Source organism: Cryptomeria japonica, chromosome 11, assembly GCF_030272615.1.
Source record: "Cryptomeria japonica chromosome 11, Sugi_1.0, whole genome shotgun sequence".
In the NCBI taxonomy this organism is placed as follows: domain Eukaryota; kingdom Viridiplantae; phylum Streptophyta; class Pinopsida; order Cupressales; family Cupressaceae; genus Cryptomeria; species Cryptomeria japonica.
In genome coordinates, this window is record NC_081415.1 from 515,260,480 (window position 1) to 515,332,568 (window position 72,089).

Sequence of the window (72,089 nt, forward strand, 5' to 3'; positions counted from 1 at the left end):
AAGCATTGGCTGATCAACTAAAAGCAATGAAAAGAGAACATGAACATTTCAGTACACAAATGACTAAAAATCTAGATGCATTAAGGGTAGCTGAGGATAAAGAAAGAGATCTACAAAGAGAGAAACAACAACTTGAAGCTCTAGTATCTGATAAGGAGGATGAAATCATAAGGTTAACTGGTATTCAACAAAATATGACAGATCAACTAGGTTATGCACATCATGAAGCAATTTTGAAGAATGATGAAAATCAATCATTGAAACTTGAAGTATCAAGGTTGACTGGTGAACTTGAAACAGAGAAGAAATCCAAAGAATCATTGGAGAAAAGTTATGAAGCATCAAAGATGTTGGATGAGCAACTGAATACAAGAAGACTCTACAAAGATGGATGACTCGGTTACAAAGGAAAAGACTCTTTCGAGAAAGGAATTCATACTACCGAGAGAGGAGAATCATCAAATCAAGCTGAAAAAAGGAATAACATCAAAAGGAAGAAGCCTATTTGCTACTACTGTGGAAATCAAGGTCATACTACCAACATATGCCAGATTAGAAAAGGTAAGCAATCGAATATCTCTAAGTCCAATGGATATTGTTATAATTGCAATAAATATGGTCACACACCTAATCAATGTAGGACAAAGTCTGTTAACAACTATCAGAAGGCAAAATTCAAAGGGTTTTGTAAAAATTGAAATAGATATGGACATAGTACCGAGAAGTGCTGGTTTAAGCAAAAGAACTACATGAAGTATCCACACCGAGAAAACACAGGGGGTTACCGAACTCACATAGATCCTTACTGACAATATGCAGCAGTACCATGGGATTACAATACAAGAATATGGTGCGAATGTTGTGGACGATATGGACATATAAGTGCCAACTGTTTTATAAGGTTTGGAATGAACAACCGGAGATCATGGAGAAATCCCAGTATGGCATGTTTTCATTGTCACAAAGCTGGACATTTAGCTGGAGATTGCAAAGATCAACCAAGAAGAGACACTGAAGAGATAAAAGAAAAATTCAAGATGATTTGGAAAAAGAAAGAAATTATGTCTGATGAAGAAAGAACCTTACCTACCAAGTTAGGTGCACCTATTTCAAATTAGTCAAGAAAAGGTATGAAGGGACTGCATTCTCTAAAAGTTAAATCATAACAATTCCTATGCTATTATGTATAAAATTCAAAATCTACATAGTTAAGATGCAATTAGTCAGGTTATATACTATACAAAAAACCTGTCAAGTCGGTGTATATAGGAAACCTGCCAAGTCGGTTAATAAAGCAAAGTTGGGTACTCGGTGAAAACAGAAAATGGAGTAAATCGGTAAAAGGCGAATTGAGTGCATTTAATATCTTGACCTAACTTGCACGGAGCTCGATAAGGTATTTTTGAGTCCTTAAAAGTGTTTTCACGGTCATTTTCATTCACCCAAGTTTTCAAGAAGTAGAGCAAAGCAAATCAAAGCGATCAAACTTCATTCAAAGCGAATTTTGAGGTATTTACATCAATCTATTCACACTGTTTAGTTGGTTTCTGATCTAGTCAAATTGCTATTGTCTACCGAGTGTGAAGAGTCAGTCACTTGTAAACCCTAAGGATAACTTGTTGAATCTTACTCGAGATCTAGCATGGTGCCCAAGATCCAAGACCCTGTAGTTGTCCAAAATGTGGAGAAGCCCTCGCTAAAATATTCCCTAACACCAAAAGTTGCCTTAGAACCAGATGATAAAACTACATTTTCACTCATCCCGGATCGAGTCTTGTTGGTAGAAGATGTCAAATTCTTTACCAAATGTCATGTTGAGGAACTCAGTCATGTAGAGATTAGTGACACATATGATGAACTGTGCACTGATGGAAAACTGGATAGCAAATTTGAGCATATCAGAATCAACAGATTAACTGAAGCCCTAGTCTATCCTCGTGTGTTCAAACCCCAATGGGTTAAGTTTGTATTGATCAGAGTACATGATGATTTCATGTGGCTACAAGAGCAACTGTTTAAGATCACGAAGGAAGTCATTCACCTGATCACCGGATATCCCATCTACGATCATGCTCGTGCACAAAAAATGATATCACAAAAGGAGCTAATCAGTCTAACCGGAGTAGAATCCGATTACCGAGGACTAAAATTGAATAAGGTCACTAATACTGAACTAAACTTTGCAATTAGAGTTATTGGTTACTGTTTCTTCCAATCTGCAAGGGAAAATAGTGTACCATGTGCTGCAGTGGACCTGGTCTACAAAATAGTAAAGAAGGGAATGAAAGTAGACTTAGGTGAAGTACTACTAAAGAACTTGTTTGAGAACCTGAACACAATAAGGAAGCTGAAGAAGAACAACTTGGAAAACACACTAAAGTTTGGTTCACTACTTGTATGTATGTTTTTCTATTTTGAGAAGTTCTTTCTCTCAGTCGGTAAAGTAGTATGGGAGCTACATTGATGTATCACCCATCAGATCAATGATTACATCAAAAAGTTAGGAGATAACTTTAATGATATCATGGATGATTACTTTAGCAAATTCCAAGAGAAAATACACAACAGCTACAGGATCCCACCACATCTAGTCAAAAAATACAAGGACAATATATGTTTTGAAGTCGACATTGATTATTGCTATGTAAATGTTGTTGAACCGAGGACTCAATCGTTGCAACCAGTGGGTTATGAAATTGATTATGATATCACATAGGAACAAATTGATGCCTATATATCATTGCCAAGGCATGCAACTGAACTAAGGTATGGAACCTATGAAGAGGTGAAGGAGAAAGTAAAAATGAGCATTGTAGTTCCTAAGGCTACAAGAAAAGCTACAAAGATGATAAAGGCTTTATCTGAGAAATTCGGAGAAGAATCCTCCTCTACTCCTATCAAAGGTGATCTTCCCATCACCGAGGAAGAATCAGAAGCACAGGAGGCTACAATAACATTGAGCACAGCGTTACCAAAGGGAAGAGTTCTAAAAAGAAAGAAACAGGACATCACAAAGGCCCTACCGACTCCACCAACAAAGAGACCCAACACCAGAGCATCAGCTAGATCACCGAGCAAGAAACAAAAGACTGTTGCCGCTCCTAAGGTAACTAAGACTTAAAAGAAATCTACTCAGAGACTCATTTTGGCAAAAGAGTCGAGTGATACAGAGTCTAATGATGCAAACAAATTCTAGATTGTGAAAAGCAAAAAGGTAAACATTCACAGTGTTGAAAATTTTTGTGCCAATCTCAAAGAATATGGTGGATTTGCAGGATTCAGATATTGTTAAGTATGAGACTAGGAATAATGATGAGAAATGACAGATTGAAGAAGCTGTCATATGTACACTTCTGAAGTTTCGGTTAGCACCATTAGAACTAGCAAAGTCACTTTCTAGTGAACTCTACTCACATATTGATAGCAGATGGAAATATGCAATGGATTCAGAGAGACAAATAAGAGAAAGAAGTCTCATCCATTTATTTCCTGACATGTCCATAGCTAAAATTAAGGAGCATTTGATCACATACAATTCAAAATTTCTTGTGAAACAGAGAGCCTTAAAATTAATGAATGGGCTATATATTGATGTGGAAAATGAGACTAAAGCCAAGTGGCAAGAGATCTTCAAACAAAAGGATGTCAGTGAACAATCTCAAATTGAAATTGTTGATGTCACCGAGCAAGGTCTAGACCCGGTTGACACTATACAAATTGATGAAGATATAATGGATGAAGCCGCACCGGAGCAGGAAATGATTGAAGGCACCACTTATGCAAAACTTGTCTCTAATGAATCTATCTTACAACAAGTTCAACCTTATCCGTCGGTGAAGCCACCAGTCTCAACCAAAGCTCCCAAGGACACCGAGCAAGTTACCGAAGGTAACAAATCTGAAGCTGCAGAAGATACAAGTAACAAATCTGAAGCTACAACAGACACAACCAAAGATCAGACATCTCAAACACAAACAAGCACTACAAATATTACAGCTGAGATGCCTAGCACCGAGCCATCCAAAGACACTGAAACTACTATAGGAACAGACCAAAGTTTTGCATCTACTAAGCAACCTATCGAGTGTCAGCAAGCCTCACAAGCACTTGTCGTAGTGCCACAGACCAAAGGAAAAGAGAAGAAGGTGAGAAAGCATGGTTTTAAATTTGACTTATCTAAACTGATCGTGTTGCCCAATGTCGACATTTCCAAATTGAAAGGGCAAGCACTCACTGAATTTGGTGAACTATGCAGAGCAAAAGCTGAATAGGAGAAGCAACTGGCCATACAGAAAAAGAATAAAGTACTTCAGAAGGTTAGGACACTACTCACAGAAATGCTACCATCAACAATAGTGTCAACCAATGCAGCCATCCATATTCAGTTGGATGAACTCCTTAATCAGATTGAAACATCTGGAGTTGATGCATCCGAGTACCTAAGCAAGCTCAAGGATAAAGAGCTCAAGTAAAAATGATAGAGGAAGTACAAAAATCAATTATTGTTGGCAAGGTAAAACTTGTCAAATTCATTACTGAGTTGTCCCCTCAACTCAAGCACATTCTTTATTTATTCCAGAAATTGTGTACATTCTCTTTATTTATACATCAAAAATAAAATTGATGCAATTGAGAAAGAGATCACCGATCTCTCATCTAAGTTGACCATTGAGCCTAATTTAGTTTAGAATTTTTACAAAAAGCTACAACAGCTCATGGCTCAACAGTTAGAACTGGGGAATGAAGAGCATAAAATTAGGATGGATATAATGACCCTTCAAACATTATTCCTTCCTCATCTCTCATCAGTACAGGAGCAGCTCAACTAAGCTACAAGCTTATCAACTACACAAGAGGGAAGCACTCTTGATGGCCTGATATCACTCTTATCTAATATTCAAGCTCAAAATTCATTAATGGAAAGTCTCAAGGACTCACTCTTAGTCACCCTCACCAACGCCCGGACCAAGTATAAGACTATTTTTTATTAGTTACCGCCTCCAGATGGAAATTAAGTTTTTAATGTTTGTCAAAAAGGGGGATTAATATTATGTTACTACATAGAGGAAAGCCCAGCAAAGGGGGAGTAATTCTACACTTGGAGAGTATTACAGTTTTGATAACACAATTTTGAGTATTGTATACAAGGGGAGTATACCAAGCAGAATATACAGAGCATTCAGAGCACACAAGTACAGAACTAAACTGAACATGCAAAATTCAGAGTTATGATAAGGGGAGTATATCTACATATACTATTGACTATTGTACATATTGTCAAGTATAGTCATTTTGTCGAGTATATAGTTTTTGAGTTATGACTTTGTAAGTAGTTTTTGTCAAACATCGCAACTAATGTCAAAAGGGGAGATTGTTACTACTTATCAAATTGCAATTAGTTTCATATCCAAAGTCATACTATATTCTAGTCGGTTAATATTACCGAATCATGCAGTTGGTACACATAGAGAAGTCGGTTACAGAAGAAAGTAGTCATAGAACACAATATTCACCGAGCTATTTACCGAGTAAAGTTTCATGGCTACCAAATGGTAAAGTTAACTCATTGAGTTGATATTCACTGAGTGAAACATTTTACCAGATACATTGAACCTGGACATGCACATGAAAACGTGTTACAACATCGAGGCACATCTAACCGTTTTTGCATTGGGAATTGCATTAGGAGATTGTGTATGATTACAAGGTCAATCTAACCTATGAGATATTTTGTTTAGTTATTCATTCGAAGAATCTTTTTGTAAGATCGAAGCAATGAATCAGATCACCACTGTAAGAGATCTATATATATACAACATGATTCTAGGGTTAGATATATGTGACATGCAACAAGAAATGTGAGATAACAGTGTATGCATGAAGGAAGACTGTTACAGAGACACATAGAGGTTACTAAGAAGGTTATCAGTGAATAGTCAAAGAACAGAGTAAATAGAAGGGTTTACCAAGTTTCATTATGGGTTACAGAGGTATGCTACAAGCTAGGTAATCTTATTCTAAGCACATAGAATCTGCTTTAGCATTTCAGATGTAAAGTTGCAGATATTTGTAATGATTATATTGTAATATTTTGAAGTTGTACGAGAAACTTTTAACAAGGTAAAATACTCTAACCAAGTCTATAAATTGTAAATCTTTTAACCAGGTGCTACACTTATATAGTGTTGTAAAATCCTTTAGTAAGGTAGATCTAACTAATCTTGATACTCCTAACAGGGTAAGCTATTAGAAATAGCTAAATGTAGCTCTAACCAAGCATTCTTTATTATTGCAGTAGTGAAGTTGTGGGTGCCATCCCCACTACAGTTTTTCTCTCTAACCAAGAGTTTCTGTGTGACCAAAATATATGTGTTATGGAGTGAATCATGTATGATTGTTATCTATTGATTTTAGTTTTATCTTATGTTACTACACTATTCTATTTATGCATAATAGTAAAGTTATTATCAAAGAATTTTTGGAGTACTGATTCACCCCTCCCCTCTCAGTACATTAGCTTTCTATATTGGGCCTAACAACCCATATACCCTTTTCTTCTACGTTAGGTGTGAAAGCTTTCTCCTCAATAGAACAACTAGTAGAATCAATAGGTATAGGTCTATCTTCTTTAATAGTAATAAATACAACTTTATCTCCTTTTGATTCATCATCTATAACACCTTCATCTATAGCATAATAATAGTTCTTCTGGTTCCTAAACTTTCAGTTAGACTTGCAAGGCTTATCATACTTTTCATGCTTCTCATATCTGGCATTTTTATCATGCTTATCAAACCTATCATGTTTTTCATACTTAGACATTCTCTCCAGACATCTAGAAGAAAAATGTCCTATCTTATTAAAAGAGAAACATTTCAAGGGCAACATTCCATCATACTTACTAGAACCTTTAGGCAATCTTCGAGTAATCAGTGCTTAAAGCTCATCAAGCTCTTTTTCTTGCTCCATTTTCTCTCTTCTTTATTGTTCACATTTGGATATCTTGCATTCATTAGGATGATACTTCTACTTACCCGATACTGATGTGGATTCTCTAAATGCAGTCTCAAACTTTCCATGTGATTCTCCAAATTCACTCAGCTCAAATGCAGCAAGTTTTCCAACCAACACATCTTTTGTCACTATAGTCACACTCCGGATCTCATCAATAGTAGAAACCTTATGTTTATAAGGAGGCAAATATCTCAACATCTTAGCAACAATCTCATCTTCCTCAATCTTTCCACCAACAATTCTAATACCAAGGACAAGTTCATTCACTTTAGCCATCTATAATTGTATGTTCTCAGCATCTCCCATCTTCAATGTCTCCTACTTTCCTTTCAAGCTCTACAACTTAGCAACTTTCACTTGGATATCACCTTCATATAGGATCTCAAGCTTCTCCCAAATCTCATGTGCAGTCTAAAGTCTCATAATATTTATCATTTTTGAATCAAATAGGGGACTAAGAAATGCTTCATTCACTCTGATGTTATATTCTACTTCCTTAACCTCATCAAGAGTGGATGGTCCATTCTGAGGAACAACATAGGCATTCTTAGCAATCTTCCAATAGTCTTCTCTAAGACATTTCAAATGTACCTCCATTCGACTCTTCCATATAGTATAGTTACTTCCATCAAACCCCAGACCGTCCTTCTTCAAAAGACTACCTTGAGCTTCCATCTCGGATCTCATCAAGTGATTAAAATTCTACCTAAGGATCTAGCTCTGATACCAATTATTAGCAGCAATCAAGAATGAAGATTGAGAGGGTGGGTGAATCAATCTTCACCGGATCAAAGCAAATTAAACTTCAAAACATAAACTAATAAACTGCAACAATGAATAGATAAGAAAATTGACAACACAACACACACCACCAAGATTTTTGATGTGGAAAACCCGGTTAAGGGGAAAACCATGGTGGGAACCTACCCATAGTAAGATAATACTTTGCAGTAGTTGTTACATAACTGAGATAACCAGAGGACAACTAAGAGTGGGGATTGAATCAGTTGTCAGCAGATTATAAAACTTTAAGAATTAAAACCTTACTACCAAAACACATTTAGATATAACAGTTAAGTACAAATATAAATCAAATAACATTTACCAACCATCCACAAAAGATAACACCAATATTTGTATGTAGAAAACCCTGTAAAGGGAAAAACCACGGTGGAAAGCCTACCTACAGTCAGATAATAATTTTGCAGTAAGTATGTGATTACAATAAGAGGAGCTTGCACATGCAAGAAGGCCAACATCCTAGAGTGCACTACTCATCACAAAAGGCCCCTTACTGACTACAAAATAAATCTACACTACAATCTAGAATAAGAATGAACTACAAGTTTAGCATCTCCTATGCCCAAGTACAATTCTGGTTAAGATCAGTACCGGAGGTCTTAAAAATATTTCACCAACCCAATTCGATCACCTATGATCAATCAAATCCTCTGCATATTATTACAACTTTATTCGAACACAGATAATCCCATAACTTAAAAAACCCACACGATCTACAAAGAGATCTTACATCATATTTATACCAACCCAAGACCTAAACAATTAGGTTGGCCACCTAAAATATTATACAATAAATTCATAACTAAAACCTACAATCTAATGATCAACCAAGTTGGCTTGAGACCAAAACAACATAATCCAATCAATAAACCCAACCGATAATGCATCGAGATCATCCACCAACATGTTACATAAACCGGTCTATAACCTGCCGAAAAAGGTAGCATTAGGTCTGGACCCAAATCCAACACCATTGATCAACAAGAACACAAATAAGATAACCAACAACATCCCAAAAGCCATCTATAAGCTGCACCAACACCACTTATCACATGCATCAAAATATCTTCAACAAAGCTCTGTCGGCAGAACCCTTACCAGTGACCAAAAGGCTTACTAGAGCAAATGATAGCTCCTAAGTCATCAAACCCTAAACCAACCGATCGTGATACCCATATGAATAGCATGAATGATAAATCTAAACCAAATCCACAAGCCAAAGCGTACCCTAGCATACCGGACCAATATCATAAACCAACCACTCTATCAGAACCTACCAGAAGCCGGTAAACAACCAAAATAACTAGTGTTGCCATCAATGACAAAACATCAATAAAATCAATAATTAATTCCTTCAATTTCCAACAATCTCCCCCTTTTGCATCAATGGCAACACTAGATGTAAAAAAAATCCAAGTGCCAAGAAGTACCAAACAAGTCCCCCCGGAGGAAGAGAACCAACAATCTCCCATAAGATGATATAACAACAAATTTAACAAACTCCCCCTGTGAATGATATCTCTGTCAATATATGATCTCTCCCCTTGACTGATATTCTTTTAAGATCTATTTTTCACATATATCTCTTCCCCTTTGACATCAATGCCAAAAGTATGACATGAACATCAAAGAAAAATCATAAATCCACTGAACCACATAGCTGACTACTCCCCCTGAGTAGTAGCACCAACACATCAATTTAGAATGAATAGTAACTTTGTAAGTGCATGTCAGATTGATACCAGTTAGCATCATTGAGGTCTCTACTGGAGGGGCAAAAATCCTCAATATGTCTCTGAAGTACTCAAATGATTTAGGCAAAGGTTTAGCGAAGATATCTGCAATCTTCTCTTTAGTGTTAACATAAACCAGTCTAACTTTATTTGCTTCCACCTTCTCCTTCAAAAAGTTATACTTGATAGATATGTGCTTTGTCTTAGAATGAAATATTGGATTCTTTAATATATCAATAGCAGTAGAGTTATAATAGTGAATAACTACTGGTTCATTACAATCCACCCTTATATCCTTCAATATTTTCTTCATCCATAGAACTTGTGTATAGTTAGTAGCAACAACAACATACTTAGCTTCAGCAGTAGACAAAGATGTACATGACTACTTCTTGTTGATCCATGAAACAAGTTCCTTTCCAAGAAAGAAAACTCCACCAGATGTGCTCTTTTGGTCATCAACATCTCTAGCCCAATCTGCATTTGTTTATGCATAGTGTAAAGTCGTCATTTTTAGGATACCACAAACCAAGTTCATTTGTTCCCTACAAATACCTAGATATATTTTTCACCACACTCTGATGATTCTCTCTAGGATCACTCTGATATCTTGATACAATGCAAATTGCATTCATTATATCTAGTCTAGTCTGAGTCAGATATAACAAACCTCCAATCATAGACTTATACCTTGTAGGATTTATCGATGCTAATGCATATTTCTTAGTCAACTTCTCACTTGTAACTATAGGTGTACCAACCGATTTAGAAACTTCCATACCACATTTCTTCAACAACTCTCTAGCATACTTAGTTTGATAGATGAAAATACCTTTATCAGTCTGAGTTATTTGCAAACCTAAGAAAATTTTCATTTCCCCAATCATAGACATCTCAAATTCATTCTTCATGTTTTTAGATAATTCCATACATAACTTATCCTCACCTCCAAAAATGATATCATCAACAAAGACTTCAACAATCAATATGTCATCATTAGTGATCTTATAGTATAAGTTATTGTTATCATTACCTTTAGTGAAACCAAGCCTCAAAAGATATTTATCCAATCTTTCATACCAAGCTTTGGGGGCTTATTTTAATCCACATAAATCTTTACTTAACCTGCAAACCTTGTTTTTGTCATCTGAAAGTGAAAATCCATCAGGTTGCTCAATGTAAACTTCCTCTTCAAGATCTCAATTTAGAAATGCACACTTAACATCCATCTGATAAAATTTGTAGTTCTTATGATGGCATAAGCAAGAAAAAATCTCACAACTTCAATCCTAGCTACTGGAGCAAAAGTTTCATCATAATCAATTCCTTCCTTCTAAGAATATCCTTTACAAACCAATATAGCTTTATTCCTCACAACTTTTCCATCTTCATTCAATTTATTCCTAAAAACCCATTTAGTTCCAATAACATTCTTATTTTTAGGTTAGGGAACTAAAGTCCATGTGTTATTCTTTTCTATCTGATCTAGTTCCTCTTCCATAGGTTTCATTCAACTTTCATCTTTACATGCTTCAATTACTGATGCCAGTTCAATTTGGGAAATTACACATACCTCATCAGCTACCAACCTTTTTCATGTCATCACTCTTTTGTTCTTGTCTTCAATGATCTGATCTTTTGAATGATTCAACCTTACATACCGAGGATTCTTTTGACTTTCCATTCCTTTGCTCCGATCTTCAAATATTGTTGACTTTTCTGATGCTACCAAAGTAACTGGTTCAACATTTTATTCTGGTGCAGGTGCTACCAGTTTAGTTATGATCATCTCCACTATCAGTTATCTCTCATAAGTTTTGATTTGATTTTTGTTTTGCTCATCCACCTTGACATTAGTGCTCTCCACAATTCTCTGCAATCTTTTGTTATAACATCTATATGGTTTGATTTCATTATTATAACCAAGAAATATCCCTTCATCACATCTAGGATCAAACATTCCAATGGAATCATCTATTTTGATATATCATTTACTACCAAAGATTCTGAAATAATTAACTAGAGGTGTATGACCAAACTATAACTCATTAGGTGTCTTACCAATGTCTCCCTTGATATGAACTCTATTGAATGTGTATACTATCATGCTCACAACTTCTCTCCAATAGATATGAGGCAAATTAGCTTCCATCATCATAGTTCTATCCGCATCCAAGATACTTTTGTTCTTCCTTTCCACAACTTCATTCTACTGAGGTGTCCAAGGTGCAAATAATTGTCTCCTTATCCCATTCCTTTCACAATAACTATTAAATTCATAGGATGTGAATTCTCCACCTTGATTAGACCTTAATCATTTAATCTTCAATCATGTCTCTATCTCAACTTTATCTTTAAAGATTTTAAACTTTTCAAATACTTCAAATTTCTCTCTTAGAAAAGTAACCCACATCATTCTAGAATAGTCATCAATGATTAGCTCATAAAATATCTATCACCCTGAAAAACTTTTGATTCTAGCAAGACTACACAAATAAGTGTGAATAAGATCAAGAACATTGTTATATTTATCTTGTATACTCTTAAAAGAAGTTCTAACTTGCTTTCCCATTTGAAATTCCTTACATATCGAATTATAGGGCTTCATAATCTTAGGTATATATCTAACTACCTTAGTAGAAATTATCTTTACAATTAAATCAAAATTCACATGATACAACCTCTTATGCCATAGCCAAATCTCGTCAATTTGTACAATCAAACATGTCTTCTCACTAGAGTTCAAATGAAAGATGTTACCTTTAGTCTGAGTACTAGTTGCAATCTCCAATCCAGATATGTTGATAATCTTTCATTTTCCATCCTTGAACTGTAACTGAAATCCATTATCCACCAACTATCCTACACTCAAAAGATTTTGCCTTAAACCTTCAACATAATAAACATTATCAGTATCATTCTTACCATCTAGTGATATAGTTCTTCTTCCCTTGATCATTCATTCTTTGTCATCTCCAAATCTAACCAAACCACCATCAAATTCTTGCAAAGATAGAAACTTCCTTTTATCTCCTGTCATATGATGTGAACATCCACTGTCTATCACCCATTCATCCTTGTCTTCAATTTTAGTAGCAAGGTCCTTTTCTTAAGGTATTGGATTATCTTCCTTCATAGCCAAAAATACCCATTCATTTCCATTGCCAGATCCACTAGCTGAATCTTATGTCGATTCATCATCAGAATCACTCACACCTTCCTCATCAGCATAGTAGCATGATTTGTCTTTGTTTCTCATGTACTTATGCTTGTTCTGATAATCATGGTTATGCCTAACATATCTTCCAACTCTTTCCTCAAATCTTGAATTCCTTTCAAGACATCTAGATACAAAATGATCCATCTTATTACATGCAAAACATTTAAAAGGTGAATTTCCTTCATACTTACTTCCTGCAGAACCTTTAGGTACTTTTCTAGCAAATAGGGCTTCAAGTTGCTCAAACTCTTCATCTTCTTTCTTCATTTCCTCCCATTCCTTAGTATATAAGGCTTTCCAATCACTCTTGCTGGTAGATGATGTAGATGCATGAAAAGAAGGTTCATATTTTGCAACTCCAGAAGGACTGAATTCCTCAATCTCAAAAGAAGATAATTTCCCAACCAATCTATCCCTATTAACATAGGTATTTTCCAAAGTTATCAACTCATTAATTATAGTAGCCTTCATCCTATAATTTAGTGGCAAAGCTCTCAATACTTTAAAAACTATTTCATCTTCGCTCATAGATCCACCACAACACTGAATTCCCATGACAATCTCATTAACTCTCCATAAAATTAGTAATCCTTTCATCTTCTTCCATCTTCAGGTTCTCATATCTCACCCGGTAACCATCAAATTTAACAATTTTAATAGTAGGGTCACCTTCATTCAGAGTCTCTAATTTATTCCATATATCCTTTGCAATTGATTTGTTAGAGAGTCCCATAATTTTCTGATTAGAAAGTGCACACAAAAGGGCTTCTCTAGCTCTACAATCATTTTAAATGTCCTTATCCAAGCCTACTAGAGGAGGGTTTCTAGATGCTTGATTATGAGGTGTATATCCATTCTCAATGATCTCCCAAATCTCCTTACCAAGACATCTCAGAAGAGTCTCCATCTGAATTTTCCATACTGTAATTTGTTCCATCAAGCCTAGGAATTTCTCTATAGAAAACAACAACAGATGAAGTTGATGAAATTGCACTATTAGATGCCATAGGATCTTCCTGAAGCGGTTAAGCTTTTGCAGAGAGGACCAGGCTCTAATACCAATTATTTGATAGCTCAGATAATCGGAGGACAACTAAGAGAGGGGGTGAATCAGTTGTCAGCATATTATAGAACTTTAAGCATTAAAACCTTATTACTGGAACACCAGATATAAAATTTAAGCACAAATGTAAACCATAGAACATTTACCAACCATCCACAAAATATAACCCCAATATTTGTACATGGAAAGCCTAGTAAAGGGAAAAACCATGGTGGCAAGCCTACCCATAGTCAGATAATACTTCTGTAATAAGTATGTGATTACAATAAGAGGGGCCTACACATGCAGGAAGGCCAACAACCTAGAGCACACTGCTCATCACAAAAGAAGCCTCACTGACTACAAAATAAATCCAAACTACAATCCGGAAGAATAATGAATTGCAAGAATAGCATCTCCTATGCCTCAGCATCATTTTGGTTAATCTCAATACTGAAGGTATTAAACCTCTTTCACCAACCCAATTTGATCACCTATGATCGATCAAATCCTCTACATATGATTACAACTTTATTCACACATAGATAAATCCCATAACCTAAAAACCCACACGATCTACAAAGAGATCTTACATCATATTTATACCAACCTTAGACCTAAACAATTAGGTGAGCCACCTAAAAGATAATACAATAAATTCATAACTTAAACCCGTAATCTAATGATCAACCAAGTCAGGCTGAGACTAGAAAACATAATCCAATCAATAAACCCAACTGGTAACGCATCGGGATCATCCACCTACATGTTACATAAACCAGTCCATAACCTAGCCAAATAAGATAGGATTAGGTCTGGACCCAAATCCAACAACATCCCAAAAGTCATGTAGAAGCTATGCCAACACCAGTTATCACGTGCATCAAAAGATCTTCAATAAAGCTCTATCGATAGAACCCTTATCAGTGACCAAAAGGCTTACTAGAACAAATGGTAGCTCCCAAGTCATCAAATCTTGAACCAATTGATTGTGATACCAATCTGAATAGCATGAATGACCGATCTAAACCAGATCCACAAGCCAAAGCGTACCGGAGGATACCGGATCAATACCATTAACCAACCACTCTATCAAAACCTACCGAAAGCTGGTAAACAACCAAAACAGTCAGTGTTGCCATCAATGACAAAAAATCAATGCAACATATAATCAATTCCTCCAATTTTCAATAGTAGTATGTGAAAATATTACCATGGGGAATGCACATGCATTCAGGCACACTTCCTAGAGCTCACTGCTCAAAAGATATATATGCCCTAAAGGCTACAACCCTAAGGGAAGTCTCACTAACTTATTAAATGATTCGGACGACAATCTCAAAAAAATGAACTACAATGATAGCATCTACAAATACCTGATGACAGTTTCGGTTAAACCTAATTGTCTTCTCTGTAACACCAATCTCACCTCAACTCTACATCGAATGATAAGTCTCTTGTTCCACAATCACCTCTCTCTGATAATGAACACACAATACCAACACCTAAATTACATAAGTATTTCAGCTATATATATAAATCATCAACCTTGATAACAAGGTCGGCTAAACCCTCAACCCTCAACTTATAATTACAAAAATTACATAACATGATACAATGTTCAACCACCAGACCAATATTATGATTTTCATTACATAGAATGTACTTAATATAAATTCCCAAATGATCACATCCACCAGAAATCACGTCAAGACCAGCCATAACACTCTACACCACCAGAAATACCGCATAACATGAAAATCATCACTGATTCATAGAAATCACCAAAAAATCACACAAAGATCAATTTTGATTACCAAAACAAATAGGACAAAACTAGGAAACACCAACAAGCATGTTAGAACTATCTAGATTAGCTGCACCAATACCACTTTTCATGTCTTCATCGATCAACGTCTTAAAGCTCAAGAACACAACCAATCAGCAACTATCACGAAGAAAGATAACTTTTGGAGCACCAAATCACAAACCATATAAAATGAAGATACACAAAAATCATCCCAAACAATCCCAAAGTCTCTACACAAGATCTGATCACATCAGAATATACTAGAGGAAATATTGGATTCTGCCAAATAGTGATCAACAAAATGAAACTTCAAAACTAGATCATAAACTCTTTCCAAACTCACTAGAATAAATCACAAGAATATGTTTACATACATGACAACAACAAAATCCAAAAAATGTTACATGGCATTGGTGGGTGTGATTGATGAGATAGTGACTAAGGTGGAAACAAAGATATCTCTATGAGTCGATGAAAAATTGGTTATGAGCAAGGCTAAAGTTTGGTGTTGTTGTTGCAGTGAAGTTTAGAGAGAGTGTTGTTGTTGAGAGAGAGAAAAAGTGTGTTGTTGCAAAGAGAAAAGAAGAACAGAGCATTTTGTAGTGTAATGCAGTAGAAGAAGATGATAACTAGAGGAAGGAGGAAAAACAATTTAGATAAACCTTTAGCAGGCAGAGAAAGTCATTCTTATGACATGAGAAACTTGTAAGTGTTACAAAAATCATTTGTAACAAGGCTTTATTATTGTATTTGTCAACTTGAAAAGTCATTGTAATTCTCAGAGTGGGTGCTTAGAGCAGCAGTAGGTTCTCATAAAACTAGGGGTTGGTTCTCCTTGAGTTGTGGATCAAAATATCAGGGGTTGGTTCTCTTTGGGTTGGTTCCCTAAACATTGTAAATTGTTATTTAATGGTAGGTTGTATTGGAGCAGTAGACTCCAATAGCTATTCTCACCGAGGTTCTTTACACATTGGTTTTTGCTCATATATCAGGTTTTATGTGATGTTCTCTTGTGTGTGTGTCTATGGTTTCATTACATCCTTAAAATCTACACATTGAAATTAAAGTTTTGAAATACACTGATTCACCCCCCCTCTCAATGTCCATTTGTGTTCTTCAATTAGTATCAGAGCACTAGGTTCCCTCATAGTAAAAGATTTCTCTAGCTTGGTAGATTCTGGTTAGTGAACACAATGGCTAGGAATGAATCCGCATCTTCTAAAGAGCCTATCTTTGATGGCACCAACTATGCCTTATCGAGTAGAAGAATGGAAACCTAGATGTCTTCCCTACGATTTGCTGTTTGGATGTTAGTAAAAAATGGATATACTATCCCTCAAGTTCCTCCTACCGACCCTAATGCAAAAAGGGAATATGAGAACAATGCCAAAGCTAAGATTGCAATCTTAGGTGGTCTATCAGATACAGAGTTTTTCAAAGTCATGCATTGCACAACAACAAAAGAAACTTTGGACAAGCTAAAGAGTGTATATGAAGAAGACACCAATGTAAAAGAAGCAAAACTGTAAAATCGAAGAACTCAGTTTGAAAATCTAAAAATGAAAGAAGAAGAGAAGATAGTTGATTACCTGCAAAGAGTGGATGAGACTGTGAGTGATATAAGAGGACTTGGAGAGGAAGTAAAAAATGAAGTCACTGTCAAAAAGGTTTTGAGATCATTAACCTCAAAGTATGATACAAAAGTATCAGCTATTAAGGAACCTAAAGACTTAAGACTTTCTCTATGGATGAGTTGTTTGGGCTCGCTAACTACCTATGAGATGAGAACAATAAGTACTGAACCTCCAAAGTGAGAAGCTTCCTTCAATACCACACAAAAAGAAAAAGAACAAGCTACAAACAAAGATGAAAATGACTCTAATGTTGATGAAGCTAAGTTTGTTAGAAAATAAATAAAGGATCAAGTAAGTATAGAGGAAAGCTACCTTTTAAATTTTTTTATTGTCATAAAATAGGATATTTGGTAGCTAAGTGTCCCTATAAGAAGAGGGAAGATAATTATGTGGAAGATGTCAAGGATAAGGGTAAAAGGTTTTACAAATCAAGAAGAAGAAATTTTTAAAAGAAGAAGGTTCTTTACTCAATTAATAACGATTTCTCCAATGATGAAAGTGAATCAGATGAGGAATACAGTGAAGATTAAAAACAAACTAGTGTCTTCATGGCTCAAGAGATATTTAATGAGAAACATAATGGTGATCAATCTAAAAATTTAGATGATAGTAAGGAAGAAGATGCAGATGTTGTGGTTGACCTTGAAAGAGAATTAGTTTGTGCTCTTGAAGAACTTGACAAAGTAATAAAAGAGTTCAAGAAATACAAGAAGTTTATCATAAAGGAGCATGACTTACTAAACAAGAATATTGAAGAATCAAGTAGCAATCTTTCTGCCTTGACCACTTAGTTGGATGAAGCTAAAATAATGCATGAAGTGACAAAATCAGATTTAGAAAGCAAAGAGAAATAATATCAAAAGATGGAGGAATAAATTGTAAATTTGAGAAAGGAACTTGAAAAGTGCAAAGATGAACTCAAGGTGAGAATCAAGTATGAGGGCAACACTAATGCTCTAGATAAAATGCAGAGAAATAAAAAGAACTCCAAAGATATAGAGGGTGTTAGATTTGATGCTAGACAATGTTCAAAGACTAAAGATTCATCAGACAAAGAGATATTCTTCACCTCTTCAAATGAAAGCGAAGTCAAAATAACTTTCACTGTTAGCAAGCCCAATCAGAAGAAGACATATGCTGCTGCTACAAAGAATTAGTTAAGGAACCATCATGTTGATCCTAAAAGAAAAACCAATGTTGATAATTAAGGCTTCACAAAGGTCAAGGATACACATAGGGTGAACTCAAGAAGATTGAGTTATGCTTCTCCAAGGAGACAAATGAGAAATAAATTCACTAATGATTGGTACGTACCATAGTTCCATGGCTACTATTATAAATGTAATACTTATGGTCATAGAATTGCAGAATGTAAGCTTATGCATAGGTCTCCTCCTAGTTTTGAAAGTAGAAATCAATTTACTGCTTTGAGGGATATGAATTTTATTTGTTATCATTATAATAGGTATGCTCATAGAAGTTATGAATGTAGGAGAAATGTATCTCAATCCTACAATAGATTTTCAAGTTCATCATTCAATGTAAATGTAAAATTATATCATTGTCAAAACTTAGACCAGATTGTAAAACATTGTAATCTTAGGATAGCTAAGAAAAAGAAGACATCGTCAACATCTGAACCTAATGCAAAACCAGAATAGAATGGGACAGTAGAAAAGAAGAAAGAAACCAAACAATTTTTGGGAGAAAAGGATAAAGATAAGGCTAAGTCAATCTTGATTATTCAAACTGCCCTATATGTTGAAAGGAAAAACTTGTGGGTAGTAGATAGTGGTTGCTCCAACAACATGAATGATGATAAGAAGAAATTCATCAAATTAGAAGATTGGAATGGTGGTTCAATGAGGTTTGGAGATAACTCATAAATCAAAATAAAAGGTGAAGGTACTCTCACTATTGATGGTAAACTGAAACCATATGATCTATACCATATGGAAGGCCTAAAACACAATCTGCTAAGTGTGAGTCAAATGTGTGACAAAGGACATACGTTTTCATTTGATTCAAAAGGATGTCAAATCAGAAAAGAAATAAATGGACAACTTGTTGCTGAAGGAAAAAAGTCATATGGCAATGCATATAATCTTAAGGAATTCTTTGAGTCTCAATGTATGATGGGACAAGTTGATGAGAGTTGGCTATGACATACAAGACTAGTGTTGGCATTATTGGCATTGAGTTATCATTGATGTCAACCGGTTTGGCAAGGTCACTGGTAAGTAAGAAGTGGTGACCGGTATAAGAAGAGAAAGACATATGATGGCAATGCACATGTGAGTGAGAAAATAGAAGGAAGGCTACCAATACACATGAATTGTGTCATCTATCGGTTATCAGGCTTACCAGTAAGGCACAAACTAAGGATGTAATGTTGGTATAGGGGATGTTTATTGATCATATTGGTAAGGTGAAATAAGTTGGTAGTCAACCTTGGTCAACAAAGAATGTCAAACCGACATAGGAATCCAAGTAGAGGTGGATGTTGCCAAGCATGACAACTGGATGCCAGGTGGAGCTATTGCATAGGTCGGTGGAGTGTGCATCAACATACCAAATTAGAAAGCAGGTCAGCTTTAATGAAGAACCCGCAAGTCATGAAGCATGTCAAAGGATTCCAACTCGAGGAAGGAAAGTTGGCAAAGTGGCTTAATTGATCCTGCAAGAAGATTTTATCTTCGTACCCATTTGGTGAAGGAAACAACAAATCAATTAATATCGAGTGATAGAGAAAAGCAAAAAAGCATGGTGCAGACCTCTAGATTTAGAAAACACACATTGGAATGTGAAACTTTGCTGGTATTGATCATTGTCATGAAGATCATATCCTTGAAAAGAAGATCGAATCAAATCTGATTGGGTTCAAATTGGAGAAGGCAAGACCTAACATGACATTGTTGAATGCAATTTAAGATGGGAATCCAAGATTATAAATAGATGAGATTGAGACAGAAAAGATGGATGCTTGATGAGAAGAAGGAGACTGAAGAGAGCTTGAGTGCGAGAACAATAATCTCCCTTAGAATTTATTCTAAGAAATTTACAGAGTGAGTTAACAGGAAAACCGGTAGTGATAGAGTACCGATATAACTGTAGCGGGTCTAACAGTTGAGCAAACTGGTGAGATGTGATTGATCAAGAAGGCATCCAAGTATGGCATAGTGTGTTGTGAGGTTGTGAGAGAGAGAGAAGAGAGTCCAAGAATTAGATAGAGTAATCTCATAACCGGTAGTGTGAGATCTAGTAAAGGAGAGAAGATTGTCAACCGACAGAGACTTATTTGATCAAGAGTTGCAAATCTCATTTGCAACAAGAAGCTATAACTGTATAAAAATTGTATTCACTATACATCACCAAGTTAGAGCTTGGTTTAGGGGTTGGTGCTCCTTGGGTTAGTGCCCTAAATTAGAAGGGGTTGGTGCTCCTTGGGTTGGTACCCTAAATTAGAAGGGGTTGGTGCTCCTTAGGTTGGTGCCCTAAATCTTTGTAATTCAGTGCTTCACTTATGAGGATGGATTGGAGCAGTAGTCTTCAGCAGCATTTCTCACTAAGGTTTTTTGCATATTAGGTTTTCCTCGTACATCTGGTGTTGTGGGTTGCATTTGTGTTGTATTCTCATTTGTCTTATCGATTTGATTGTTTAGTGCTTAAGATAACAACTAATATTCTAAGGTTTCTTTAAAAGGTAAAAGAGTTTACAAACCACTAACTCACCCCCCTCTTAGTGGTACATTGTGTTCAACAATTGGTATCAGAGCCTAGGTTCCGATTTGTTTTAAAACCTTGGGTAGATTTTTGACTTAGAACACAATGGCAATAAATGAGTTTGCTTCCTCAAAAGCCCCCATGTTTGATGGATCCAACTATGCCTTTTAGAGCAAAAGAATGGAGACCTATATTTCCTCCCTTGGTTTTGTTGTGTGGATGTCTATAAAGAATGGGTATGTTGTCCCTAGTGTTCCTCCCACTGATCTCGATGCCAAGAAGGAGTATGAGAACAATCTAAAGGCCAAACATGCTAGATTGAGTGGGCTGTCTAATAATGATTTTGTCAAGGTCATGCACTGTGCATCTGCCAAGGAGACCTAGGATAAAATAAATAGATTATTTGAAGGAGATGCAAAAGTCAAAGAGGCCATCTTGCAAGCACTAAGGGGCCAACTTGAAGGCATCAAGATGAAGGATGAGGAAAAAATTGCAGACTACCTTCACAAATTTGATCAAATTGTTAATACCATCAAAGGACTTGGAGAAGAAATTGCAGATGAGATTCTTGTCAAGAAGGTACTTAGGTCTCTCACACTTAAGTATGGTACAAAGGTTTATACCACAAAAGAAGCCAAGGATTTGAATATATTTACAATGGATGAGCTATTTGGCTCACTAACAGCCTATGGAATGAGAACAACCGGTGATGCATCCTTAAGGAAAGAGACAACATTCAACTCCACCCAGAAGGGTAAAGAAGCAGTTGCACATAAAGGATCCAGTGAAAACTCTGATGCAGAGTAGGAAACTTTATCACAAATCTCAAAAGAGGATCTGGCAAGTATAAAGGAAAGCTACCACTCAAATGTTTCAACTGTGGTAAAGTTGGACACTTTGTTGCAAAATGTCCTTATAATGAAACCAGTGGAGATGAGTCAAGAGGGTATAGTAGATCTATTGGTAAAGATAAATAAAGAAATGTCTACCGAAAAGGAAGAAGAGGCTACTGGAAGTAGAACAATCTCTATACTATTGAGGATAATGCCATAAATGAAGAAAGTGCATTAGAAGATGGCTACCATGAGAATGACAAAAAAAATAATCTCTTTATGGCACTTGATGAACCGATTGGTGAAGATGAGGAAGAATAAGATATTGATGTTGAAGTGGATTTAGAAGGAGAGCTTATAAGTGCTCTTGAGGAGATGAGTAAAACAAGAAGAGAACTCAAGGAGTTCAAGCTTGCTGTAGTAGATGAACATGGTCTATTGAAGCAATCCCTGGATGAGTCTAGTCAAGTTATATCTAACTTGAAACTATAGCTGGAAGAAACCAAGAGGATATGTGAAGTTACATCCTCTGATCTGATGAAGAAGGGAAAGGAGCATCAAGATCTAGAAGCTGAAATAGTGAAGATCGGAAAGGAGCTTGAAGAAAGTAAGAAGCAAATATGAAGGCATCACCGAAGCTTTATACAAGATGTTGAGCAAATAGAAGCAATCTAAAGATACCGATGGCTTAGGATTTGAAGAAGGTCAAAGTTCAAATAGCAAAGACACATCCAATAAAAAGATATAGTTTACATCTTCAAATGAACGTGAAGAGAAGAAGAAATTCCCTGTAAGCAAGGATACAGGTAAAAAGACATTTGCAAATGATGTTAAAAAACACCACACAAATTGCTATACACAAGCAATGAATTATTGGCATTTGCATAAAAATTTCATTAATGATATGTTATGTTGTCATTGATGTCAATTGAACTGGTAATGGTATTTATGATATTGTTGTTATTGATATTGTCTTGTAACCAGTAGGAAGAGCTTTGAGGAAGATGTTATAAACCAGTATATAAGTATGTGAGTTGAACTGGTAACCAGTGTATAAGGTTAAACCCTTTCTATGCAATGTAACTGGTAAACCCTACTAGTTGTTTTTGTTAAACCCTAACTGATTAAGTTTGGTGAAATGGTTATGTTGGTTTATTATCTGATGTTGAGTGGTAATGATAGTGACAAATGTGGTCATTGTATGAAGATAAGTTCAGATTGTTTTGGAACATTTTTTTTATTGTCTAGGGAATGAGAAAAGTGGATTACATATAATGCGAAGCGAATGATGAGTTACTAGTCCGATGAAGCGGTGATCATGGAGCAGTTGGAATTTCTCGAAGAATGTGTATAGATTTCTATGTAAATCCAATAGTCACACTTGAACTGATTTGTTTGTAATCTCTATAAGATAATTAGTTTTTTTTTGTGTTACCGATCTAATTGATTTATATTTAAGGTCGATGAAGTTGTTTTGTAAAAGGTGCTGGTAGAAATCAGTTGAGTGTGTGGTTGCCTAACTGGTGAATTGATCTGCAGTTTTTGTAATGGCATATTGAAGCTTAAAAGGATTTGATCAAGCAAATGTAGTGCTATTCAGATAGATGAAGAAAAACCTATTGTCTTCTAACAATTACAACATAATTGAAAAAACCCTAACTTGGTAAGCTCTAACAAGCTTGGTTACTTCTTAAATCCTCTAACAAGGTTGTCCATTAGCTTGGATTCTCAAATCCTCTACCAAGGTTACACCTACTAGGGTATTTTATTTTTATCAAGGCATTTGTAAATCCCTTAACTGGGTGATTCCTAACAGGGTCAATTCTTAACAAGAGTTATTGTAAAAGCTTTAATAGGCTTGGCTCCTAACAGGGCGAACTTCAGAAGAGTTTAGATAGCTATCTTGTGAGTCTCATCTCACTGTGGTTTTTACCTATTTGGGTTTTCCACATATAAACATTTGTGTCATGTGGTGAATGTTGTTGTGGTTATGATCTTATTTATTGGTTTGATTAACTTCTGATAAGGCATGATGATTGGAAGCATTGAGAGATGGAGTGTGTTGATATATGATTAAGCATTTGGATGTTTACAAGATTAAAGTTGTTTACTATTAGGTTGCTATAATAGTCAACTGGTATTCTTATGAGTATTGATCTTGACAGTGATATTTTATTGATAAGTTTAGTTTGTGAGTTTGAGTTTGAGTTTGGGAAGTTTGTATCAGTTTTTTTAGTTACTGATTCACCCCCCCCCTTCTCAGTAATCTACTAGATACTTATTCTTTCATCATACCATAAATTGGTATCAGAGATTCTCAGGTCCTCTATAATCTAAAGCCTAATAGCTTGAGGAAAAGATCTTGTAGATCATGATGAAGAAGGAAGGTCCAAAGTTCAATAGAGAAAACTATAGGATATGGAGTGACAGAATGAAAATTTACATCAAGACTCTGGGAAGTTAGTATTGGGATCATGTAGAAACTAAGTATATTGCATCTACTGGAACTCTGAGTGATGATCAGAAGAAAGAACAACAAGAAAATCATCAAGAATTGGAGGCTATTAGGAGTTCCCTATCTGATGCTCAATATGTAGATGTTCATGGTCTTGGAACTGCATATGAAGTATGGAAAAAAATTGAAGAGATTTATATCAGTGATGAACATGTTAAGATTGCTAAAGAGGAGAGCCTTAGAGGAAAGTTTGATGACATGAGAATGTGTGAAGATGAGAATATCCAGTAGTATGGTCAAAGGATAAAAGAGATAGTTGGTAAAATTAAGAGTGTCGAAGGGAAAGTGGAAGATGCCATAGTGATCAGTAAGGTAATGAGAACCATGCTACTGGTCTATGCTATCCAAGTTGCATCTATTCAGGAGCTGAAATCCATTGACAAAACTAAGGTAACTCTTGACTCTATCATTGGCAAACTTACTATTTTTGAATTAAATGACTATGATGGTATTGTACAGAAATCAGAATCTGCATTTAGAGCTTTAGTCTCTAATCCATTTGTGAGAAAAAGTAGAGATACTAGTCATGGTTATGAATCTAGATCTAGTAGAGATGTTGATGATGAAGACAGCCTAGTGGAACTTGAAGCATGTTTGGCAAAATGATTACCTAGAGGCACTGGGAAATACAAAGGTAAACTACCTTTAAAATGTTTTCCATGCAACAAGATTGGTCATATAACAGCTAATTGTCCTAAAGGTGAAAATGAACAAAAGAGAGACAAATTCAAGAAGTATAAGGGTAGAGGTAAGAGAGATTGTCCTATTGCTATTGATAGTGGTATCACTGATGAAGAATCTGATGATGATGCTAGAGAAGATATTGTGTTTGTAGCTATTAAGGAAGAGATATCATATCAAAAGGCATTGGTGTCTAGGATGGATAACTTTGATGATTGGATCATGGATAGTGGTTATTCACATCATATGGCCAGTGATCGGAGCAAATTTCTTTCCTTGAAGGAATTTGATGGTGGTGTTGTCATATTTGGCAATGACTCACCCTATATGGTTAAAGGTAAGGGAGTTATTTCTCTTAATGGGAAGAACAGTGTTGACTATGTCTATTGGGTTGAAGGTCTAAACCACAATCTTCTGAGTGTGGCACAACTTGATGACAGAGAATACACACTAGAATTTAGAAATGGTATTTGCAAAATCTTTGACAAAAAAGGTGAATTGATTGCAACTGGGAAATAAACCAGAGGTAATCTATTTCATCTTAATCCTAAAGTTAGCAACTATTTGATTGCAAAGATAGATGATAGTTGGCTTTGGCATATGAGATTTTGTCATATAAACTTTTATAACATTGTTAAAGTGAGCAAGCCCAGGATAGTAAGAGGTCTACCTTAGCTAGACAAACTGGTTAATGCTCTTTGCAAATAATGTTCGTTAGGAAAGATGACTTATTCAAATTTCAAGAGCAAGTCCTTCTTAGTAAAGCACTTGTTATATTTGGTTCATACAGATCTACGTAGACCAGTAAGAACAAGAAGCATTCAAGGTGACATATATTTCATGATCTTCACTAATGATTGTTCAAGGATGATGGGGGTCAGATTCTTGAAGGACAAGAATGAAGCTTTTGGTAAGTTCAACGCATTCAAGGCCTTAGCTGAGAAAGAGAGTGGCAAAAAGATAAAATGTCTAAGAACAGATCAAGGCGGTGAATTTACTTCTAAGGGATTCACTAAGTACTATGATGAGAATGGTATCAAACGATAGCTTTCTGCACCAAGGACACCAAAGTAGAATGGTATCGCAGAGAGGAACAACTGGTTAGTGGTTGAAGCTGCTAGGACAATGTTGATACAAGGAGGTGTAGCGAAAACATTTTGGAAAGAAGTTGTAAGTACAACTATCTACACAATGAGCCAAGTTCTGGTGAAAAGGGGTGAGGATAAGAACCCTTATGAATATTGGTATGGAAGATCACCTGATGTTAGCTATTTTAAGATATTTGGTAGCAAATGTTTTATTTAAAAGAGGTGATTACATTAGCAAGTTTGAAGCTAAGAGTGTTGAAGGCATATTTCTTGGCTATTCCACCAAGAGTAAGGCCTACAAATACTTCAACAATCAGACACAAAGAAATGTTGAGAGTGTTGATGTTCGAGTAGATGAATGTCTTGAAGTCTCAGAAGGAACTAGTTCAGAGAAAAAGGATGAATATCCTTTCATTTTTCTTTTGGAACCTGAAACTATTAAATCAAAAACTGGTAATGCAAATTCTGATGCACTTGTTCAACCAGAACAAATAAATTTAGAAGAAGATGATAATGAAGAAGTTGAACCTGAACAAAATGATCATGTTATTCCTAGATATGTGAGACTGAACCATAGTTCTGAACAAATTATTGGGGATAAGGATGATGGAGTACTAACTAGAAGGAGAATAAGAGAGGACTCTTGCATGATCTTCACCATCGAACCTAGAAGTGCGAAGGAGGCATTTGGTGATGATCATTAGGTTAAAGCTATGGAGGAGGAATTTCAAATTGAGAAGAACAACACTTGGACCCTGGTACCCCGACTGGTAAATAAGAATGTTATAGGTACCAAACGGATATTCAGAAACAAGTTAAATGAAGATGGTGTTGTAGTTCGCAACAAGGCAAGATTGGTCTACAAGGGTTATGCACAAGAAGAAGGAGAAGATTATGGCGAAACTTTTGCACTAGTATCAAGATTGGAAGGTGTTAAAACTTTACTTGCATTTGCAGGCAATAAGAAGTTTAAGGTAAACCAGATGGATGCTAAGTCTACATTTTTTAATGGGATATTGGAAGAAGAGGTATACATAGAGTAGCTAGATGGTTATGGTTTGACAGATAAGAAAGACATGGTATGCAGATTGCATAAAGCTTTGTATGGATTAAAGAAGGCACCCAAAGCATGGTATGAAAGGCTTCATATACATCTGATGAAGATAGGCTTTGCAAGAACTAGTGATGATAGTAATATTTATCTCAAGTCTAAGGATATGAAATACTATTCAGCAAAGTATTTGTTGATGATATTATTTTTGGAGGTAATGATGTCATGAGCAACAATTTTGTAGATGAAATGAAAAAATAGTTTGAAATGTCTTTAGTAGGGGAATTAACAAATTTCATAGGCTTGCAGATACAACAAATGAAGAATGGTATTTTTATTACTCAATCTAAGTATGTGAAAGAGGTTTTGAAGACTTTAGGCATGAGTGACTGTAAACCAGTTGGAACACCAATGGTTACAGGTTGTAAGTTGTCCAAGGAAGATGAATCTAAGTATGTTGATGAAAAGGAATATAGGTCAATGATTGGCAAATTACACTATGTTGTTCACAATAGACCAGATATAGCCCATGTGGTTGGTATAGTTGCTAGATTCCAGAAGAACCCAAAGGAGACACACCTGATAGCAACCAAGAGAATTTTTAGATATCTGAAAGGTATTGTTGACTATGGATTATGGTATCCATATGTAGGATGTTGGAAAATGCACACTCCAATGAGAAATTGTAGTTGATTGAAGGTATTGTCATTGATGGCAACATTACAATCCTATGGCACCAGCATAGGCACCAGCTAAGATGTTTACCGGCACCCCAGCCGACAGGATTTTGTTTATTATATTTTGTATTTAATTATAAAATATTTTTGTAAAGCGGACAAGACGAATTGTAATAGGACTCATATAAGTATGAGATCTTGTAAATCATTTGTGTAAATAAGAAAGAAAGGAATGTAATAGGCAGATGCAAATATTAAGGCAGATTTTGGAATAAGGTTTATGGAAGTTGTATGAGCTTAAATCGGTACTGAACCTGGCATAGCAGATGTTGAACCGAAGTAGTACATGATATCAGACTTGCATAATCCATTTTTGTAAGTCAGTGAGACTTTCCTTTTGTAATTAAGCAGTGAGCTTTAGGTAGTTGGCCTTCTTGCATGTGCAGGCCCCTATTGTAAGTAATATTCACTTATTGGCTAGTGAGCGAATATTGTGGGTCACAAATCCCACTGAGGTTTTTCCCACCCTGGGTTTCCTCGCCAAAAATATTGTGTTATGGTGTGCTTTCTATGTTGTGGTTACTATTCTTATTTATTTCATTAATTCTTGTTTACTAGTACACTTTTTTGGAATGCAATATGTTTAATAAGTCAATAAAATCCATTAACCTGTTAGATACTGATTCACCCCCCCTCTCAGTATCTTTGGGAATCCTAACATAGGAAACTTTGACTTGAAGGTGTACATAGATGCTGATTGGGCAGGAAATGTTGATGACCAAAAGAAGCACTACCGGTGGAGCATTATTTCTAGGAGGAAGGCTTGTTTCATGGAGTAGTAAGAAGCAAAGTTGTACTTCACAATCTACTGCTGAAGCTGAGTATGTTGCAACTTATATGAATTGCACATGGGCTATTTGGATGAGGCACATTTTGGAAGGTTTTAAGATGAAAATCTTAGAACCTATAAAGATTTCATGTGATAATACAAGTGCCATAAATATTTCTAAGAATCATGTTTTGCATGCATGAACCAAGCACATTGAATTTAAGTATCACTTTTTGAGGGAAAAACTTCAAAGTAAAGATGTTACCTTAGAGCATGTTTCTACCAAGGAGCAGCTTGTGGGTATCTTTACCATTCCTCTACCAAAGACTACATTTGAGTGCCTTAGAAGTAAACTAGGGGTTGTACCCCTTCATGAAGTTAGTTGAGCATGATGTTGATTCCATCAGTCCCTGAATCACTTGCAAAATCTTAGAAGGATTGATGTATAAGTGGATGTATTCCAGAGGGGGAGCATCTAGTTGCAGTATGTTGCTGATGCACAGTGAAAATTTGCAATTACATGTTTTACTTTCAATTTGGCATTGTTGTCAAAGGAGGAGAAGAATTATGTGATTGAGGAGAAGAATTATGTGATTATGGAAAAGGGAAACTAGTGACAGGCTAAAGACTGACAAAGCATGGTGAATACTTGGTAATGTAAACCGGAATTCCTATTCACCATTCACAACAACAATCAGAGGAATTGATATGTGTATTTCCATCTGTTGGTATTATGGATGTGTTGCATTGGTTTTATCATTGATGTCAACAATTATCCTTCTAGAGATCTACATTGTTGATTTGACATTATGGTTATATTAGTTTACTGTTGAACTGACACATTGTGTTCACTGGCAAGTTCAGTGACTTATGCACAATCAATGGTATATTGTCCATCGGTAGGTTATATTGTTCATCAACACTAAGGATGACTTGTTATCATCTGGAGATCACTTAATTATGTCAAAGACATGGTTTGGATACTTGGTTTGGGTATTTTGGTTAATGGTCTAATTGCGTTGACATATTTGTTGTTATGGGCAGATTGGTCAAGGTTATGGACCGATATGCATTATCTATTCTAGATCAGCAGGGCACGTTATGGAGATGATTTATTGATTAGATATTGTTGTAAATGTATTGAGCCGACATGATGCATTGCATCTAGACTTGTTTGTAGTTGATTTAATTGTAATATTCTTAGTGATCTGACCTACACATTTGGTCTTAGGTTTTGCATATATATAAGATCTCATTTGTGAGATGATAGAAGGGGTATGGTATGTAAGGTTATGGTATGGTATTGTAACATGGTATGTGTGAATATTGAAGATCATATGAGCATACCATAGAGAAGGTTCAATGAAGGTTTGAAGGTGTTTATCAGAGCTTAACCGGTACTAAATCTAGCATTGGAGATGTTATTTTGAGTAGTACATTATTCTAGGATTTAACCATCCTACTGTAGTCATTATGAATCCCATTTGAGCAATGTGCTCTAGGTGGTTGGCCTTTCTGCATGTGCAGACCCCATTTGTATACACATACTATCTACAGTAGTATCATCTGATTGTGGGAAAGGTTTCCCATCGTGGTTTTTCCCCTTACAGGGTTTCCACATTAAAATATTTGTGTTATGTGTTGTGGATATTGTTTCTCTTTCTGTTTCATACATTAAGTTTCACCGGTATTAGCATTAAGTTTCATTTATCGGTATTAAGTATCAAGTTTGATTAAGTTATAATTGGGTTGAAATTCATACACAACTGAATCACCCCCCCCCTCTCAGTTGCCTTCTAGTTCCTAACAATTGGTATTAGAGCTAAGTCCTCTTTTTGTAGAAGCCTAACAGCTTGAGGAGATCCTATGGCAATAAACATTTTTAGGAAGGATAGTCTGAAACTTGATAGAACTAACCATGGTATATGGAAGATCAGAATGAAGACACGTCTAAATTGCATTGGAAGAGACATATGGGAAGTTACAAAGAATGGCTATGTTGGTCCTACACCAAATCAACCTAATCCACCAACATTGGGTAAAGATCAAGAAAATAATTGCAAAGAAAGAGAAGCACTTTTGAGTGAATTATCAGATTAGAAAATCATGGGATTATCAGACCGATCTATTGCTAAAGCTATTTGGGATAAATTGGAGACATTGAATTAAGGAGATACCACTGTCAAAATTGTAAAACTGGAATGTTTCCAAGCAGGTATGAATTTGAAAATGGAAGAAGATGAAAGAATTTTTTCTTTTATGGAAAGAGTTAATGAAATTGTTTTAGGAATACAATGTTGTGGAGGATCCTTAAGTGAAGATGAAATGGTTTCTAAATTTTTGAGAGCATTGCCACCGGCATACAAAATGAAAGTAACCACTATTAATGAGTTGAGAACAATTCCTAATACATCAGTATCTAGGAATACCTTCGTTGGAAAACTTTCACCATTTGAGCTTGAGGAATTTGGTCCTGTTGCTACAATTAAGACAGATTTAGCCTTCAGAGCATCATCATCTGATAATTCTGATTGGAAAGCATTGTATGCAAGAGAACTTGAAGATATTAGAAGGGAAAATGAAGAACTGGAAGAACTTGATGCACTATTTGCAAGGAAAATTCTTAAAGGTCCAATTGAAAGTAAGTATGAAGGTAAAGCACCATTTAAATGTTTTAATTATAATAAAGTTGGTCATATGGCATCTAGATGTCCAGATAGACATGCAAGATTGAGAGAGGAATAAAAAAGAACATGTAAGCCTAACCCTGAATATCAAAGATACAAATTTAAGAAGAATAGAGACAAATCTTGTTACTATGCTGATGAAGGAGTTACTGATGATTCTGATGAAGAACTAGCAAACAATGGATGTGCTTTTGTTGCAATAAAAGAAGATCAACTGACACCTACTGTTCCACCGGTAGAGCAGGCCCTGGCAGCTAAAATTTAAGAAAAGGATGAATGGATCATAGATTCCGATGTTCACATCATATGACTGGTGATAAAAGTAAATTCTTATTTTTTCAGGAATATAGTGGAGGTCTAGTAAGATTTGACGATGATAAAGCTTGTTTAATCAAAGGAAAAGGCACTATATCTCTGGATGGTAAGCACAATACTGACAATGTTTATTATGTTGAAGGTTTGAAGCATAATCTTTTGAGTGTTGGTCAATTAGTTGAAAAGGGATTTCAGTTATAGTTCAAGAATGGTAAATGCAAAACCAGAAATAGAACTAGATTGGAGATTGCAACTAGTAGTCAGACTAAAGGTAATATCTTTCATTTGAACAATAATGATAAGACATGCTTGATTGCACATATTGATGAAAGTTGGTTATGGCATAAGAGACTTTATCATGTGAATTTTGATTGCATTGTAAAGATCAATTCAACTAAGGCAGTAAGGGATTTACTTAAGATTGTGAAACCTCATAATCCGGTATGTAAGGAATGTCAAATGGGAAAACAAGTTAGAACAACTTTTAAGAGTATTTTTAAGAAATCCAATAATGTTCTTGATTTAATTCATACTGACTTGTGTGGTCCAGCAAGAACAAGAAGTCTACATGGAGATAGATACTTTATGCTAATTATTTATGATTATTCTAGAATGTGTTGGGTTATTTTTCTCAGGGAGAAATCAGAAGCTTTTGAAAAATTCAAACTATTCAAGTCAATGGTAGAAAATGAAACCGGTAAGAAAATCAAATGTTTGAGATCTGATCAAGGAGGAGAATTTATATCTAAGGAATTTAATACATTTTGTGAAGTGAATGGAATCAAAAGACGACTATCAGCACCCTAGACACCTCAGCAAAATAGAATTGTGGAAAGGAAGAACATAACTATTCTGGAAGCAGCTAGAAGCATGATATTGGAAGAAAATCTACCTCATGTGTATTGGAAAGAAGCAATGAATACAACAGTTTACACTTTCAACAGAGTTCACATCAAAGGTGAAACTGGTAAGACCCCTTACGAGCTATAGTTTGGTAATACTATTACGATTGATGATAGTCCAAATATATTGAGAGAGGGGGGAGGGGTGAATCAATATCTAACTAGTTTACAAAATATTTAACCTTATTAAGTATTTTTCATTGCAAAATAGTGTACTGATAAACAAGAATTAATGCAGCAAATAGGAACAATAAAGACATCATAGGAAGCACACCATAACACAAGATGTTTAATGAGGAAACCCGGTGTGGGAAAAACCTTGGTGGGATTTGTGGCCCATAATATTCACTCACTGACCAATGAATGGATATTACTTACAAGAGGGGCTTGCACATGCAGGAAGGCCAACTCCCTAGAGCTCACTGCTCAATTACAAAAGGAAGTCTCACTGACTTACAAAATGGATTATGAGAATCCAATATAATGTACTACTATAATTCAGCATCTACTAGCAGCAGCTAACTATACACAAGTACTATGGCTTAAGCAACTGTTGAAAGACATAAAGGTAAAATGCAAGGAACCTATTACTATCTATTGTGATAACACTGCAACAATTGATATATCTAAGAATTTTGTATTACATTCTAAAACCAAACATGTTTCTATCAAACTAAATTTTCTAAGGGAAAATGTTGAAATAAAGGAGATAAAACTGGTTTATGTGAATACTAAAGAGCAGATTGCAGATATTTTCACTAAACCTTTGCCTAAGGAGACTTTTGAATATCTCAGAGATCAGCGGCTGGGATGTTGGTGAACATTGTTGTTGCTATCGGTGAAGTGTCTGTCGGTGCCTTTGCTTGTCAGTGGTTGTGCCTATCAGTTTCCATAATGCTGCAATGTTGCCATCAATGACAACACCTTCAATCACCTTCAATTCTCATTGGAGTGTGCAATGCCAACAATCTCCCCCTTTGGCATTGATGGCAACACTCATGAGAAAAATCCAAAAACTGTATCCAAAAATGAAGTCCAACATTTTACAAAAAATGTGTCCTCCCCCTAAGTAGATGATCTCCCCTGAATACCATTTTTCTCTGTCCTACTACTCTCCCTTTGACATCAATGACAAAGGTTGTCAAAATTGTCAAATGAGTGCAGTTTTCAGCTTGAACTTTGTAACCGGATGGTTACAATCTGGAACAAGTCTGCTAAGACCAAATTCAATCTCTGAATAAACCTATTATTGTCCTTCATAGCTGCCTTAGTTCTTTGAATAGTACCAGTGAGATGATGCATTTGTTCTTTCATTGTCTTTTGACCTTGAATTAGTGCCTCGTAGATTTCTTTCCTCAGAGAGATAAGATTATCTAACTTAGGACCGAGTTTGCACTTTAGCTCTCTGGCTTTTGCCTTTAACCTTTCCTTCTCTTTCTCTTTCTTCTCCAATTTTACTTCAAATCTGACAATTTCCTGTTCAATAACTGAAATAGGTTTAGATGAACCAATGATATTATCAGCTATGTCATTAATCTCCTTTTGAACTTTGCTGATTTCTTTGTCAATATCCACTGTCAACAGATTTGTCTTGCAAGTATCTCTGTACAGTTCCTTAAACTCCATAATTGTTGTGCTCAGTGCCAGTAAAAATGTATTGATGTGTTTCGTGCACTTCTTTATTGTTTCCTCAAAGAATTTCTCTTTTTCTTTTTCCATTTTCTCCTTGAATGTTTCCTCATTTATTTGATCAAGTGTCAGTATATTACCAGTAATATATTTAGACAATGTGTCTAACTGAATCAAAGAATCCTTATTATCAACATTGCATTTGGGTGCAATCAACTTAAGAATAGGAATTGTGTCATCAATTGCCTTATAGGCTAATGCATTCAAATCTGTTATTTTCTTTATTGAATCCAAAAGTACTCCAGTCACATTGGTGGGTCTAAATTCTGTCAGTGAAGTATTGGATGTCTGCCCAACTACCTTTACAATCTTAGTGCTTCCAGTGGGAGTAACCGATTTGCCTAAATTGACCTCTGGTGGGTTAGTTTGTGTCTGCATTTTGTCATGCCCAACTTTTGGGCACAAAAATGGAACAACAAATTTTTTTTTTTGACCACATGAACTCGCAATATATCCTACAATAAAATAACTTAATTTAGAGTTTTGTCTTATCTAGGGTGAAAATAAAATTGTTTACTAAGGTTGGGTTAATTAACCAACTCGAACGACCAAGTTTATTTGGTGGGGGTTAATCAGTGTCACGGATTAGTTAGCTAGCTCAATTTCCTTAACTAAGTTGTCGTAAATAAAACAAGGGTTAAATGGATTATCTTGATGTATTAAATCATTCCCAATCATGCAATGACAATACTATTAATTAATTGATGCACACGCAAATTTATTATTTAAATCCCACCGATATGGTTTAAATTTTTATAACACCATTTGCCCACTAAAACTGATATTAGGCTAAGGCCAATTCTAATTTTTCTAACCTCTTAATTTTGATGATTTAATTAAATCAGCCCAAACCGGTCACAAAGGCTTATGGTTCATTAATTTACAAATTCCTCCTTTTGATTTTTTTTTTGATTTTTTTATTTACAATATATCCTATTGTCCACAATTAAATTGAGGATAATCTATTGACTAATTAAATAAATTAATTTGGTTTAGGGTATAGTTTATCCAACTATATTAATTCTTCATTTTTTTAAACCCCATGAATTGACTATATTAAAATTTAAATTTTCTAAAGAATAAAAACATATAATAATTCAATTATAAAAATAACCCTATTTATTAATTAAAACTAAACTCTAAAACTTCCAATTTAAATTTCCCAACTCTAATTTAAAATTCTTTTAAATAAAGAATTCCTTTATTTCTAAAATGCTAACCCTAACCCGAAATTGGGTTAGGGTTGCATTTCTATATATTCCCACTTTGTTTTATTTTCTTATTATTTTGTGCCCTAACCCGAAATGGGTTAGGGTTTATTAAACCCCCCCCTTTTTTTTATTGTTTTTGGAGTGTGTGAGATTGCAGGTACGGCGGATTAGGGCACGGTGGAGGGATTGCGTAGAGGGAAGAGTGGAGAGTTAGGCGCGGGGTTCTCCCGAGCACCACTGTGCGTACACACAGTGGTGGCAGTGCCGTCCACTGTGTGCACACACAATGGCGGATGACATAACCACCGCCCATTGTGTATACACACAGTGGCGGGTGCCGCTCATTGTGTGTAGCACAGTGGCGGCTACATCCACTCCACTGTGTTTACACACATTGCGGTGCCCTTTGGCACCGCCCACTGTGTGTAAACACAGTGGCTCGGCTGTGAGCCATCCACTGTGTTAACACACAGTGGCTCAGCTCGGTACCCACAATTTCTTATAAAAAAAATTTTCGTAGATTTTAATATTTCGCCCCTTTTATATATATATATATATATATAAGTATATATATATATATATACATATACATATATATATATATGTATATTTATATATATATATATATATATATATATATAAATGTATTTCCATATGTATATATTCATATATATATATATATATATATATATATATATATATATATATATATATATATATACTTGATAGGGTTAGGGAGCTTGTTTGAATTATTATTTTTTTACATAGCAGCATGCAATCTTTTATATATATTTATATATATATATAAGTATATATATTTTTTTCAATATATATATATATATACTTATATATATTTACAGATATATTTAAATAAATGTTAAGACAATAGGACTGGAAACCCTTATATTGTTTTTGGGATTCTAACATCTAAACATTCTGATCTTAGTCTTTTAACAGCACTATGAATAAACCTTATTTTTCTTCCCTTTCTCTCTTTTTTTTTTACAGTCATACATCATGTTTTCTACAACAATGTAAAAATACTAGATCCTTTTCAACTATGTCTAAACAAAGTTCACAACAATAAAATAGCAGTAATTTAAACTCTCCAAGTAAATAATGAAGCCTATTGCATTCCTTTCTTTTTTCTTTAATATTGCAGAAAATAAACAAGTTAACAGACTTTTTTTTTGAGACAAGATTTAAATGTAGTTTACAGCAACATAATAGGCATCAAAATTTAAGTAAAAATTACATTGCTTACAGAATATTAAATTACAATGGCCCATATATAAAATGGGTGAATAATCTAACCAGTCTTCTCATTCCTAATCTTTGTACAGAGGATAAAAGAAAACATCCTAAAGCTCCTTATTTACATATTTATTTTTTTTTGCTACAATTCATAAAATTACATTTTCTTTTTGCTTTTCTGCATTTAAATAGGAAATCTGTATCTGAATAAAAATCTGCAACTCCTAGATCTTTTCCCAGCAACCTGCATATAAAATTTTAGGACTGTGATCATGGGATACTCACCTCCCAGCCTAGGCTTACCAGAAGCCACCCTCGAGCTTGGAGAATCAAGACCTAGACGGGGCTACAACCAAGCAATACAACAAGAAAAGGGGAAGAAAATAACACAATAGAGACACCCCTTCCCAAGCTGAAACTTCATCACAAAATGTGATGCCTTACTAGGGTGGAAGTGGACCAAGTACCCTAGGGGAGAAATCTGCTAAATAAAACTTACAGCCAACTCATGGCACCCATGAATGCATAACCAGAATTCATCCTTAATCCCTACACCCTTATGACCCCCAAAAAGGCAACCATGCCATATTTGCACCCCTTATGACCCCCAAGTAGAAATAACACAAAAGAAAGGCAGCAAGGGTCTCATGGACAGACCCTTGAGATCACTCTCAAAATGAGAGCCTCTCACCCTAAGGGCTGTCAAACTCCTTCCACCCCCAAGACCAATCCTTCCTCCCAAGGAAAGGATGGTCTTGAACACTCCCCAAACACAACAATACATAAAATAGAAATGAACAAGAAAACACATAGATTTTTACAAATACAACACAAATAAAGAGTTACAACAATTTCCATTCAACATTTTCTATCACATTTTTACATTTACATAAGAGGGGAAAAATAATACCAACCTTGACCTGCCAAGGGAAATCTAAGGGAAAGCTTGATGAAGAGCTGCCCAATCCTCTATTCTTTTTTTGCAATTCCTTCCCCCAAATCTGCTATCCTAAAACTGATTTTTTTTCTCCAAATTTCTCCAAAAATCTCCAAGGATGGAGAGTGGGTGATTAGCTCACTAAGCTTCCATTCTTAGCCTAAGAAGGCATCTCTCACTCCTTCCAACCTCTTGGATAGAGTGAGGGATCCCCCATTGGGTTGGTCTTCCCTAGGTCTTACACACTCCCTAACCTAGGTGTCTAGAGAAGGGAAATAGAATGGGGAAGAGGGATTACTCCCTTCAAGAAGGTTATTCTACCAAGGAGGGCACTCCTATAGATGGAATTCGTCCATCTTGGGAAAACCACTTTTTTGGGTGGTTAAACAAGTCCTAAGGGAAAGACACATGGCCAATTTTGGCCTTCACCCATAGGTACCCCATGAGGCCTAATAGAAATGCTCTAAAATTGACTCTAGGAGTTGATTTGACCTTCAGAAAGTCCACCTAAAGTTAACCTACGGGTCAACTCTGAGTTGACCCTCCTTGTGGCTCACTAACCTAGATTTCTTGGTTCCTTCAAGGATAATTAGGAGATATAACAATTAACAAAAAATAAAACTCTCCAAAAAGTTGACATGACAAATTTCCAACACAACATACTACATAGGTGTCAAGTGACACTACAAAACAATTCCACATCACAATACACACATGGCAATTGTCCCTTAAACAATTTAAACAATTCAATAAATACAATTTACACTCATGCAACATTTTACATTTACGAATAAAATACAATACATACGGGGTGTTGTCTCTCCAAATAGACAACCCCTGGTTTTACTAGCGCACATAGGCCTAGGCTCGATCCTCCATAATATTTCCATGGTCACATGGATAATTTCCTGCACATCTCAATTTTAACATTAGTACTTCCCAATAGCCTCATATAATATACAACACATAATCAGAATACAATGCATTCATTTTGCAAAGACTTGTCATTATAAAATACGATTTGTCACAAATCAAAGCAATTCATCATAATCCTCAAAATTTGATCCATCTACAAGATATGCAAACATATTTCTAATCATTACAACAAATCCTGAAATTTAGATAATAACATACATCATCACAATATTACCCTAATCTAGAATCATATTCTGTAATCCACAAGGCATAGAAATGGAGCATCAAATATATATCAAAATTACCAAAAATTGTGGGACCATATAAAGTTCTATATCCATAGTGTGTCAAAACTAGCATCCATAATAGTTCCAATATGAAAATAACTAAAGAGATAGGATGGGTCGGGGTAGGGCCTCACACATTTCCACTAGCAAAGGTTTTGGTTTCTCTGTGGTTACTGGTTTCACTATCTCAATGTGTCCCTGTGACTCTGCTTGTTTCTCTACTTGTTTCACTATGTTATTTACTACCAGTATCTCTATTGGTTTTTCTTTATTCTCAGTTATCGGTATCTTAGTTACTATTTCTACAGGTTTCTCAATGCTTGCATTTGGTATTGTTAGTAGCATTTCACTAACCAAGGGTTCCTCTGAATGCTCAATTTTCTCTTCCTGTGTTCCAACCTCAATATTATTTGTTGCTTGCTTAGTAGAAACATCTTTCTTTTCATCTGTTCTTTCCTTATCAACTACAATGTTAACCTCTTGTGTGTCTATGTTCATAGTGTACAAAATTTTAGACTTAGGGTTTGTATCCTCATGTGGTGTATCCACATTTTTAGTAGTCGGTGTACTATCAGTCTGTACCGAAGGTGGTGGTAGGTTATAAATTACTTTAATGTTTTGTAGTCCACCTACCTTGCCTTTCCCCTTGTCTTCATCCTTTTGATAGACTTTGAAAGTTTTAGGTCTTTTCAGTTCTTCCTTTTTTTCCTTCTCAACAAAGAAAATATCCCATTTTTGTTACTCATACAGTTCTAGGAAGAACTATCTCCATCCATATCTCATCCTTCTTGATTACAAAACATACTTCCTTCTCATATTTATCTACAATACTTTGTGGTAATCTCTCTCTTGTTTTCATTTTTGCTTTGAATGTTTTGAAGTACTCTGTTATATTGTTATCCTTATCTATTCCCATACCGGTGAAGATATCTAATAGTTGTTTGCCTATCGGTATATCAAAACCAAATTCTTTCTTACCAATAGCGGGAACCTCTTTTGTAAGATACAACATCAGACATACCAAGAGATTGCCAAAATTAAAAGTACCTTTTTTGTCTCCTTTGATCTTTTTTAGATTACCTATTAACTCATCCTTCAACCACTCACATACATGTATCTTAGCATCACTGTTGACCATATCATATGCACTTTTAATACAAATACTGGAAATAGAGTTGAGTCAGTTTGCATGGGTGGATTTATAACCTAAAATCATACTTATGAATCTGACATTCATATCTTTTACATCATTCTCTCAAGGATCTGCTATCATAGGTTGCTCCTGTTAAGGTCATGATAGTGTTATTAGGAACCTTTTTAGTTTTATCTTGCCTACTACCAATGGAGGGTAAGCTAGTCACTGCCATAACTACTTCCTTAGTGATTTTATAAATAGAGTCTAGCCAAAAGAATTCACCATGAACTCTTCTAAGCACAATCCTTACTACCTCCTTAGGAAATTCTGGGATGTCAAGGATTTCCACAAAACCTAAAGTTTCAATAACCTTATGTTTGGGTTTCACAATTCCACTTTCATCACAAATAACATTTTTATACATATTGAATATTTCTTCTGAACCAAATTCCTCAATATGGCAATGAATATAGATTCTAGGGTCTTCAGCATATGCAACACCTTTTGGAATTTTTGAAAAAGCTCCTAGAGAATCATCCTGTTTTGCTATCTTGGGGATAATCTTGAAAATGGGTCTAGGGCATTTAACTACTTCAACAACAATAAGGTTTGTAATAAATTTTGGAGTAGAGGAGGAGGCCATTGATAAATACCTTAATCTGCCTGATAGGTTTGAATGCTTGAAAGAACTTGCTTCACTTCTCGCTAAGGATGCCTTCACTTGGATTTTTGCGCTCTCTGAAAGTTTGAATGCTCCGTGAATGAAAAAGGGAAAATCATTGATTTATAATGTCTTTTCCTCCAACAACCACAATAAATGTTTGTCGGTTAAGTGAAACTTAACACATCTTCCGGTAAGGAAGAAATCCATCTTCTCACCACCAACTGAGGGTAAACTTGCATGATTTTCAACTTGCTGCGATACCCCCAAAGGGTTAGTTCTCAGTTGGATGAAGAATCTCCTGCCGATGGAGTAATACTTTGTTCTACCAGTGAAGGAATAGTCTCATCAACATTCTAATCTATCTTTCTAATACATTGTCTTGAAAATTCTTTCTCTACCTCATCAACCTTCTCTTTTCCTTTCAAATTGGTTCCTTTATTGTTTGCCGGTGAAGTCTTGCTTCTACAAAATTTTGTAATATGTCACATCTTATTACAAGAATAACAAGTCACATTGTTTTTCTAAATAGCCTTTCCATATCCTATGTCGGTTTATGTTCTGCATTGATTAGATAAGAGCCCAAATCTTCCACAAAAATAACATCTTATATTCATTCTGCAGTTTTTTGAATTGTGACCAATTTTGTTGCATTTGGAACATTGATCGGTGGGTGCATTAATGTTCTGATTGTTTCTAGATCTACACTGATTTACTCTATGACCATACTTGTTATAATTAAAGCATTTTTGATTAAATTTGTAGGCATTAGGTTGTCTTACCAATTTACTATGATCATGATTGTTTGCAGTACTGGAACCTTCACCAACTTCAAATCCAAGTCCATTAGTGTCTCCATTAGGTTTCTGACTTTTCAACATACCATCAAGTTCTTCTGAACATTTTTCTTGAATTTCTCTTTATGTTGATTTGCAGTAGCCAACTCAGTTTCCAAAAATTCCTTCTGTCTCATAAGTTTAGTTTTATCATGTTCCATGTAAATCGAATCTGTCTTCAACATATCATTTTCATGACTGAGTCTTAGATTTTCATTTCCAGCATCATTGAGTCTCCTAGTCAAGTCATCTTCATTCTTCTTTCTGTCTTCAATGTATTTACAAAATCACATAGTCATGTCTTGCATTTCATTCCTCAAAGTCATGTTTTCTTGCCTCATCTTGCTTACAAGATCATTAAGAGTTTCCTTTTCATCATCATTACTCTGCATCTTCTCATGAAGTTATTTTCTCTTATTTCTAGCGAAAGTGAGATTCTTCTGAAGTCCTTGAATGAATTCCTGTGTAGTCCTCATATCATCTTCAAGCTTGATATTCTTTAACTTCTCTATATCATAGTACACAAGAGCTCATTCTAATTGCTTTCTTAAATTCTCCATCTGTACTGGTGTCAGAATCTTCCTCAAGCTGGTAGACTTTTAAAAATAGAGGACCAAGCTCTGATACCAATTGTTACGATTGATGATAGTCCAAAGATACCGAGAGGGGGGGGTGAATCAATATCTAACTAGTTTACATAAAATTTAACCTTATTAAGTATTTTGCATTCCAAAATAGTGTACCGGTAAACAAGAATTAATGTAGTAAATAGGAACAATAAAGACAACATAGAAAGAAAACCATAACACAAGATGTTTAATGGAAAACCAATGTGGGAAAAACCTCGATGGGATTTGTGACCCACAATATTCACTCACTAGCCAATGAATGGATATTACTTACAAGAGGGGCCTACACATGCAGGAAGGCGAACTGCCTAGAGCTCACTGCTCAATTACAAAAGGAAGTCTCACTGACTTACAAAATGGATTATGAGAATCCAATATAATGTACTACTATAATTCAGCATCTTCTATGCTAGGTTTAGTACCGGTTTAAGCTCATACTATAACCATAAACCTTTATACAAAATCTTCCTTCATATTTGCTTATCACTTCTACATCCATGCTACCCCATTCCTTATCTATTTTAAAATGATTTACAAGACCTCATACATAAATGAATCTTATTACAATATGCCATGTCGGCTTACAAAAGATATTACAATTAAATACAAAAGGTTGCTCCTGTCGGTTGGGATGTCGGTGAACATTATTGTCGTTGTCGGTGAAGTGTCTGTCGGTGCCGGTGCCTGGCAGTGGTTGTGCCTCCCAGTTTCCACAATATTGCAATGTTGAAATCAATGAAAACACCTTCAATCGCCTTCAATTCTCATAGGAGTGTGCAATGCTAACAAATACTCCTACTCTTAAATACTTCATAATTTTTGGAAGCAAATGCTATATTAGGAGAGATGAGTATATTGGTAAATTTGAACCTAGAAGTGATGAAGGAATATTTCTTGGGTTATTCATCCAAGAGAAAGGCATATAGATGTTTTAATAAAAGATTGCAAAAAATCATTGAGAGTGCTAATGTGAAGATAGATGAACACTTTAGAGGAAATTCAAGGTCTGTAGATTCTGAACCAATAGTTGAGATGATCATAAATGAACCTATACAGAATGTGGATCCAGTCACACCGGCGTCATCATAGAATTCCACAGTGACTGAAGAACAACAACATGTGAATAAACTCAGGTATGTAAGACTGAATCACTCAAAAAATTAGATAATTGGGAATAAGTATCAAGGTGTTATGACAAGAGGAAGACTGGCAAATGAAGAGGTATGCTTAATTTCTCAAACTGAACCAGCATCTGTTATTGAAGTTTGTCAAGATGAACATTGGATTAAAGAAATGGAAGATGAACTAGAACAAATTGAAAAGAACAATACATGGACATTAGTTCCCCGGCCTAAAGACAAAAATATAATTGGAACTAAATGGGTATTCAAAAATAAACTTAATGAAGATGGTAAGTGTAGACGTCTAAAAATGGTCAACGCTTGCGGAGTCATACTTTAACATTTGTGCATTGCCTTATTTTAGGGTTTTTTGCATCCCATTAACATTTCTTCTATGTTGCGCACTTGGTCTTTATCATTTGCGAGCATTGAGTCCTTCTGCATTCCTCATTTTTGTCACTTTTGAATTAAGTCTTGTCGATAGCAATCTTCAGTCATAATTTTGGTCGATCTTATCTTGTCGCATCATGGTGCGTGCTCATTTATCATCATTTTGGACATCATCAATCCTAATCGATGATGGAATTAGGGTTTTGTCCTCTTGTCAATCTTGTCATTTTGCGATCGATTTGTCATCGATCCTTGTCCTTATGAATCTTGTCATTTTGCGATCGATTTGTCATCGATCCTTGTCCTTATGAATCTTGTCATTTTGCGATCAATTTGTCATCGATCCTTGTCCTTGTCAATCTTGTCATTTTGCGATCAATTTGTCATCAATCGTTGTCCTGATCAATCTTGTCAATTTTGTGATCGATTTGTCATCGATCGTTGTCCTTTTCAATCATGTCAATTTGGATCAATTAGTCATTGTTCCTCATCAATTGGCACCTATCAATTTGGTCTCTTTATCAATCATGGTCAATTTGTCAACTAATCTCAGTTGTTTATCAATTTTGGTCCTTTGTCAATCAAAATCATGATCGAATCGACATTAATTTCTTGTTGTCTTGACCTAATTCCTTGTCCTCTTATTTCTAGGATTTTATGATTTATTCATTTAATCTTGATTGTCATTTTCCCTCTAGGTTAAATAATTTATTTATTTATCCTAAGTGTTCTTGTCACAATTAAATATTTATTTAATTGGCTAATTAATTCCCCCTCTTTTTGTGAATTAATTAATGAATGAAAAATTATTAATTAATTCACGTAATTTACCTAATTTTCATCAATTTCTAATTTCCTAATTTCCAATTCATCATTTCTAAACCTAATTTCCTATTTCTCCTATTTTTCTAATATTTCCCCTAATTTCATGGGAATGGCATTTCAATTTTGTCAGTTTGTCATAATTTTTCAATCAATCAATCTTGCATGTCAATTTGTCATAATTTGTCAATCAATCAATATTGCATAGAAAGTGTCAATTTTGTCATAATTTGTCATATTTTTCATTCTTGATTTGAAATTTCCTTTCAAATCTCTTCATGCTAATCTTGTCATCTCTCCAATTTGTCTATAAATTGGATGATTTTCTTCAATCAAAGAATCTAACCACATTTTCATAGAATCATTCACGCTTCTAGTATCCTTACATTGTCATTTTATCTTGTCAATCTTGCTGTCATGCTATGCTTGTGCACTTGTAGGTGAGATCCACAAACACACTAATTTGGAGGAGAAAGAATGACAATGGAGAATTATGGAGGATATATTCGTGTTTGTAATGATTTGCATTTGATTTGAATGTCTTGTTTTCATATCTCTATTGAATGTTTTTAGGATTTCTTATCATTGCAATCTAGTTTTTGTGATTGAGCTAGTTTAATATCTATTTGCTCTGATGAATTCCAAATTCCTATCTACAGTAAGGTAATTAGCAACAAGGAAAGATTAGTGTGTAAAAGATATTTAGAGAAAGAGGGAACTAATTATAATCAAACCTTTGCATCGGTAGCTAGAATTGAGGCAGTCAGATTATTTCTTGCATTTGCAGCTCATAAGAACTATAAAGTATATCAGATAGATGTAAAATGTGCATTTCTAAATGGTGATCTTGAAGAGGAAGTTTACATTGAACAACCTGATGGATTTTCATTGACAAATGTTAAAGATATGATTTGTAGATTAAGAAAAGTTTTGTATGAATTGAAGCAAGCTCCTAGAACTTGGTATGCTAGGCTGGACAAATATGTTTTGAAGCTTGGTTACACTAAAGGTAATGCTGACAACAACTTATACTTCTCAGTGACTAATGATGACATCTTGGTTATTGAAGTTTTTGTTGATGATATCATTTTTGGAGGAGAAGATGGATTATGTAAGGACTTTGCTAACAAGACGCAGGAAGAATTTGAAATTTCTATGATTGGGGAGATAAAATTCTTTTTAGGATTCCAGGTTTCACAGACTGATAGAGATATATTCATATGTCAAACAAAATATTTGAAAGAACTATTAAGAAATTTGGTATGGAAAACTCTAAACCGGTAAGTACTCCTATTACTACAATTGACAAATTGACATTAAAGGATGATTCGGCTCATGTTAATCTAACAAGATACAAATCTATGATTGGAGGTTTACTATATTTAACACAAACAAGACCTGATATAATGAATGCAGTATGTATTGTTTCAAGATTTCAGAGTAATCCTAAAGAAAATCATGAATCGATAGTAAAAAGGATTTTCTGGTATCTACAAGGCACAACAAATCTTGGTTTATGGTATCCTAAAGATGAAAATTTTGATTTATGTGCATACACTAATGCAAATTGGGTAGGAGATGTAGATGACATAATGAGTACCACTGGCGGTGCATTCTTTCTTGGTAGCAGATTGATTTCATGATTGAGCAAGAAGCAAAGTTATACATCATTATCAACAATAGAATCAGAATATGTTGTAGCAGCAACTAATTGTACTCAGGTATTATGGATTAAGCAAATGTTGAAGGACATAAAGGTAAAATGCAAAGAACCTATGATCATTTATTGTGATAATTCAGCAGCAATTAATATATCAAAAAATCTGGTATTTCACTCTAAGACTAAGCATGTTTCTATCAAATATAACTTTATGAAAGAGAAAGTTGAAGCAAAAGAAGTAAGATTGGTTTATGTGAATACGAAAGAGTAGATTGCATATATCTTTACTAAGCCTTTGCCTAAGGAAACCTTTGAATATCTCAGAGAGTAGCTTGGGGTAATACCCCCACTGGTAGAGACTTAGACAGTTGAATATTGGCATCAAACCGACAGAAACTAACAGAGAAACCTTTTTCCATCTTTGATGGAGGAAAGCTACTTCTTAGGGGGAGTAGTTGGTTGAATTAGTTGGTTGTGTGTTCAAATATTTTTAATTGCTTTGGCATTTGATGTCAAAGGGGGAGAGAGATCTATGGAAAAACATTATCCTAGGGGGGGAGATTATTCTTTGGAGACATTATTCATTGAGGGAAAGATATACTCTCTGCATTTTGATTTTGATTTCTGGTATTGATCTATTTTGGAGATTGTTGGTTTTTGGTTTTTTGCATTCTATTTTGGCACTTAGATATTTTTCCATCTAGTGTTGCCATCAATGCCAAAGGGGGATATTGTTGGTATTATGAATGTGTTGCATTAGTTTTGTCATTGATGTCAACACTTATCCTTTTGGAGATCTACATTATTGATTTGGCACTATGGTTATATTGGTTTACTATTGATCACCGACAAGTTCAGTGACTTCTGCACAGTCACCAGTATATTGTTCACTGGCACTGAGGATGACTTGTTATCATCTGGAGATCACTTAATTATGTCAAAGACATGGTTTGGATAGTTGGTTTTGGTATTTTGGTTAATGGTCTAATCAGGTTGACATATTTTCTATTACCGATAGATTGGTCAAGGTTATGGATCGGTATGCATTATCTATTCTAGACCAGCATGACACATTATGTTGATGATTTATTGATTGGATATTGTTGTAAATTTATTGAGCCAACATGATGCATCACATCTAGACATGTTTGTAATTGATTTTATTGTAATATTCTTAGTGAGCCGACCTACACATTTGGTCTTAGGTTTTGTATATATGTAAGATCTCATTTGTGAGATGATAGAAGGGATATGGTATGTAAGGTTATGGTATGGTATTGTAACACGGTATGTGTGAATATTGAAGATCATATGAGTAGACCATAGAGAAGGTTCAAGGAAGGTTTGCAGGTGTTTATCAAAGCTTAACCAGTACTGAATCCAGCACTGGAGATGCTATTTTGAGTAGTACATTATTCTAGGATTTAACTATCATACTATAGTCATTGTGACTTCCATTTGAGCAATGTGCTCTAGGCGGTTCACCTTTCTACATGTGCAGACCCCATTTGTATACACACTATCTGCAGTAGTATCATCTGATTGTGGGTAAGGTTTCCCACCATGGTTTTTCCCATTACAAGGTTTCCATGTTAAAATATTTGTGTTATGTGTTGTGGATGTTGTTTCTCTTTATGTTTCATACATTAAGTTTCACTATTATTGATATTAACTATTAATCTATTAACCGACATTAAGTTTTGTTTATCATTATTAAGTATCAAGTTTGATTAAGTTATAATTGGATTGAAATTCATAGACAACTTATTCACCCCCACCCTCTTAGTTGCCTTCCCGTTCCTATAATTATCAATACCAAAGGGGGAGATTCTTGGCATTTATATACATATTCCATTAATGATATGTTATGTTATCATTGATGTCAATTGAGCCGGTAATGGTATTTATGATATTGTCTTGTAACTGGTAGGAAGAGTTGTGAGGAAGATGTTGTAAACTGGTATATAAGTATGTGAGTTGAACCGGTAACCGGTGTATAAGTTTAAACTCTTTCTATGCAATGTAATTGGGAAACCCTACCAGTTGTTTTTGTTAAACCCTAACCGATTAAGTTTGTTTAAATGGTTATGTTGGTTTATTATCTGATGTTGAGCGGTAATGATAGTGACACATGTGGTCATTGTATGAAGATAAGTTCAGATTATTTTGGCACATTTGTTTGATTGTCTAGGGAATGAGCAAAGTGGATTGAATCTAATGAAAAGTGCGTGATGAGTTACAAGTCAGATGAAGCGGTGATCATGGAGTGGTTGGAATTTTCTTCAAGAATGTGTATTGATTGCTATGTAAATCCAACGATCACACTTGAACCAATTTGTTTGTAATTTGTATGAGATAATTAGGTTTTTGTAGTGCTACTGACCTAATTGATTTGTATTTAAGGTCAATGATGTTTTTTTGTAAAAGGTGTTCATAGCAATTAGTTGAGTCTGTGGTTGCCTAACTAGAGAATGGATCTGCTATTTGTGTAAAGGCAGATTGAAGCTTAAAAGGATCTGATCAAGCAAATGTAGTGCTATTTAGACAGATCAAGAAAAACCTATTGTCTTCTAACAATTACAACAAAATTGAAATCCCCTAACCGGGTAAGCTCTAACAAGCTTGGTTACTTCTTAAATCCTCTAACAAGGTGGTCCATTAGCTTGGATTCTCAAATCCTCTACCGAGGTTACTCCTACCAGGGTATTTTCTTTTTTATCAAGGCATTTGTAAATCCCTTAACTGGGTGATTCCTAATAGGATCAATTCTTAATAGGACTTATTGTAAAAGCTTTAAAAAGCTTGGCTCCTAACAAAGTGAACTACAGAAGAGTTTAGATAGCTATCTTGTGAGTCTCATCTCACCGTGGTTTTTACCTATTTGGTTTTTCCACGTATAAACATTTGTGTAATATGGTTATGATCTGATTTGATGATTTGATTAACTTATGATAAGGCATGATAACTAGAAGCATTGAGAGATGGAGTGTGTTGATATATGATTAAGCATTTGGATGTTTACAAGATTAAAGTTGTTTACTGTTAAGTTGCTATAATAGTCAATCGATATTCTTATGAGTATTGATCTTGACAGTGATATTTTTTTGATAAGTTTACTTTGTGAGTTTAAGTTTGAGTTTGGGATGTTTGTATTAGTTTTTCTAGTTACTAATTCACCCCCCTCCCTCTCAGTAATCTATTAGATACTTATTCTTTCATCATACCATCATGAATTGGAGGCCACGCTCATTGTACTGACATGCAAATCTAAGGAAAAATGCAAGAGTTGACCATGAAGGATTCACTAGATTCAACAGCATGAAGGAAAGACCCCTGATGAGGCATTCATTTGCAGTTCAAAGGGAACCTATATGGTATGCTTCAAACTTTCATGGTTACCATTACCGGTGTAACAAATTTGGTCATAGAATAGTTGACTGTAGATTAACCAATAAGCCCTCTATGAGTTATGAAATTAAAAAATATTTTAATGCACTTTGGGATATGAATGTTGTCTATTATCAGTGCAATGGATATGGTCATAGGAGTTTTGAATGTAGGAAGAATAAACCGGTGTCCTACAATAATTTCAAAGATTCATCTTTAAATGAGAGTGTGAAGTACTATAACTTTCAAGAGTTTGGACATATAGAAAAGTAATGTAAAAACAGGAAGATCAAGAAGAAGAAGACAGATCCTTATCAAGAACCAGTAGTTGAATAGGAGCACAACATAGCAGCTGACAAGAAGAAGGAAACCAAACCAGTATGGGTTGAGAAAGAAAATGAAAAGGAAGAATCAAGTCTGATAGTGTAGACTACCCTACATGCTAAAAGGAAAAATATATGGGTTATAGATAGTGGTTGTTCCAACCACATGATTGGTGATAAAAACAAATTTATCAAACTTGAAGATTGAAATGGTGGTTCAGTAAGATTTGGAGATAGCTCATCCATCAATGTAAACTGAAAAGGTACTCTAAATATTGATGGAAAATTGATGGCACATGATGTAAATTATGTGGAAGGCTTAAAGAATAATCTACTGAGTGTGAGTCAGATGTGTGACAAATATTATAAATTCACCTTTGACTCAATCAGTTTCTAGATAAAGAAAGAGAGTACCGGTCAGGTTGTGGCAGGGGGAAAGAGAGAAGATTGCAAATTTTACAATCTGAAGGAATGCTATGAGTCCCAATGCATGATATGATAGGTTGATGAAAGCTGGCTATGGCATCGAAGATTAGGCCACAAAAACTTTGATAACTTAGTTGTAGTAAGAAGAAAAGGGTGTGTAAGGAATATTCCACCCATTATCAAATCGGTAAGCACATTTTGTGATGAATGTGTAAAAGTGAAGCAGACTAAGGTGAGCTTTAGGACAAAAGAGCACAACACCTCAAGACCACTTGAAATTGTGCATTCATATTTGTGTGGTCCAACTAGGACAAGAGCTCTTGTCGGTGAAAGATATTTTATGCTCTTTATTGATGATTATTCAAGAATGACATGGGTCACTTTTCTACAAGATAAGTCACGAGCATTTGACAGATTCAAGATCTTTAGGAAGATGGTGGAGAAGGAAAGTGGGTGCAAGCTAAAATGTCTAATATTAGATAGGGGTGGAGAGTTCACATCAAATGAATTTGAAGATTATTGTGAAAGACATGGAATTAGAAGGCAATACTCAACCCCTAGGACACCACAACAAAATGGTGTGGTAGAAAGGAAGAATAGGATAGTGAAGGAGATGACCAGAACCATGTTAAATGAGGCCAGTCTTCCAAACACATATTGGAAGGAAGTTGTTCATACTACTGCATATACCCTGAACCGGATTCAACTAAGGACAAGCAACATAATGACACCTTATGAATTGTGGTATGACCAGAAGCCATCAATCAAATAGTTCAAAGTATTTAGAAGCAAGTGATTTATCTAGAGAGACATGGATGGTCTAGGTAGTTTTGACTCTAGGAGTGATGAAGAAATCTTCCTTGGTTACTCATCTAATAGTAAGGCCTACAAATGCTACAACAAAAGACTAAGAAGAATCATTGAGTGTGCATGTAAACATTGATGAGGATATGCACAAAGGAAGTCAATCATGGGTAAACTAGTATGATGATTTTGGTGATGAAGATGAGGAACCTCAGTCAGACAGTGAATCAAAAGAAGCATCCAAGAAGGGTCCCAATTGGTATGTGTAGTTGAATCACCCAAAAGAGAAAATTATAGGAAATAAGATAGATGGTGTGCAGACTAAAAAAAGACTTGATTGGAATGATGAACAAGTCAACTTATGCCTCATGACTAAAGTAGAACCTAAAACATTGAATGAGGCCAACAAAAGAAAGGAATGGATGGATACCATGGAAGAATAACTGCAACAGATTGAGAAGAACAAGACTTGGGAATTAGTCCCTAGACTGGAAGATAAGAACATCATTGGCACTAAGTGTGTCTACCAGAATAAGATCAATGATGAAGGCAAAATTGTTGCACATAAAGCTAGACTTATGTGCAAAGGATACTCTCAAGTAGAGGGTATTGAATTTAAAGAAACATTTGCACCAATAGCTAGATTAGAAGCAATTAGAATATTTCTAGCCTTTTCTACCTATAAGGGTTATAAAGTATATCAGATGGATGTAAAATCTGCCTTCTTAAATGGAAATTTGGAAGAAGTGTACATGGAGCAACTGAAAGGGTTTCTGCTACATAATGATGAAACTTTTGTGTGTCAGTTGAAGAAGGCCCTGTATGGCTTAAAGCAAGCTCCTAGAGCATGATATTCAAGATTAGATCAATACCTAAAGGAGAAAGGATTCAAAAAGGGGAGTGGTGACAACAATTTACACATAAAGAAAGATGGAAACCACATTATTATTGTGGTTGTGTATGTACATGACATTATTTTCGGAGGCAATAAGGACACCCTTTGCAAAGAATTTCCTAATCAGATGTAGTTAGAATTTGAGATGTCAATTCTTGGTGAATTTACATACTTCCTTGGTTGGTAGATATTACAACAAGATAAGGGAATCTTTATCTCACAAACCAAGTTTGCAAAGGATATGTTGAAGAAATTTCAACTGGAGGATTGTAAACCGGTAAGTACCCCCATGGTGACCGAATGCAAATTAAGAAAGAAAGATGAATCATCGATGGTGGATTAGACATTGTATAGATCCATGATAGGTAGTCTATTGTATGTGACTGATTCTAGACCAGATATAGTACAGGTAGTATGCATGGTGGCCAGATTTCAAGCTGCACCTAAGTAGTCACATATGAATGTTGTAAGAAGAATATTTAGGGACCTCCAAGGAACATTCAACTATGGATTGTGGTGCCCTAAATAAGGGAATTCATCTTGGAAGAACACACTGATGTTGATTGGGTAGGTTGCATTGATGACCGAAAGAGCACAAGTGGTGGTACATTCTTACGAGGTGACCAGTTGGTCTCATGGCATAGAAAGAAGCAAAATTATGTCTCTATAAATTGTTGAAGCATAATACACAACTACTACTACATGCTTCTCTCAGGTGCTTTGGATGAAGAAAACTCTCAAAGACATACAAGTGGACATCACTGATCCTTTTCTCATCTGGTGTGATAATTCAAGTGCTATCAACATATCAAAAAATCTAGCGATGCATTTCACGATAAAACACATTGCTATCAAATATCATTTTCTTAGAAAGAAGGTTGAAGGATAGGAAGTAAGGATAGATTATGTCCCTACCGGAGAACAAGTAACAAATATTTTCACCAAACCATTACTGGTAAGCACTTTTGAGTACCTAAAACACAAGTTGGGAGTTGTGTCAGCTGCCTTATGCACTTAAGAAATGAAGGATTTATATGGTTCAGGGGGAGTTCATAGTAGCATCTATAACTCTTGAACCACATCTCAGCACTAGTTGCAATCACTGGTAGCAGTCTAAGGGGGCACTGGGTATGGATCAAAGGAGGAATGGACAATACCCTTTGTCATTGTGTCAAAGGGGAGAAATCTACCGGTATGAAGTGTATTGCAATAAGTTAACATTAATGCCAAAGGGGGGAATTGTTGGCATTATTGGTATTAAGTTGTCATTGATGTCAACCAGTTTGTCAAGGTCACTTGTAAGTAAGAAGTGGTGACTGGTATAAGAAGAGAAAAACATATAATTGAAATGCACATGTGAGTGAGCAGAAAGAAGGAAGGCTTTCGGTACACATGAATTGTGTAATCTACTGTTTAGCAAGGTTACCGATAAGGTAAAAACCTGGGATGTGATGCCGGTACAAGGGATTTTTATTTATCATATAGGTAAGGTGAACTAAGCCTGTAGTAAACCTTGGTCAACAAATAATGTCAAACTGACATAGGAATCCAAGCAAAAGTGGATGTTGCCAAGCATGGCAGCTAGATGCCAGGTGGAGGTATTGCACAGGTGGGTGGAGTGTGCATCAAAGTAATAAATCAGCAAGTAGGTCAGCTTTTATGAAGAACTCGGAAGTCATAGAGGATGCCAGAGGATTATGGCTTGAGGAAGGCAAGTTGGCAAAGTGGCTAAAATGATTTTGCTAGAAGATTTGATCTTTGTACCCATTTGGCGAAGGAAACAAAAAATCCATTAATGGTGAATGACAGAGAAAAGAAAAAAAGCATGATGCAGACCTCCGAATTGAGAAAATGCACATTGGAATGTGAAGATTTGCTGGTATTGATCATTTTCATGAAGATCATATCCCTACAAAGAAAATCTAATCAAATATGATTGGGTTCGAATTGTAGAAAGTAAAACCTAACATGACATTGTTGAATGCAGTTTCCGGTGGGAATCCAAGATTATTAATAGATGAGTTTGAGACAGAAAAGATAGATACTTGATGACTAGAAGAATAGTGAAGAGAGCTTGAGTGCAAAGAAGAATCATCTCCCTTAGAATTTATTCTAATAAAGTTTTAGAGTGAGATAACAAGCAAACCATTGAGAGGGTTTAAGTAGTAGTGATCAAGTACCGGTATAACTGTAGAAAGTCTAATAGTGTAGCTAATCGGTGAGGTGTGATTGATCAAGAAGGCATCCAAGTGTGACACAGTGTGTTGTGAGGTTGTGAAAGAGAGAGAGAGAGAGAGAGAGAGAGAGAGAGAGAGAGAGAGAGAGAGAGAGAGAGAGAGAGAGAAGAGAGGCTAAGAATCAGAGAGAGTAATCTCATAACCGGTAGTGTGAGATCCAGTAAAGAAGAGAAGACTGTCAACTAAAAGAGACCTATTTCATCAAGAGTTGCAGAACTCATTTGTAACTAGAAGCTATAACTATATCAAAATTGTATTTCATTATACATCACCAAGTTGGATCTTGGTGTAGGGGTTGGTGCTCCTTGGTTTGGTGCCCTAAATCAGAAGGGGTTGATGCTGCTTGGGTTGATGCCCTAAATCTTTGTAATTCAGGTTTTCACTTGTGAGGCTGGATTGGAGCAGTAGTCTCCAGTAGAATTTCTCACCAAGGGTTTTCCCATATTTGGTTTTCCTCATACATCTGGTGTTGAGGGTTGCATTTTAGTGATTGTCTCTTTTGGTATTCTCATTTTTCTTACCGGATTGATTGTTTAGTGCTTAGGATAACAACCAATATTCTAAGGTTGCTTTAAAAGGGAAAATAATTAGGAACCACTGATTCATCCCCCTCTTAGTGGTACATTGTGTTAAAAAACTAGTATCAGAGCATAGGTTCCTGATTGTTTAAAAAACTTGGGTAGATTCTGGACTTAGAACACAATGGCAAGAAATGAGTCTGCTTCCTCAAAACCCCCATATTTGATGGATCCAACTATAACTTTTGGAGCAGAAGAATGGAGACCTATATTTCCTCCCTTGGTTTTGATGTGTGGATGTCTATCAAGAATGGGTATGCTATCTATAGTGTTCCTCCAACTGATCTAGATGCCAAGAAGGAGTATGAGAACAATATAAAGACCAAACACAATATCTTGAGTGGGTTTTCCGATAATGAGTTTGTCAAGTTCATGCACTGTGCATCTTTCAAGGAGACTTGGGATAAAATGTAGAGTTAATTTGAAGGAGATGCAAAAGTCAAAGATGCCAACCTGCAAGCACTAAGGGGCCAACTTGAAGGCATCAAGATGAAGGATGATGAAAAGATTGAAGACTACCTTCACATATTTGATGAAATTGTGAATACCATCAAAGGACTTGGAGAAGAAATTGCAGATGAGATTCTTGTCAAGAAAGTACTTAGGTCTCTCACACCTAAGTATGATACAAAGATTTTGGCCATAGAAGAAGCCAAGGATATGAAGATCTTTACAATGGATGTGATATTTGGCTCACTATCAGACTATGAAATGAGAACAACCAATGATGCATCCTTAAGGAAAGAGGCAGTGTCCGACTCCACCTAGAAGGGCAAAAAATGAGTTGCTCATAAAGGATCGGGTGAAGACTCTGATGCAGAGGGAGAATTTTTTTCAGAAAGCTCAAAAGAGGATCTGACAAGTATAAAGGAAAGCTACCACTAAAATGTTTCAACTATGGTAAAGTTGGACACTTTGCTACAAAATATACTTATAATGAAATCGGTGGAGATGAGTCAAGAGGGTATAGTAGATCTATTGGTAAAGATTAAGAAATAAATGTCTACCAGCAACGAAGAAGAGGCTACCAAAAGGAGAACAACCTCTATACTATTGAGGATGATGCCAAAAATGAAGAAACTACATTAGAAGATGACTACCATGAGAATGACAGAAAGGCTAATCTCTTTATGGCACTTGATGAACTGGTTGGTGAAGATGAGGAAGAAGAAGATATTGAGGCTGAAGTGGATTTAGAAGGAGAGCTTATAAGTTCTCTTGAGGAGCTGAGTAAAATAAGAAGATAACTCAAGAAGTTTAATCTTTCTTTATTAGATGAACAAGGTCTCTTGAAGCAATCCCTGGATGAGTCCAATCACGTTATATCTGACTTGAAACTACAGCTAGAAGAAACCAAAAAGATATGTGAAGTTACATCCTCTTATCTGATGAAGAAGGAAAAGGAGCATCAAGATCTGGGAGCAGAAATAGTGAAGCTCAGAAAGGAGCTTGAAGAAAGTAAGGAAGAAATAAAATTAAGAAGCAAATATGAAGACAACACCAAAGCTTTAGACAAGATGTTGAGCAAACAGAACAAATCCAAAGATACTGGTGGCTTAGTATTTGAAGAAGGTCAAAGTTCAAACAGCAAAGACACATCCAGTAAGGAGATACAGTTCACTTCTTCAAATGAAGGTGAAGAGAAGAAGACATTCATTGTAAGAAAGGATACTGGTAAAAAGACATATGCAAATGATGTTTAAATTGCCACATAAACTAGTATACACAAGAAATGAACCAAAGGCAACACTCATTGTACCAACATGCAAATCCAAGGAGAAATGAAAGAGTTGAACATGAGGGATTCTATAATGTCCCCACTTGGCCTTATCATTAATTTAGACGTGGGATAACAAAGCCAACTTAAGGTGATAATTATAACATATAATTTTATCAAATGCAAAGGCATTTCATTACCATATTTAACTTAAAATTCTATGAACAATTGAAAAGATAGAACTTATCTTGATAGTTTTGTTTGCTTTGACAATGGACTTATGTTGATCATAAATCTCCCCCAAAACTGATTACAATATCCTTACAAGTCTGTTGTAGAACTTCTTAAGTTCTCCTCATAACTTTGCAAATGATCTTCTCCTCATCTTGTAATGTCTCTTATTGATTGCTTGACATATAACTTTATCTTGTTTACTCCCCTTGAGGTTGATACAAAACATGCCTTTGATTTTCTAATGATCATATTGCTATGTCTAATTGGTCTCTCTTTATCATGTGATGGGTGGATGAATAGGAATGCATCAGCCTATTCACTGTGTCTAACTTCGATCCTTATGTCCTATGAGAATGATGGATGTTGTTTCTGATTTTCACTCCTTAGTTTCATGTGTGAGTGACTTGGGAGAATGGCAGATATTATCTTTGCCTATTGTATTTTTCTAACATGCACAAAAGATCTTATTGATTGGTGGAATCACCCACTTTTCCTGCCTGAGCACTTTATTAGAAATAAATAAAATAATAATTCACAAATAGATGATTGTTGAGGTGTTAGTGAAAGATTTCATATATCTTCCAAATGGAAGGATAAGTTACATTGTAAAGGTGAAGCCTGATGAATACTAAGAGGGAGGGGTGAATTAGTATACCAAAAATATTTACCAAACACATAAGCAAATTTACAGTAGATCAATATAGCCTTTTAAATAGTAAACCGGTTAATACATAGAAAATCCAAATAGAAAATAAAGCATTCACCCACAATAACACAATCACCATAACACAAGATATTTTGACATGGAAACCCAAATGGGAAATACCATGGTGAGTAAAACTCACAAGTCTACTATCCGCAAAATAGCAACTAGACCGGTTAAGGCCTTACAATATTCTTCACTAGAACAGATCCTGTTAGGAATTTAGATCTCTATTAGGAGATAAGTCTTGTTAAAGACTACCCTGTCAAAGGATTTCAGATCCACAACTATGAACCACCTTGTTAGAGAATTTTTTAACAGGCTTAACTAAGCCTACCCAGTTAAGGGTTTCAGACTTGTCGAAGAGATTAGTAATCAACAAGTAAGTGATCTAGAAAGTAACACAAAATTTTTAGCTAGATCCTTGAATGCTCTTTGTTAATGCATTACAACTTTACTTCAGTCTTCTATTCAATCTCTGTCGCAAGATACTTTTTTCTACAAAGACCTAATTTGTTTTTCGCAACCCTTCTACACACATACATCTACATACAAAACCCTAGACATGATGTCCTCATATAGGAATCTGATTTCATGTCGGTCCAATGAGATTAGACTACAATTTCCGATTACCGGTTTACAAACAAAGACTAGTAAACTAGAACATTGTGTTTCGATCATAAAAAGATTGGCTAATGCTTGGGATCCTCATACCGCTTGAAGTCATTGTATTGCTTGAGGTCCTCAGTCATGCTTTGATCGGTAAGCTCCTTCTGCAAACACCGATAGTCTTCATCAAATAAAGACTATGTATATAATGGCATACAATACCGGTTTGAGCAATACATCACATAGTAACGGTTGAGAATAACTCATATAACAAATAAGTGTATGTCCATGAATGACAATCACAACTAAACATCATCAAAATGCCAACAATCTCCCCCTTTGGCATTGATGGCAACAATTAGGAAAATTTGACATCTAAGTGCTTACAAAATACAAATGATGCCATAATTGAAATTACTCCCCTAAGCATATACACTACTCCCTTTGCAAAAATTGCAATCATGAACTACTTCAATACCACTCCCCATAAAATTTCCAAACCAAAATTACTCCCCCTTTGCCAACAATGACAAAGTAATACAAACATGCCAAACTTATATTGTATAATATAAAAATAGAGTATATGTTTATGACAATAATGAGTAAAACTTTTCAAAAATGAATTTAAAGTTTTTCAAAAATTCCTTCATGTCTGTAGACTACGTATCTAGGAGTGAGGCAGCAATTTCACTCAGAGTCTTCATCTGGAATGCTAATTCCTCCATGGCATCAATAGTACTCAATTCTTGAGTGACAATAATAGCGTCCATGTTCAGAAAGAACTTCTGAAGAATCTGTAACTTTGGTAACAACAACAACTGAAGTTTCTGCAGATCTTGAGACCTCTTGCAGACCTTTGAATCAATCCTACCAATCTATTGCCAGTGAGTCTATACAGTCTGCCCATACACTATGAAGGAATCATATGGCACTTTTAAGTTGTCTATATATTACTTTAACTCTAATTGGAGTTGACCCTTCTTCTTTAGAGATTCATCACATAATAGATCAGGCTGGTAGATTTTGCTCAGAAGTTTATTACCTTCAGCCATGGCCAGACTGATATCATCTCTCTGATGTATTAGCTTGGCTCTGTCTTCATTAAATTGCTTCACCAATGCAATTTTTAGTTCCTTTTCATTTTTTTTCTCTATGGTAGCTTGGGGAGCATCTTCCAATGATTGTACTTGATCACCCACTATTTTGCATAGAAGTTTCAATTGGGCCAGTGAGGAATCGGTACCAGAAAGATTAGTATTGGGAACTAAGGTTGAAAAAGTATCAACAACAAGTTGAATAATATATTTTTCTTTTTTCCTTCTTAGTTCCTCCAATCTTTCTTGATCAAGCTAAATACTTCACATGAGCTCATTTTAATCTACCCATTTGGTGAGACAGGCAAGATTCAATACATTGTGACCAGTGGAATCAACCTGTTTAACTTGACCTTGATCTCTTGTTGCCTTGGGAGTCTCAGAAGTCTGTCCACCTTCCTTTGCTTTGATTTCCTCTTGTCTCTTCTTCACCTACTCTTCTTTCTCCTTAGCCTCCTTGTCATCCTTCTCGTTTTCCTCTTTCTCCTTCTCCAGTTTATCCTTCTCTGCCTTCTCCTTCTCTACCTTCTCCTTCTCCATTTTCTCTTTCTCTGCCTACTCCTTCTCCATTTTCTCCTTCTCTGCTTTACCTTTCTCTTCCTTTTCCTTTTCCAATCTCTCTTTTTCTGCTTTCTCTTTCTCTACTTTTTCTTTCTCCTCTTTCTCCTTCTTCTCTTTCTCCTTATCTGCTCTTTCTTTCTCTACTTCCTCCTGTTTAGTACTCTCAGCATCTAATGCATCCACATTAATAGGATCATTTTTCTTAGTTATTCTTTCTCCCTTATCATTGAAGGTTTCATCCGGTTTATATTTTGACAAGTCAAGCTCTTGCTCAGCCTATCAATTTTCTTTGGAACTTCTTTAGCCTACAGATGGGTGTCTTTTTCCACCTTAGAAACTTTACCTCCAAGTAACTGAAGTCTTCTCTTTTGCATGAAAAAGATGCCTTTGTATTGATTAAGAAGCTCAAATAATTTAGAATTAGAGGCATCTAGAAAATGTTGAGCAAAAATTTGCTCCCTAATTTCTTGCTCCTTTCAATGAAAATGCGCCATTTATTATCCAAATAATTATACAAAGAATTAGAAACAACAGGTTTAATATCAATCGAAGACCAATCATTATCACATAAATACTTAATAAGTTCTTTCTCTACCTCCTACTTTTCAATATCTCTAAGATCATCAAAATAATCTTTTAGATCATCAAGAAATTTCCTTCTAATTTTCTTCATAATCCTTTGAAAATGTGTCATAGGCTTGTAAGAAGCAACATATATATTTACTAGTGTAGAGGATGCAGGTACATTACCGGTTGGCTTGGTCTTCTTACTCGATTGTCTCACCTTCTTTATTTCATCTTCCGATTCAGTGTCTACTGAATCCTATGCTTCGTTCTTGGTTCTCTTCTTCCTTTCAAATACCTTTGGTGGAATAGCCTTTGATTTCCTCTTGGTTGGTGACCTCTTTGTTACTTTAGGACAGGTAGTAGATGTAACTAGTGTCGATGTTGATGGCACAACTTTCCTCTTCTTATGCTTTGGTACTACAGTAGGATTAACCCTTGCAGAGTAGATAGCGGTCATCTTCTTCTTTGGATCAAGCAGTGAAGCAAGTAGGGTAGAGGCATACCCAGTAAGTATATCATTCACGACTTCATAGCGAATAGGCTCAACTTCATCTTGTCTTGGCCCAACCGCTTCTATTATTCAATGATCCAATTTGATTGTGAAATAGATACCATCTTCATACTTCTTAACTAGGTCACCTAATATCCTTGTTCTCTGGTTCTTCTTTAATCTAAACTCATCAAAATACCTATTCAGAGTCTCCAGACAAGTAGATCCCACTACTTGCAGACTCTCCTTGATTTGTCTTGTAACCGATAGGTCACTTGACCATTGAAAATCACCAACTCCTAGAAAATACCCTTGAAAGTAGAAAAACAACCTGACAAGTAGTTGACCGAATTTGAACCTTAGGGTCTTGTCCTCTTTGATGGATTTCAAATTCTCCATGAGTTATTTTTGCATGCAGGTACACAAGTCATACTCTGCATCTTCCTTAATCATTCAATAAGCAACATGCACCACAACTGTAGGAACATAATTCATTCTACTAGCATAGAATACTCTATATCTGATCACCATGCATGCACGCTTCACCAAGTCATCTTCAATGGTGTTGACAATAATTTCCCTCTTGTCACTCACAAAACTGGTGAGCTCTGTCATTTTGGTTTTTGTGATCTTGCAAAGAATAGGGACTTCTCCAATATTGCAGAAACCGGTCACAGCATGGATTGCCTCTGATGTGATATCATGGGTTCACTCAAGATACATCTTGTCACCATGAACCCTACTTAGAATAATTCTTATATGATCTTTTGTGAATTCCTCGAGAAAATATGTTGCATTGTGAAGTTTCTTCTTCTCAATCACGTTGTACTCTGGTTTAATCTTCTTATCTTTTCCACAGAACAAACTCAACTTGGAGTGAATCACTAGAGACCCTAGGTCTTCTAGTTTGAAATCAATGTAACCAGAGACATCCCCTTTGACAATGACTCTGGTGGGAATTTGAGATAGGGCATTGTATTTCACCTTCTTCCTAAGAGATTCAGATGACTCCTCAAGTGCAGAAGAACTAGAAGAGACTTTGGATGTAGAAGCCATGTCTAAATAATTTTGAATGATAAGAGTGAATCAATAAAAAATACCTTTTCACTCCAAACTAGGGTTCGTCGATGTCAAGCAAAAAACACTTCTCCAAAATATTTCTTTACCACTCTGACCTCCACTCTGGATAACTTGAAATAACTACTAAATCTTGCACAAGATTTTTTTCTGAATTTCTTCGAATGCAAGATTAATTGCTTTTGTTGCTCTTCTCAAGTTAGAAAAATGCTTCTTTGAAAATAGGTAAGTAAAAATGACTACAAGAATCTCCTTTATACATGCTCCTACCTACCATAACAAATGCATCACTGTTAGGGTACAAACCCTAATTTTACCTTTACCACTTTATTTCTTCTATCGGTCGACAAGTAACCAATACCGATAAAATAAATTTACCAATATACTCTGAGGGTTCAAAACATTGTTACTGATATGTTCCCCCTTAAGTTTTTCAAAGCTCAGTTTGCCAATTCAGGGGTCTCCACACTGGGTGCAGAAACTGGTGCATCTTGTGGCTTCTCTTCAGATTTCTTTTTCCAAATTTTATCCATATCAGCCTGAATGGTTTCAACATCAACCTTTCCTTTACCTTCTGGGTTGATCGGGTTGTCTTCTGATGGATTCTATCTCAGTCTATATGCTCTGGCAAGATGTCTCAGTTTGTTAAAATGATAGCATACCATACCAGGTGCTCTCCATGGTTTGTTGTTCACCTTTCCATTCTTTCTCCTACAATTTTCAGTAGTGTGACCACTACCACAGCATATCACATAGGCTACTCTCTAACCGTTTGTTGCTCCATAACCATTTGAGATGTAGTCATAGGTTCTATACCAGTTTGGGTTCCGATTCATAAGAAGTTCTAGGACAACTCCTTTTGATCTCGATGCATAACCTCCAAAGTTGTTCATAATCGACCTGCACTCAAAAGATCTATGCCCAAACTTGTTGCATGCATAACAATGACCATTAAATCTACCAATTCTAGCCTTGTGGTCATACAAATTGTTTTGCATGTAACATAAATTATTATAAGCCTTTCTCCTACATACATTGGTAGTATGTCCTTCCTTATGATAGTTAAAGCATACATGTTTGAACTTTGGCTTACCTTTTCTTTTTCTTCTTTTCTCAGATACCAGTTGCTCTTTTGATGCATCAATCTTGGCTCCAGATGATTCACCTTCCTCATATGCAGAGAAACCAAGTCCAGAGGTATCCTTTGATGGCTTCATTGATTCCAAATTTTGGTCCACCTTTGCAGCGCTCCGGTTGAACTTTGCAAGTATCTCCTTCATCTTAGCAAGTTCCTTGGAAATAGCTTCATTGGTCTTCATTAGGGTTTCATTATGAGAAATGGTTTCATTCAGTTCTTCTTACATTTCTTCTTTCTCTTTGTTGGGAGTATTTAAAATTGAGTCAAATTTTGTAGGCCAATTTCAAAATTTTGCTCAGAATGTCAGAAAGGCACCTAAATGAGTTAGTTTGAAGGGCCTAGTTTGCGAGGGGGTAAAATGGAGCCGGTTGATTTTCAAAGGGTAAGGCTTAGGATTCATGTCCCACACCTTTCATTTAGCCTATACAGTGATGTGAAACTTTCAGAATTCAGTTTGGATAAGTTTACTAGGTACCCATTTCGAGGGGTGAGTTGAAAGTGCATTCTAGGCACAAGTGCAAATTTTTATTAAGTAGCCTAATTTGAGCGATTACATCTTTTACCCTATTTATTTTCATGAAAAAATTCAAATTGGATTCAAATCTATGCATAAATGTGAGTGAGCTCACAAAGTTTCAAGTCTTAATGAATCCGTTTGCTCAGTTTTCAAAGCTCAATCCTTTTGTAGTTTGTGATGTTTGCACAAGTGTAAAAATGTCTCGGTGAGCATCATGTTAGAATGTTTGTTCCGGGCTAATGTTGGTATAAATGGTGAGCTACATTTCAAATTTCAAGGCTCTACCAATCCATTTGATCGGTTTTCAAAAGAGCTCATTTTGCCATCAAATTCAGTTATCCGCACTTCCAGTTTTATATCAGTTAATGTAGCTGTTTTGGTGAGCACGCCATTTGCATCCTGTCAGTCTGGTGATCGAATTGAGAATTCAAAGATTTAATATGTAATTTAAGGTACCTATGTTTCAAATTTGAGGACCCACAGAAGTCGTTTGATATTTTTGAGAAAGACATCATGTGTTGCCAGAACATTGACTTCATCAGATCCGCAATGTCGACAAAGCCAGTTGGCCGTTTTCGGAAATTAATATCTCTTCGCTCGGGACTCGTCTTGAAAAACCATTTGGTAGATGTCATCCTTGTATATTAAAGTACATTCCTGTCAGATGGCGAGCTCCAGAAAGGTGTTTTGACAGGTTTGAAAATTACGTCTTCGCGATTAAATGCGAAAAATGTGGCGTAATTGCCTGAAAGTTGCAAAATGCAATTTTATGATCCGAAAATGGTGTCGATCAATTCCAAAGGTATGTTTGAGGTTCCTAAGGTATTCCAGAGGTCAGTGGCATGAAAATGAAAAAAAATTTAGTCGGACCCACTTTGGGGCTCGACCTGGCTCATGCCCGTGCATTAAATTTTATTGTGAAATGTTCTTATTTCATGGTGAGTAATGCATATCAATACTAACTCAAATGCATATTGGCAAATTGGTTTATTAAGAGATGATTTCATTTTATTATGTGGGCATGTAACTGAGAAGTTTTTATGGAACTTTATGGTATTCCTTTGGCTGGCAATAAAAACTTCAAAATTTGAATTACAAGGTGTAGTTCCAAATTCCAGAACTCTGTTAATGTCCTCCTTGCTGTGTGTGAGGAACATGGAGATTGAAAAGACATTAGAATGTCTTCAAAAAATGAAAATGGGCATCCCACACTCCACGTGATTTTGCCAAGCATCCTCCCATGCTCATGTGGTGATGGAGAGGGGGCAGCAGAAGGTGTTGGGCATGAAGTTAAAGAAAGGGGCAGCAAACAAAATCCCCATTCTCCTTGTTGTACGTGGTCTCCCCATTCCCTCTTTACTGTTGCTTGGCCCATTAGAGTTTGTAGACTGCAGTAAGAGCATGTAAAAACCGCAGCTAAAGTTCTAGAGTGGCAACATGGCATTTAAAGCTATGTAAAACTTTCAAACAATCATTACACTCCCTCATCCCCATGTGAGATCTCTAGTAGTAGATAACAGTAGTAGAAGCACCCAAACAAATACATTTGAGACTGCCAGCATGTTGAAATGCAGCCCCCCTCTGCGTGACATGGGAAATTTTGGAAGAGGCATTTCAAAAGGTTTTCAACCAAATGCTTTTGGCAGCAGTCCTTCGTCTCCTACGTGGCTTTGACAGGTGGAGAAATGCCCCCTGCATGGTGTTTGGGAGGAAAGACATCGAAGGCTTTGCAATCTCCTCTGCTGTGTGGTTTTTGAGCAGCATTCAAAATTTTTATTCAAATGTAAAGTGCAGCAAACAAGTTTTCAAAACTCCAGATTGACATGGAATTGGCAACAGCATGAGATTTCCAAACGAATTATAGTAACTCCTCCTTCTATGGCATTGAAAAGGACCATCAAAATCTTTAGCAACATCCAAAATCGCCATTAAAGTCACAGAGAAAAGCTTCAAATTTGCAGCCCCAGGCATAACGTTTTATCCCACATTCGCTGGGCAAAGGAACTTTTTGGTATTTGTAACCAAGAACGCACACATCTATAATGTCTAAGCCATAAAGGCTTTTGACAGATGGTGCCTATGGGCATCTAAGGTGGGCCCACATGTGAGCACACATCTTGAGGCAATGGAGGAGATGATTGAGCGATGACTAGGTGGACCCCATGCAGGCACGCTTCCCGAGGCAGACACGCAAAATTTTACAGAGGAAGGCCGGATTAACCAGTGAGCATGTTCGATGGAGATCAACGGCTCGCGCTATTTCACAGATTGAAGATGCACGTAGTTTAAACCTTGCAAAATAGCGAAAGTGAATGAGAGCTATCCACATGGAACACAGTTGGCACACAGGTGGCAGTCTAGTGGCGATGACGTGGCGGCCAAGTGGCAGTGACGAAGCAGATGACGTGGTGGCGATGAGGTGTCATCCCAGGTGGCATCCAATCAACCCCATCAGCCAATCGAAGGCTGCCACGTGGCAAGGTATCAGAGCACATCAAAGGCAAAAATCAAAATTAAAATGAATAAATGATATAGTTATGACTATATTAAATTTCGAAATATTTAAATGACTGAGCACAAATGAGAATTAATTCGCCCAGGGTCTAAATTTTGGCCAAAATATAAAGTATTATATATCGCCGGAAATCTCTCGGAGTGAGGAATCAGATTATGAGGTTAATTTTGACAAATGTGGGATATTTTGGAAGTAGTATCCACGAGAACAAATTTCAGTTAGAGGAGAGACACTTGGCAATTTTCAGTTGTAGATTTGTTTTTCTTCCCTCCTCTTTTTATTCCCCATTCTTCTTAGTTGTAGGGGTTCCAGAAATTTGGAAAATGCTCCTAATTTGATGGTTTCCATTTTCTGAGGATCTTGACCCAAGTTTGTAAATGGTTCTGTTTGGTTTCAGGGTATAGAGATTGCAGTGCAGTGTTGTAAATATGGTTTTAATTGCAGGTCTTACTGGTGTCAGACATGAGTAAATTCCTCACAGTATTGTCTCTAAGTATGCATTTCATTATCATAAATTGAATCCTCAAGGAGGACGAAGATTTGTCAATTTTAAGGAAATTGTGTGACTGTTTATAGGTATCCTTCAAGGAAGGTTTTAAATTCTGTAGTCAGTCATGAATGATGAAATGTGTATCCAGATTTGATAAATTTGTGAATGAATCAAATAGTGCATTAATATAAGGTATTGATGCATGAATATCTTGTTTAAGGAAAACAAACTTGCATCTATGATTCATATTTGTAGTTCTGTGAGTGACTCTGCTACCCAATGAACAAGGCACTAGTCTTTGACAGATTTGGGAATGGTCTCAGATATACATTTTAAAAGATAAATCTATTTTCGCTTCATGTTTAGGGGTGTTTGTGTTCCATTCTTTCCAAGCTCTGTTTCATCCTATTATTTGTATAGATCTAGCCAATCTATAATGTTTCCTAATATGTTGAGCTTGTGAAATGATCTATCTGCTTAATGTTGATGCAGTTATGTGTCTGTAATTGTTGTATTTAGTGCATCAAAAGGGTGTCCCCCCCTAGGCTTAGCAGAACCTGAAGTGCAGGAGGATCAATTAGGGTCCTATGTTATGTTGTCCAAGCCCTGATGTGTTTTGTAGATTGAAATTGGCCATTTCATAGAAAGATTTGCAGGTGTTCTTGGGTTATCACTTTTGGTGAACAACACTCTTCCTTACACTCTTGCAGATAAATGGTAATGGTACCAATTTCTTGTTTCAACTTAGAGATCTCATGCTCCTTGTCCTTCACTAGATCCTCAACTTTTCTTCGGTATTCCAGTTCTCAACTCATTCTAATGGTCAATCCTTCAAGCTCTCTCCTCAGGTTAGTTTTGGACTCATTCATTTTCTCCACTTCTTCGACTAGGGCATCCATGTTTGCTTCATCAGAAGAGCTATTTTCAGTAATTGCCAACATTTTCTCAGCAAGTTCTCTTCTTTTGGCTAAAGAGGCTTTATACTTGACCTTAAGTTCACCATAGGCTTTCTTAGACTCAACCAGATAGTGAGTGAGTTCCCTCATGTTGTATTCCCCCATATCTCCTTTCAAGTGGTTAGACTTAAAGAAAGGTTGGCTCTCATACCAATTGATGAATACTAAGAGGGGGGTAAATTAGTATACAAAAAAACTTTACGAAACACTAAAGCAAACTTATTGCAAACTGGTATAGCCTTTTAAACAATAAACTGGTTAATACACAGAAAAGCCAAATAGAAAATGAATCATTCACCCACAATAATACAATCACCATAACATAAGATATTTTGACATGGAAACCCAAATGGGAAAAACCATGGTGAGTAAAACTCACAAGTCTACTATCTGCAGAATAGCAACCCGACTAGTTCAGGTCAGATCGGTTAAGGCCTTACAATGTTCTTCACTAGAATAGATCCTATTAGGAATCCAAATCTATGTTAGGAGATAAGTCTTGTTAAAGACTACCTTGTTAAAGGATTTCAGATCCATAACTGTGAACCACCTTGTTAGAGGATTTTTGAACAAGCTTAACTAAGCCTACCTGGTTAAGGGTTTTAGACTTGTCGAAGATATTAGTAATAAAAAAGTAAGTGATCTAGAAAGTAGCACATAATGCTTAGTTAGATACTTGAATGCTCTTTGTTAATGCATTACAGCATTACTTCAGTCTTCTGTTCAATCTCTATCGCAAGATACTTTTTCCGCAAAGACCTAATCTATTTTTTGCAACCCTTCTACACACATACATCTACATACAAAACCCTAGACATGATGTCCTCATATAGGAATCTAATTTATGTCGGTCCAATGAGATTAGACTATAATTTCCTAGGTACAGTGCATCTAGACACAATTTGTAACATGAAATAGAATCACCGCATCGGTGTCCATGGATGATAACTCATCACACTTTACAAGTTTTTCAATTAAACAAACATAGCATACTGATTACCAGTTTACAAACAAAGACTGGTAAACTAGAACATAGTGTTCCAATCCTAAAAATATTGGTTGTTTCTTGGGGTCCTCATACCACTTGAAGTCCTCATACCTCTTGAGGTCCTTGGTCAGGCTTTGACTGGTAAGCTCGTTCAGCAAACATCGATAGTCTTCAACAAACAAAGACTATGCATACAATGGCATACAATACCGGTTTGAGGAATACATCACATAGTACTAGTTGAGAATAACTCATATAATAAATAAGTGTGTGTCCATCAATGACAATCACAATTAAACATCTTCAAAATGCCAACAAAGCCCACGTTTGGCTTCCTTGAGCCCTTATTCTTACTTAGGGTGTTGGCTTCCTTGAGTCAAGCCACCCATATTTGGCTTCCTTGAGCCCTTATTCTTACTTAGGGTGTTGACTTCCTTGAGTCAAGCTACCCATCTTTGGCTTCCTTGAGGTCTTATTCTTACTTAGGGTGTTGACTTCCTTAAGATAGTTTACCCAATCTTGAGAGGAGCTACCATCTTGAGAGGAACTACCTTCTTTGTGCCATAATTCCTCTACATTTCTTATACTTGGAAGGAATGGGGACTTCCCCTAAGCCATTTCTATGCCAAGCCTAAGAGACTTACTTGCTCTTCTTGGCAGCTCAGGTTAGCCTTTATGCCATTCTCATTCCCTTCTTTGGAAAAAGACAATTAGCCTATTTGCATCCATTTCTACACTAATCTTAAGAGTGGTTGTTTTCTACAACCCTCTTACTTCACTTGGTGGCTCATGTTTGTTATCCACATTGCTTACCTCTTTAAGGTAAGGTTCTTTAAGGTTTTGAATGTTCATGGATGGACCTCTTTCTGAGTCATTCATCCTGTTCATTCTAACTTTTACTCTTATTTCATCTCCATTATAAACTCTTTCGGCAGTTTAATTAAAGAGCTAATGCATTCTTAAACATAGTTGCTTTGGATGTAGTCTTTCATAAATATGTTGATGATGATCTTTCAATCTGCAACCATCTCCACCTACTCTTTCTGAGTTGTATCTTTATATCCCTGTGTTATATATAGTAATGGGTCTGCTTATATATAAGAAAATATAAGTTTGTATATAAGGATTTCTCACTAAATATGTGACTAAGTTTCTAAGAATAGTCTAATTGCCTTCCCTGCATATGACCTAATAATCATGCAATAGATTTGACACTATTCCTGATAAACAATCCTTATAATCATGCATTCATAGACTTGTAGATGGGTGGGTCAATACCACCATACTTGACTGCTTAATGACTCCTTGAGCACTTCAAATCTGAATTAAATATCTAAAACCAAATCTTCTCTATTTCCCACCTTCCATCCTATCAATCACTATTTATATTTGTATTTTCATCAGAAGGACATGCCTCTTCGTAAATGTAGTCTTCTTCAACACAATTGCTTCTCTCTAGCACCCCTTGATTAAAGTAATTTCTTAACAACAAAATATGACTATTCAAAATTGCATCTTTTAAGAAATGTAGCTCTTGATAACAAGTGCTCCATAAGAAAACTCTTCTTTACGAAGACCAATCACAGTAAACATTTCTTATTCTTAAATAATTTATAATAGTTGTCTCAAGTTTGTCACTTGCCTTGTAAAAGAAAACTTGATACCTTTTGATACTATAAACCAAACTTAAATGTCCATATTTATTATATTAACTGTTGTTTGTTAGTAGTGCCATTTAATAAAGTTGCTTTCTTAAATCATTGTATATTAATAATGAGTTACTACATACAATCGTTGTTTGCCAATATTGTCCAACATTTGTCCTATGTTACATGAGTATTTCTTCTGAGTTACGTTAGGGATGATCGTGCATTCTTAGCTTTATTTTATCGTGTTTTTTACCGAGTCTACTATTCTTGATAAAGTCATTGTCTTTTTATATCATGTAAATTGTTGTCTAATCAAGTGTAGTTTATAAATCGGAAAGTCTTCCTCTAATTTATCTTTTTACCTTGCAGGATGGCAGGATCATGCTCTGATACCACTATAATGTCCAAACATAGGGTTACCATTAATTTAGACCTATGATAATAAACCCAACTTAAGGTGATAATTGTAACATATAATTTTATCAAATGCAAAGGCATTTCATTGCCATATTTAACTTAAAATTCTATGAATAGTTGAAAAGATAGAACTTATCTTGATAGTTTTGTTTGTTTTGACAATGGACTTATGTTGATCATAAATCTCCCCCAAAACTGATTACAATCTCCTTACAAGTCTATTGTAGAAGCTCTTAAGTTCTCCTCATAACTTTTCAAATGATCTTCTCCTCATCTTCTAATTGTTGGCATATGCACACTCCAATGAGACATTGTATGTGATTGAAGGTTTTGTCATTGATGGCAACCTTACAATCCTATGGCACCGGCAAGGCATTACACCGATCACACTTCACACCGGCACTCAGACCACCGACACTGGCACAGAGAAAGGAAGCATACCAACACAGAGGTCGACATGATTTTTGTGATATTATATTTTGTTTATTATTGTAAAAACCTTGTAAGCCGACTTGGAAAGTTGTAAAATGACTCTTATATATAAGAGAGATCATTGTAGACATTTTGTATGTAATTGAAGCGAAGAAAAAGAAGATATTAGACAGACCTATTATGCGAAATATAGGTTAAAGGTTTTTTGTAAAGAACAGAGCAGAAACTGGTACTGGATCAGGCATTATAGATGCTATTGTAAAGCAATACAAGATATTGGATTTATATAATCCACATTGTAAGTCAGTGAGACTTCCCATTGAGCAGTGAGATCTAGGCAATTGGCCTTCGTGCATGTGCAAACCCCTCTTGTAAGTAATATTCTCTTATTGGCTAGTAAGTGGATATTGTGGGTCACAAATCCCATTGAGGTTTTTCCCACACCAGGTTTCCTTGTTAAATCCTTGTGTCATGGTGTGTTTTTCATGTGGATGTTTTTTAATTTTGTTTATTACATTATTTCTTGCATACCGGTACACTGTTATAAAATGTTCCATAGGTTTAAAGTTGAGAAATTCTAATTACTGGTTAGATACTGATTCACCCCCCCCCCCTCTCAGTATCTATGGGATTCCTAATAGTAATGTCCCTTATTGATGGCTTGACATATAACTTTATCTTGTTTACTCCCTTTGAGGTTGATACAAAACGTGCCTTTTATTTTTTAATGATCAGATTGCTATGTCTGAGTGGTAACTCTTTATCATGTGATGGGTGGATGAATAGGAATGCCTCGGCCTATTCACTATGTCTGATTTTGATCCTTATGTCTTGTGAGAATGATGGACGTTGTTTTTTATTTTCACTCTTTAGTTTCATGTGCTAGTGGCTTAGAAGGATGGTGGATATTGTCTCTGCCTATTGTTTTTTTCTAACATGCACAAAAGATCTTATTGATTGGTGGAATCAACCACTTTACCTGCTTGGGCACTTTATTAGAAATAAATAAAATAGTAATTCACAAATCGATGATTGTTAAAGTGTTAGTGAAAGATTTCATATATCTTCCAAATGGAAGGATAAGTTACGCTGTAAAGGTCGTGACTTATGTCTATTCATAACTGCCTTCTTTCCTTAACTAATCTCACCCTTCCATATGTATTTAGTCATTTCTTAACCTTTG